General features: G+C 43.3%; 1 protein-coding gene across 1 annotated transcript; it reads left to right on the top strand.

Annotated features, from left to right (window-relative positions):
* Positions 1-31,277: 31,277 nt before the first annotated feature.
* LOC126456551 (myb-like protein X) lies at positions 31,278-42,772 on the top strand. Its single transcript, XM_050092298.1, has 2 exons — positions 31,278-31,413; positions 41,289-42,772. The coding sequence occupies exons 1-2, from the start codon at positions 31,278-31,280 to the stop codon at positions 42,770-42,772; spliced, it is 1,620 nt and encodes a 539-aa protein (XP_049948255.1).
* The last annotated feature ends 29,317 nt before the right edge of the window (positions 42,773-72,089 follow it).

Raw genomic sequence — 72,089 nt, forward strand, 5'->3', positions numbered from 1 at the left:
AGACACTCAGATCTGTACCAGATGATGTGTGTCGATTGAGTATCAACCAAAACATCTATTTACACTCCTGGAAATGGAAAAAAGAACACATTGACACCGGTGTGTCAGACCCACCATACTTGCTCCGGACACTGCGAGAGGGCTGTACAAGCAATGATCACACGCACGGTACACCGGACACACCAGGAACCGCGGTGTTGGCCGTCGAATGGCGCTATCTGCGCAGCATTTGTGCACCGCCGCCGTCAGTGTCAGCCAGTTTGCCGTGGCATACGGAGCTCCATCGCAGTCTTTAACACTGGTAGCATGCCGCGACAGCGTGGACGTGAACCGTATGTGCAGTTGACGGACTTTGAGCGAGGGCGTATAGTGGGCATGCGGGAGGCCGGGTGGACGTACCGCCGAATTGCTCAACACGTGGGGAGTGAGGTCTCCACAGTACATCGATGTTGTCGCCAGTGGTCGGCGGAAGGTGCACGTGCCCGTCGACCTGGGACCGGACCGCAGCGACGCACGGATGCACGCCAAGACCGTAGGATCCTACGCAGTGCCGTAGGGGACCGCACCGCCACTTCCCAGCAAATTAGGGACACTGTTGCTCCTGGGGTATCGGCGAGGACCATTCGCAACCGTCTCCATGAAGCTGGGCTACGGTCCCGCACACCGTTAGGCCGTCTTCCGCTCACGCCCCAACATCGTGCAGCCCGCCTCCAGTGGTGTCGCGACAGGCGTGAATGGAGGGACGAATGGAGACGTGTCGTCTTCAGCGATGAGAGTCGCTTCTGCCTTGGTGCCAATGATGGTCGTATGCGTGTTTGGCGCCGTGCAGGTGAGCGCCACAATCAGGACTGCATACGACCGAGGCACACAGGGCCAACACCCGGCATCATGGTGTGGGGAGCGATCTCCTACACTGGCCGTACACCACTGGTGATCGTCGAGGGGACACTGAATAGTGCACGGTACATCCAAACCGTCATCGAACCCATCGTTCTACCATTCCTAGACCGGCAAGGGAACTTGCTGTTCCAACAGGACAATGCACGTCCGCATGTATCCCGTGCCACCCAACGTGCTCTAGAAGGTGTACGTCAACTACCCTGGCCAGCAAGATCTCCGGATCTGTCCCTCATTGAGCATGTTTGGGACTGGATGAAGCGTCGTCTCACGCGGTCTGCACGTCCAGCACGAACGCTGGTCCAACTGAGGCGCCAGGTGGAAATGGCATGGCAAGCCGTTCCACAAGACTACATCCAGCATCTCTACGATCGTCTCCATGGGAGAATAGCAGCCTGCATTGTTGCGAAAGGTGGATATACACTGTACTAGTGCCGACATTGTGCATGCTCTGTTGCCTGTGTCTATGTGCCTGTGGTTCTGTCAGTGTGATCATGTGATGTATCTGACCCCAGGAATGTGTCAATGAAGTTTCCCCTTCCTGGGACAATGAATTCACGGTGTTCTTATTTCAATTTCCAGGAGTGTAGTTCGTGTCCGGTAGAACACGTGTAAATGGTAATTAAAAGCAACATCATAACTACGGAGTGTAGCAAAAGCGCCTCTGTGAGGTGTGAAGGTCAAGATTTCTGGTGGATGAGTTGGCAGAGGGTCACATCGTCATACTTGAGATTCCCCCCGCAAAAAAACGGTTGAAACCCAGTGACGGTGATTTTTTTTTTTTTTTTTTCACAGTTTACGCTTGGAACATTGGGAAATATTGGGAGAACATTTTTATGACATGTAAAAGGACGTTTGGGAGTTTGTAGCATTTTGGCAGTCTGCTTTCGCTTTGTTAGATTAAATTAGCAAACCCATAGACTACATTTGTATAGATAGGTGTGGTGTGGCCGATACAAATGATGATGAGGTCCCATACTCCGAGGAGCGTAGGGGACGTCGCGGGAGACCCGCACTGCTGTACTAGGTCCTAGTGGTTGGCCGCGGGAAGATTGATGGTGATGAAGACGACACAACACCCAGTCATCTCGAGGCAGGAAAAATCCCTGACCCCGTCAGGAATCGAACCCGGGACCCCGCTCGCGGGAAGCGAGAACGCTACCGCAAGACTACGAGCTGCGGACTGCATGTACAAATATATGTTAAAAGTTTGCTACTTTCAACTAACGGAGTGAAAGCAGACTATCAAAATTATATTGCTACGAACTCCGAAACGTCCTTTTACATGTCAGAAAAATGTTCACCCATATAACGGTTCCACGCGTGGGTTTCGAACTTGGGACCTTTAGTATGACGATCTGACACACTACCAACTCACCTACCTGAGATCTTGACATTCACACCTCACATATATGCTTTTGCTGCACTCCGTAGTTCTGGTGTTACTTTTAATTAACATTTACACATGTTCTTCTGGACGACAGCACACAGCACGAACCAAATCGATGTTTTGGTTCATACTCTATCGACACACAACATTTGGTACCGATCTGAGTGTCTCGCGTCTGGAGGTTTGGGTGTGAGGATAGCGCCGTAGATTTTCCTTAGTTCTTGTATGTCATATCATCCCTCTAGCAACTGTGGTTTCTGACGCTTTCAAGGCTTCTCGTAAAACAACCAAGTTATTGTGCCGTAGTTTTGCAATACCAGGTTGTACTCTTTTATTGTAATAATCCCACGTCAGTTTGTACACCTTTTACATTTTGAATAATCTTACTGTGTTGAAGATCGTCTTCAGTCCTGTGGGTTGGATGGTTTCTCGTAAGTACCTGAAGTGAATAGCTTGTGAGGTTCTTTAGTGGAACTTTTCCAGTTGATACGGTGTCCATATACAGAGTTTCCTTCATGGAAAATTTGGTACCCGGTTTTACAGGAGATTTCATGTAGTTTATCTAGCGCTAGTGAAGCTTCATCTTTGTTCTTTGTTAATATAGCCAGGTCATCAGCAAGTTCAAAAATGTGTGTGAAATCTTATGGGACTTAATTGCTAAGGTCATCAGTCCCTAAGCTTACACACTACTTAACCTATATTATCCTAAGGACAAAAACACACACACACACAGACACACACACACACACACACACACACACACACACACACACACACACACACACACAAACACACACACACAAACACACACACACACATGCCCGAGGGAGGACTCGAACCTCCGCCGGGATCAGCCGCACAGTCCATGACTGCAGCGCCCTAGACCACTCGGCTAATCCCGCGCGGCGGTCATCAGCAAGGGCCAGACATTTCACAGTGACTCTTTTTCCTTTCTCTTTTCCACTTTGGAAACATTTGAGATGCTTTTGCCATTCTATGATTATTTTCTACAATACTCTGTTGAACAAGAATAGCTCTGGTGTTTCCATCGACTCTTAATTCTTCTAGGCTAATTTAAAGCATTTACCTGCTAACAGCATCGTAACCTTTTTTGGAATTCACAATTGTGGCTGTACTGTTCCGACCTCGTCTGACTTGTAGTATGGTTTTGAGGCCCAAGATGTCTTCAATACAGGGTCTCCGTTTCTTGAATCCCGCCTTACACTCGCCAGTCCTTGGGTGCACTTGCAGCTCAAGTCGGTTCAGCAAAGCTTTGGAGACGATCTTATAAGTTACTGGAAAAAGTGCGGGTCCTCTACAATTGTTCGGATTTGTTTTGTCTCCTTTCTTATGGAGTGGGTACATCAAGGTGCTCTTCCATTATTTCGGGATTTTCTTTGTTTTTCAGACTTCTGACAATATGCTCTAAATTTCTGGTGTTATGTTTTTGTGGTCTTCAATTTGCACAATTCTGCAATAAGTTGATCTCCGCCATGTGGTCTACTGTTTTTTAATTATGTGGTTACTTTCACTGTTCCTTCGTGTGAAGGCGGAAACGAATCAGGGTATGGTGCTGCTTATCAGCGCCTTGTATATGTATTTCGCCCAGTTAAGAACGACATGTTGAGGTCCGTCTCTTAGGCAGTTTCTGGCTGTACAGCCATCATATTCAGGTACTAGAAGCCCTTGTTAGAGCGGTTGAGAAGGCAGCAGTGGGAAGATGACGTAATGTGGTGTGAGGTATCGCTGACAGGTGGTTCGTTCGGTACTGGTATCGTGAGAAACACGCCTAAATTGAGGTCCTTCTCCGCGATTGGCTGCTGCATTCAGAAGTTGCGCACCAAAATGATAATTTTCTGTTATTAATATTTGAAAAACTAAACAGCATATTTACTCGCATTTCATGTTAAAGTATCTCTCAGTAGCGCACTGTGATTCCATTATTTCACACGTATTAATAACCACCAGAGTAATACACAACTGCTACACGAAAAGGCAGAAGAAGCACTACGGAGATCTTCGGATCATTCCTAACTTGGATGGCGGGAGAGGTAGTTCGGCTGTAAGATGTAGTTAGTTCGGCAGTATCGGATGACAGACATGCTGTCTGCTGCAGTCGGTGTGAGTTAAGACTTTATGAGTTATTTGGACATGAAGTTGAGAGCAGTGTGATAATATTTACGGAAATAAGCAATTAATTATTTTTCTGAAGAATGGAATGTTCTGCTAATAAAAAGTGAGTGGCATCCCGTAGAAACAAAAATAATTGAAAATTTAATTATTCACATAGCATCAGTTCCTCGCCAAGAGTTTGTTACAGCCGCAAGATAACGGATTCACGACCTACGTGCTGTTCTTTGCGCAGGAGACAACAACCATAAAAGACTGCAGGTTGCTGAACTTTTGTTATTACTTATGCATTCCACTCAGGGCGGTGGAAGCAAATAGGCACATTGCGTGTACTGCAATCTTAGTACAAATGAGATCAGTGATACGTAATCTGTGGTAACACAGAGGAGGTGTGAAGAAGAGAAGTTTTCGATGGAACGGGTTTATCATACGTACATATATATACGTCGCCGTCTGTATCCCTGTCTCTTTCAACTTTGAAATGAGTGTACTGCGGCAGAGTTGTATGTGGCACTGGAATATGATAAGAATATTAATATGAATTAAAATGAAACTAGTATACTATAAACGATGTATGTCTCTGATAGGCTTTACAATGCGGATCGCTGACTGTGCACGACCGCAGAGACAAAGTTACTGCCTCTGGTCTGAGATCGTAGTGCTGGAATAAGAGAGCGCTTGGCGCACAGTCGTAGGTAGCTGTCTGTGAGCGAAAGACGATGGAATAGGCAGGTTCTGTGGTGTGCTGTGTGAAGCCACCAAGTGTTACATTAATGTAAGTATGTCAATATTGTTGAACATGGTAGCAGAAGTCTTCATGCAAGCAAGGTACAGATGTTAAATAATTATGATTTTTATTTTGCCAGCGCGTTAATATAGATGAGGTGGTTGATAATTTGTAATTGTTGAGTAACCACAGAATGTATGTAAAATGACTGGATCAAAAGGTTGGTTAGATATTTATTTCATTTTTGTAATGTTTCTAAGCTGTGTTAACGGAGCTATATGTTATTTGATGATTTGCATTCATACTGGTTTAGTGAGGTTAGATAATACTTGCTGTATGAATCTCATTGTTCGTGAATCAATCAGTACATATGATGTATTTTTCTGACCAAATTCAATTGACAAACGCTTTGAAAGGACGAACTTGCAATATAATTTTGCTAAAATCTCAGTGTTAATTATTTACCACAATCAGTACCACCTCCCTGTCCATGTCATATATTTATCAAAGAAGTTGGATTTTGCATATTTGTTTTCATTTATCAGCCAAAAGAATTTCATGTACATTTCAAAGTAGTGGCGCCAGCATTGCACACTGCTGTGCCTGTAGCTAGCATATGATATTTTTTCCGTGGGAGACCAGAATATATTGCGTTCCGCTGTTGCTGCTTTAGAGATAAGACAATTCAGTTAATTTGTTATGTGCGCAGGGACCAAAGTTATCACTTTTGAACGGGGCCTGATGATTCAGTGCCTAAAAGGCTGAACGTATTTTTCAGTTACTGTGTTTCTTTATTGGTATTGGAAGTTGCATTGCCAAATCAATTCGTTTAAAATTTTTGCTAACTATAACAAAATGCTTCAAATGGATCTGAGCACTATGGGACTTAACATCTGAGGTCATCAGTCCCCTAGAACTTAGAACTACTTAAACCTAACTAACCTAAGGACATCACACACATCCACGCCCGAGGCAGGATTCGAACCCGCGACCGTAGCGGTTGCGCGGTTCCAGACTGTAACTCCTAGAACCGCTCGGCCACCTCGGCCGGCCTAACTATAACACAGAGTAAGCACACCACTTGCAGTTACAACACGCTACACGATAATTCGAGTTTTGTATCCATTACACAGTTTAGACCTACATTCAACGTAATTCAAACATCATCATCAGTTATCTGCTATATTAGCAGGTCCTTTGCCCCTCTGTTTTCTGCGATCCATTGCTTCCTTCTTAAGGCTGCTGTATGTTCTACCGTTCATCATGTCATCCAGTATCTGGAATCTCTTCCTTCCTCGCTTCCTTTTCTCTTCTACATAACCTTCTAAAACTGTTTTTATCAGTCCGTCATTCTTTCTTAAAATATGCTCAATCCAATTTCTTTTTCTTCTCTTTATTACATCTAGTAACTGTTTTCTCTCCCGCTCTTCTCAATACCTCTTCATTTTTTTCTCTGTCCATCCAACTTATTATTTCCATCCTCCGCAATGTCCAGATCTCAAAAGCCACCAGCCTTCCTCTGTCTTTCTTCCTCACAGTCCATGTCTCGGCTCCATATAGGAGAACACTCCATACAAGACATTTTCTGAGTCTCTTCCTGAGTTCTCTGTCCAGACCGCTGCAGAATAATTTTAATAAGTATCCAAAAGATATATTTATTTTTAAAGCACGTTACACTGTACAATGCTTAACCTACACTTGAATCTCATAGCTCGTAGTTAACAATAGGGAAATATTATCCTAAACTAACAGATTGTGGATTACAATTTACAGTAACCGCCGATGAAATTTTTTACGAGAAGTCGTCACGGTAGTTGATTACTGAAATTTTGACACGTGCTGAAACGAAATTTTCGTAGTCTTTCGCCTGAAAATGGCTAAATATTGATGTTAATTTCGCGGATTCCGTAAATAAACAATTTTAAGAATCAAATTTATGTAAAAAGTTTTGTATCCCTGAGAACGCCACCAAAGATAAAGTATGCAATGAAACGATCTGTTCCAGGCAGGGAAGCGCTTCGTCGTGCTTTTTTATAGATCAACGTTTCAGTAACAGTAGCAAACAGCTTTCATCAGGGTTTGTGTAGCCCACGCCGGCATAATTCAGATTAAGCTTTTTGTGTAAAAGAAAACGTCGCCGACATGAAATAGTGCCGCAAAGCTTAAATGTGTTAATTTTTTTTTTTCCTTGGAGGAACAAGTTTCCTTGTGGGACTGGGCTTTGTAGCTCTGGATAGGGTTCTTTTCCTCGCAGCATTCATCATTCACTTTATTGGACTGAATTACCTGACAAGTTCTTTACATTAACAAGCGTGCCCTGCTGTAAGTTTCTCGTTGTGGGACAGAGGAGACGGTGGGCGCCAACTTTTCGGCAGTAGCTGCCAGCAGCCCATAAATCGGGCAGCGCTTACCCTCTTCTTCCCTCCCCCTACGACCTCACCGCCTGGAGAGGTCAGGTCGGGCCTACCTGGGCAACCGCGCATTCCAGCACCGGCCCAGGGCTTTCGTCTCCCCCTCCGTTTCCAAGCTTCCCTCAGCAATAGTCTGCGCAATGCGCTGCCAAGTCATTTCAGTTCTCATGTTGTTGTTGTTGTGGTCTTCAGTCCTGAGACTGGTTTGATGCAGCTCTCCATGTAACTCTATCCTGTGCAAACTTCTTCATCTTCCAGCACCCACTGCAACCTACATCCTTCTGAATCTGCTTAGTGTATTCATCCCCTGGTCTCCCTCTACGATTTTTACCCTCCACGCTGCCCTCCAATACTAAATTGGTGATCCCTTGATGCCTCAAAACATGTCCTACCAACCGGTCCCTTCTTCTGGTCAAGCTGTGCCACAAACTTCTCTTCTCCCCAATCCTATTCAATACTTCCTCATTAGTTATGTGATCTACCCATCTAATCTTCAGCATTCTTCTGTAGCACCACATTTCGAAAGCTTCTATTCTCTTCTTGTCCAAACTATTTATCGTCCATGTTTCACTTCCATACATGGCTACACTCCATACAAATACTTTCAGAAATGACTTCCTGACACTGAAATCTATACTCGATGTTAACAAATTTCTCTTCTTCACAAACGCTTTCCTTGCCATTGCCGGTCCACATTTGATATCCTCTCTACTTCGACCATCATCAGTTATTTTGCTCCCCAAATAGCAAAACTCTATTACTACTTTAAGTGTCTCATTTCCTAATGTAATTCCCTCAGCATCACCCGAGTTAACTCGACTACATTTCATTATCCTCGTTTTGCTTTTGTTGATGTTCATCTTATATCCTTTTTTCAAGACACTGTCCGTTCCGTTCAACTGCTCTTCCAAGTCTTTGCTGTCTCTGATAGAATTACAATGTCATCGGCGAACCTCAAAGTTTTTATTTCTTCTCCATGGATTTTAATACCTACTCCGAATTTTTCTTTTGTTTCCTTTACTGCTTGCTCAATATACAGATTGAATAACATCGGGGAGAGGCTACAACCCTGTCTCACTCCCTTCCCAACCGCTGCTTCCCTTTCATGTCCCTCGACTCTTATAACTGCCATCTGGTTTCTGTACAAATTGTAAATAGCCTTTCGCCCCCTGTATTTTACCCCTGCCACCTTTAGAATTTGAACGAGAGTATTCCAGTCAACATTGTCAAAATCTTTCTCTAAGTCTACAAATGCTAGAAACGTAGGGTTGCCTTTCCTTAATCTTTCTTCTAAATAAATCGTAGGGTCAGTACTGCCTCACGTGTTCCAATATTTCTACGGAATCCAAACTGATCTTCCCCAAGGTCGGCTTCTACTAGTTTTTCCATTCGTCTGTAAAGAATTCGCGTTGGTATTTTGCAGCTGTGGCTTATTAAACTGATAGTTCACATCTGTCAACACCTGCTTTCTTTGGGATTGGAATTATTATATTCTTCCAGAGATACGAAAAGGAGTCGTCCTTCACGTCTCGTGTAGGGTGTTCGAAAATTCCCGTTGCAAACTTATAGGGCTTGCCGGGGGATTCAATACATAATATTTTGAACAGCAACCCGTGTCCGGAAGAACGGTTTCAGTTCAGATGTTAAACTCATGCACTTCTGCTAGAGAAACTGAATTAGGCGTGACGCAGTACAATTAGCAGGCTATCAGTTCGAAATGAATCATAACGAAACAACCATTTATAACTTAAGCAGATTTGTCTGTTATTTATTTATTTCTAATTTCAGCTACCAGTCACTTTTTTATTTTATGTTTAATCTAACATAATAAAACGCGTTTCGAACATGTTCTACTCATCTTCAGGCGTTTATACATACATACATACATATTCTACCGTATCTTCCTTCGTCGTCGGCGCTGTCGTTGTTGCCGTGAGGGACCGTTATACCAAGTCGAAAGGCGCGTCGATATTAGAGCAAGAGATATGGTAACCTTAAGTCACTGACAACACACAACGGTCACGGTAGCAACTGATTCCAGAATAACTGCAGTAGTTCGGATCTACGAACTGCCCTCTCTTGACCAGGTCCCCAAAATTTACCTCGTAACGAGATCCCTTCGAAGAAAATTGTCATAAAGATCATCTATAAAGGCTTCGTACAACGATAAGAAATGTTGCAGTTTATGGAATAATAACAGATACGACCAAACTGTTTTATTGTTTATTTAACGTAACTTTGTTCACAGTTTTATTTCGTATTCACCACTCATTCACACTCTGATGTGGAGTATATCCCAGTGTGTGAACCTTAACTCCCAAGTTCCATCGAAACCCTTTGATGAACAGTTTTGGTTGCTCGACACCAACAGCCAATGATAATGATACAGTATTTTGTAATTGACTCTTCTAGTTTAGCCACCGCCCTCCACGAATGTTTGTTAGGCGTAAGACAATTACACGCTTTTCTCTCCGATTCGTCATTATTAAGAATTCGCCTAAAAGTTAACGTTTTCCTCCTTTTCATAAATTGGAGCCCGCTCTCCGCGACATAATTTTAAAAAAAATGGTCTCAATACCGCGTCCCTCGTGAGATGCGTATAGATTTATCCCGGAATTGACCGCCCTGTAGGTGTATTCAATTTAATGACCACACTTCGCTATGCGCGATTTCGTGTAACTAAATGACCTTTTGTTACTCTGTTCGTATACCATAGTTATTTAAAACTCGTCCCTATATTTTTTCACAACGCACAATTAGCAATTCTTTACTTGTTTATTTCTAAGAGTAAACGAAAAAATGACGCCGTATCATCGGCTTCGTAGATATAAAGCAAAACACCTCAATATGCCCAATTTTACCTCTTCTTATAGGATCGGCTACCTTACGCATTAATTTACTACATATTATCTCCAATAACACTAAACAGGTATCGCCGTTATATTTTAATTGTATTCAAAAGCATGTTAGTATTATTATGACCGACCAAATCGTAACAAATCGCGCGACCTGCGTTTTTAACGATAGCTTTACACTCGTCCAGCCTTTATTCATGCAATATTATACATAAATATACAGACAGGACCGAAAGATCGATCTCTCTACCGTAACCAATAGAGGTAAATACGCTATTCAAGTTCCGTTACATCTATCTTGACTCGTATTGTTACAATATATACAGAGAAATGTTACTTAAAAATAAACCGTCTTAAGCTAGATTAATCTAGAACTCTTTGTCGATTGTTTGTTACTGTAGCAGCTGGTGTGGCTTTGGGGGGGGGGGGGGGGGGCGTGGATGGCTAGAAATTGAATTTTGAATTCATTGATGTTTTCTGCTGGTTTTCTTCTTTGTGGCTGACTGTGTATGATTTCACAGCCTGTATAGGATGCAGACAGATTTGCATCAGTTATGTGTGACTAAAATAGTGTGAAAGGCTTTTATATGGCAGTTGATCACTTACGGTTTCATCATCTTGCTGCTTCACTTGCATCACTGGTGTAACGGCGGAGCTGTTGATTAACATTACAATATTGCGCATTGTATTTTTCCACTGATTGCCAACGTAATTCACTGCACAAATTGCTTCGGCATTCGTGTAAACATTATGCACACAACACAAGATGGCGGACTGTAGCATGTGAGTCTGTATCGATTATCGAGGTTTTGCATCGTTATTCTTGGAACTGACAGATTTGTAGTCAATTATTTACATTGACACATCTTGAATCTATCGAGTTAGAACTGGCTTAAGACTGTTGAAGAATTCTGAGTTTTTGAATTCGGTTATCTCATTAAGAGTGTTATGTACATGCTGTGTATTATGTATGAAAATTTCCATTTCTTCCATGATATTCATTCTTTTACTTTTTCTTATTTTGTGTAAAATTACGAGGGTGTCTTCGATTTTCAAAGGGTGGCCTGTGTCTTTAATGTGAGTTGATACTGCTGATTCGTTACATTTATCAAGCCTGTAGCAGTCTAAATGTTCTTTCAATCGGGTTCTGAAATTTCTGCCTGTTCGGCCGATATAATATTTATTACACTGGCTGCAGGTAATTTTGTAAATGCCAGATGCATCTTGTATCTGGTGGTTTTATATTGTGAATAAGAATTCCTACTTAGGTTCTTGTTGGTGCTGAAGCTGATTTTTACTTCTGTGTTTTTGAATAGTCTTGCTGATTTGTCAGATACTATTCCAAGAAATGGCATATTTACATATTTGACTGCTGGGGCACTGTCAGTTGTGAGTGTGGTTTGATGTATGTATGTATGTATAAACGTCTGAAGATGAATACAACATGTTCGAACCCGTTGTATTATGTTAGGTTAAACATAAAATAAAAATGTGACTGGTAGCAGAAATTAGAAATAAATAATTATCCCACACAGTAACGGTTCACAAACATAGCCATTATGGCCGAGAATAGATTTGTCTGTATTGTATGGTAGTGAAACAAGAACTGTGGGAAAACCGAAGCAGAAGAGAATCGAAGCATTTCAGATGTGGTGCTACAAACGAATGTTGAAAATTAGGTAGACTGATAAGGTAAGGAATGAGGAGGTACTGCGCAGAATCGGAGAGGAAAGGAATATGTGAAAAACCCAACAACACTGGGAAGGAGAAGGGATAGGATTATAGGACACCTGTTATGGCATCAGAGACTGACTTCCGTGGTACTAGAGGGAGTTGTAGAGGGCAAAAACCTTAGAGGAAGACAGAGATTGGAATGCATCCAGCAAATAATTGAGGACATAGGTTACAGGTGCTACTCTTAGATGAAATGGTTGGTACAGGAGAGAAACTCGTGGAGGGCCGGATCAAACTAGTCAGAAGTCTGATGACAAAAAAAACCACTTAATCATAACGTATTTATATTATTCCAAAACATAAAAAAAACCTAGCATATCGAAAGTACAGAATACTGCTGATGCATTACAACAGCAGCTCGATGTCGCGACCACCAACGTTGTTACCGACATTATACCTACGAAGCATGTTCTGGTACACATCCTCTACCCAACCTGGCGTCTCTCTTTAATTTCCAGTGCAGCGGCCACAACTTGTGCCAGCAGATCTTCCTGTATCTCCACAGGACTCTCGTAAATTAAACTTTGCATACGGGCCCACAAGCAGAAGTACGCGTCATCCTGTCTATCCAAATGTTTACCAGGACAAGCGACTGAGACTTTTCTCTTTCCCTCAGCAGACGTGGACACTTTACACATCTGAACTGAAATCGTCGTAGAACGAAAACTGTATGTTTCCGGACATGGGTACCTATTCAAAATATTAGGTACTCGCTCGCTTCTGTAATTCCTAGAAGTCTACAACATTAATTTCCGAACACCCTTTTTAAATTTATTTGCATCACATGTCCTTAGAATTACGAAACGTAGGTAACGATCGAATAAGAAAAGGTTCTCTATTCAGGAACGTGGTAGCACTATTAAAGAATGAAGGACCAAAGGACTGGCCGGCCGTTGTGACCGAGCGGTTCTAGGGGCTTCAGTCTGGAACCGCGCTGCTGCTACGGTCGCAGGTTCGAATCCTGCCTCGGGCATGGATGTGTGTGATGTCCTTTGGTTAGTTGGGTTTAAGTATTTCTAACCCAAAGGGGACTTATGACCTCAGAAGTTAAGTCCCATAGTGCTTAGGGCCATTTGAACCAAAGGATAGGGATAGGCGTAGGAAAAAAATTGTTCAAATGGCTCTGAGCACTATGGGACTTCTGAGGTCATCAGTCCCCTAGAACTTAGAACAACTTAAACCTAACTAACCTAGTAAGACAGAACGGAACAGACTGTAGTCCCCTCATTACTGTAGCGCCTAGAACCACTCGGCCACCAAGGCCGGCTAGGCGTAGGAATATTCGTACGTCAATCGATGAAATGATGTGAAAGGAATTACTGGGGATGTAATCAATGATTTCTTTTCCGAAAAACAAAGTAGCTGACGCTGGCAGACGGAGGATGAGAATAGAACCAGCAACCCCGATTCTTTAACGAATCTACCTTACATGAATAAATCAGCTGTCACTACCATACACTGGACAAGTATAGACTGTTTAATTTGCGATCCGTTTTAAGGAAAGCTAGTTTTTCATGTATCTCAATATTTATGACGTCATGTCACCTTAACTGTGTGTCGTACAATGAAATAATTTTGCAAGTACATTCGATGAGATATATGAATACTGTCTGAAAAATATGTTGCGAATAGATTTGTAGAACAGAAGTTAGGAATTAAAACGTCACGCCAGATGCCAAAGTTTTACACCATGAGCAACGAAAATCTAGTAAACGATAAATTTTTTTCCTCTCACTATTTTGTAGCAGATTGAAAGGGGCTACTTAGTTTTACTGTTTTGTAATGTATAGTTATACTTATGGGTATTTTGTCTGTGTGGTAATGTGCAGTTGAACTCGTGATTTGGAGATACAGATAAGCTCGTATTTAGGTTCGTAAGAAATCTCGTAATCCTTGAAATGTGATTAGCAACGCTACAGTTAATCAGAAATAAAACATTAACCTGTGTACTGAAACACTAATGGCGGGACTACATGTTCCGTTGTGTCGTATTAGCAATAAATAATACAAGGACTCTGAATGCGAGAAAAATATTAAATATTAACAACTACAAGAAATGTCCCGTTTGAAAAGTATGCCATTGTTGAAATGTTAATTGAGTCACACGTAAATTATAAATGGCCTACCTGTTTTCGCAATGAATAAATGCTGTACTGCTCTTATCTCCGAACTACTGCGGCTGCTGCTGCTATGCCAGTTAGAAACTGAAATTTTCAACTACTAGCAACGCAATGTGCAATGCGTGCTTTAAACTACAGACACATCCACAAAACTTCTGCGCTAATAAATCTCATTACTGAAATGATCATTGCCAATTGAAATTCTGTTGCTGAGAAACTCGGGAAATCAAAATTATACATGTGAAACTTGAAATAAAGAGACGGATGCTGACTGATATGAAAACAATAAAGTAATTCTATTAACAAAACTTTACATCGAAAAGACAAAATATTTTAACATTAGGAATATTAAAAATTCACTTTAAAGTGGGAAAATCTGAACAAATTCTCTTTGCTTTCTTACGAACACATACGCTATCCATCTTTGTAGAAAAATATCAATAAATCACACATTGTTACGTTATCATAAAAATCTTTCACTCTACATCCCTGACCAAACTAATTACTACGCTTGGATTCTCGGCAAATGGGCTATTACAGTAACTTTTGAAGCCTTACGATTGATTTTGCAAAATATCTCTTCATAAATGAAAAATAATATAAAAAATTATTGCTGGCACAGAGTACGACCTAAACACGTCTTACTGCATCACAAGATACCCCCGACTTCCTCTCCCTCTCCAAGACTGCACTCCACTCACAAGTAAAGCTTCTACTAACAGTCTTGCAGCGCAACCTCTTCGGCAGAGATGTTTCCCGCTGTTACTCAGATGCTATTGAAGCTTTATATTTCCGCGTGAGATCCAAAATATTACCAAAAATCACAAATTTCTGTTTAAAACAAAAGCATTACAAGTGTCGAAAATATTTGAAATTATGTTTAAAGGACGTTGGAAATCTTTAAGTGATCTCATTCTCAAATGCTGGACGAATATACACCCACGTGACAAAAATCATGGGATACCTGTTAATATCGTGTAAGATCTCTTTTTGCCTGTTGTATAGTAGCAACTCGACGTGGCATGGACTAAAGTGCGGAGATGTGTGGCACTGTCGGTGGTACGCATGCGCCATGCGGTTCACCACTGTTCATGGATTGGTGAGGATCGCATCTTGGAGGGTGTCTCCGTCGATTGTCTATTTACCCAACAACATAAAATGTCGAATCTTTTCATTATAAGCATATGTTTGTCTATACCCCTAGCCAGAGCACCCTGATTAATTGATCGATTGACGTGGGGCGGGGGGCTATGGAACTAAACGGCGAAGTCATCAGTGCCACAGCTCAAACGTTACTTGCTTGAGATGGAGGGTCCGTTAGAAGTGGGCGGATCCAGTCAGAGGGGGTCAAACCATAAAGCGAGGATGTTAAGGCATACAGTAGAAGGCGTAAAAGGATAGGCCAAATCTAAATACTGGAAAAACAAGGGGATAGAAGAGTGGTCTTTGCATGGCGGAGTGCCCATGAGTTCCAGACCTAGAAAACACGAAGAGAGGCCCCAACTACAATCATCCTGCCCCTCCTCCAGGACCAAAGCAAAACCTGATGACTGAGAAATAAAAATCACTTTCACGTAGGAAACTGAGGACCAGTTCAACCACCCGTAAATCGTCTGCTAATATTTAAGACAAAGACTCTGAAAGGCTGTACTTAGTACGAAGGAGCAAAAGAATGCCACATTCCACTAATATATGGGATACCGTCAGACTGGCTCCACAGCCACATCGTGATGGTGACTCGATATACAAGAAGAAACAATGGGTGGCCTAGTAAGACCGTTGCGTAGACGGCAGAAGCCAGTGGATCCTTCCGAGAGGAGCTGAAAGAAGACAGCCTAACTGCAGTAGTCGTTGAGTGTGTTGAGCTTTTTAATGAGAGTAGCAGCGCACCAGATGTCATTCCACTTTTGGGCGAAGAGAGATTTAAAGCGTACCAGCACCAGGGATCATGAAAGGGGATGGGCGATAAGCATCTGCTTCTCTAGCCAAACGGTCAGCCAATTCATTCCCTTGAATGCCAACATGACTTGGGAAACAGAGGAAAAGACAACGGAGCAAGCGGCACGGCCAAGGGTAGAGAGATGGGCATGGATAGCGGAGACCAAAGGGTGACGAGAGTAGCTTCAAATGGCTGGCTCTGAGCACTATGGGACTTAACATCTGAGGTCATCAGTCCCCTAGAACTTAGAACTACTTAAACCTAACTAACCTAATGACATCACACACATCCATGCCCGAGGCAGGATTCGAACCTGCGACCGTAGCAGTCGCGCGGTTCCGGACTGCGCGCCTAGAACCGCTAGACCACCGCGGCCAGAGTAGCTTCGGTGTATAGCCTGCAAGCTACTCATTGAGGCGGTAAATATTAAAACGCTGTGAAGGGAGGCCTGAGTAGCAAAATGGAGGGCCCTGATAATGGCTAGCACCTCTGCTGTGAACTCACTACTTGATACCTGCAGTTAATGGTGCTCCATCCCAGTAGGAGACGCAAAAGCGTGTCCCACCTTATCTATTGTTTTAAAATGGCTCTAAGCAATATGGGACTTATCTGAGGTCATCAGTCCCCTAGACTTAGAACTTCTTAAAGCTAACGACATCACACAGAACCATGCCCGAGGCAGGATTCGAACCTGCGACCGTAGCAGCAACGCGGTTCCGGACTGAAACGCCTAGAACAGCTCGGCCTTAACGACCGGCTTCTATTGTTTTAGAACCATCAGTGTAGAAGATCATAGCAGCCTGGACCTCTTCAAGGATGGAACGTGCAAGACGCCCAGTATCACAGGGGAGACAGAGACCTTAAAACTCTGGAACAGGTCGGTCCTAAGCCGTGGTCGAGGCACCACGCAAGGGTGGGGAGTGGGGAGGGGAATGGGGGAGGGGGGGGGTAATACACGCCGGGCACTCTGTATAAGAGAGTGCTCTCGGCGAGAATGGGTTGACTTCCGGTGTTAGTAGATGACGCCACAGTCCACCGTTTCTGAGCATGCACAATCTACACTGTACTTAAGATTTTACAACTCCACATTCGGCACAGTCAATTGACTGTCGACGTCACGGGGCCACTCACGATGTGGTTGGAAGACAATTCACATGCAAGCACTTGCAAGTAGTCGTGTAGAATGGGCTTAATGGATCATTCATTGCGCCACGAGGACACGAAGGCATACAATTCTTTATTTCTTTCATACCGGACTTGTCGATGTACTCTAGCACAGATGTTGTAAACAGGGGCGCCAGCGGCCGTCGGCATTCACACGGCCTGGTTAGCAATCCGCCGGCGTCCCGGCGCTGCGGCTGCGTGGCGGGCCGCGATGGCGCGCCCAGGCAACACCCTTTGTCCCGCAGGGGGCTGAAGTGACCGCCGCCGCCGCCGGTACATTGTTCCGACACGGCGCCTGTCGCCCCCGCACTCAGCCCTCATTAGGTTGTTTGTCCGTGACGTCGGCCACTGTTATCAGGCCTCTCCGCTTTATAGCACGCCCACTGCTGAATATTCAACGCGTCGGCGGGATGATGCATGCAGGAATTTTACTTCAGTTCCCCCGTCGTTGTTTGTGTAACGTGACAGTTATTAATCGGCTTTCACGGTCCGAGAAAGCGCGTCTCCTGCACCAACGGGGAGGCAGCGGCGAGGATAATGTCTACAAACCGTTCGGTCCGTGAGAACGGCGGACCACGCTGTTCAGGCGACGCGTGACGGGGGAGGAGAAAGTTCTGACACTGCTCACTGCAGTGCTCGGTAGCAGCACTTGGAAGACAAAAGGCGTCCAGGCTCTCTTACCGACACGACTAGCGTGTAACACCGAAAACGCAGATAAAATACCTTCTGCACCATCCAAAATTTTTCGCCGTTTAATATGACTCGTATTGTGCTTCTAATTCTGAATCTGTAACCTTCATTACAGAAACTGTAGTTCAAATGTAATTGATGCAGTAGCGTATTTACTTCTGACTATATACAGGGTGGTCCATTGATCGTGACCGGGCCAAATATCTCACCAAATAACAGCCAAACGAAAAAACTCCAAATTACAAAACTTGTCTACCTTGAAGGGGGACACCAGATGGCGCTATGGTTGGCCCGCTAGATGGCGCTGCCATAGGTCAAACGGATATCAACTGCGTTTTTTTTTTAAATAGGAATCCCCATTTTTATTACATATTCGTGTAGTATGTAAAGAAATATGAATGTTTTAGTTGGACCACTTTTTTCGCTCTGTGATAGATGGCGCTGTAATAGTCACAAACATATGGCTCACAATTTTAGACGAACAGTTGCTAACAGGTAGGTTTTTAAAATTAAAATACAGAACGTAGGTACGTTTGAACATTTTATGTCGGTTGTTCCAATGTGATACATGTACCTTTGTGAACTTATCATTTCTAAGAACGCATGCTGTTACAGCGTGATTACCTGTAAATACCACGTTAATGCAGTAAATGCTCAAAATGATGTCCGTCAACCTCAATGCATTTGGCAAAACGTGTAACGACATTCCTCTCAACAGCGAGTACTTCGCTTTCCGTAATGTTCGCACATGCATTGACAGTGCGCTGACGCATGTTGTCAGGCATTGTCGGTGCATCACGATAACAAATATCCTTCAACTTTCCCCACAGAAAGAAATCCGGGGACGTCAGATCCGGTGAACGTGCGGGCCTTGGTATGGTGCTTCGACGACCGATCCACCTGTCATGAAATATGCTATTCAATACCGCTTCAACCGCACGCGAGCTATGTGCCGGACTCCATCATGTTGGAAGTACATCGCCATTCTGTCATGCAGTGAAACATCTTGTAGTAACATTGGTAGAACATTACGTAGGAAATCATCATACATTGCATCATTTAGATTGCCATCGATAAAATGGGGGCCAATTCTCCTTCCTCCCATTATGCCGCACCATACATTAACCCACCAAGGTCGCTGATGTTACACTTGTCGCAGCCATCGTGGATTTTCCGTTGCCCAATAGTGTACATTATGCCGGTTTACGTTACCGCTGTTGGTGAATGACGCTTCGTCGCTAAATAGCACGCATGCAAAAAATCTGTCATCTTCCCGTAATTTCTCTTGTGCCCAGTGGTAGAACTGTACACGACGTTCAAAGTCGTCGCCATGCAATTCCTGGTGCATAGAAATATAGTACGGGTGCAATCGATGTTGATGTAGCATTCTCAACACCGACGTTTTTGAGATTCCCGATTTTCGCAAAATTTGTCTGCTACTGATGTGCGGATCAGCCACGACAGCAGCTAAAACACATACTTGGGCATCATCATTTGTTGCAGGTCGTGTTTGACGTTTCACATGTGGCTGAACGCTTCCTGTTTCCTTAAATAACGTAACTATCCGGCGAACGGTCCGGACACGTGGATGATGTCGTCCAGGATACCGAGCAGCATACATAGCACACGCCCGTTGGGTATTTTGATCACGATAGCCATACATAAACACGATATCGACCTTTTCCGCAATCGGTAAACGGCCAATTTTAACACGGGTAATGTATCACGAAGCAAATACTGTCCGCACTGGCGGAATGTTACGTGATACCACGTACTTATACGTTTGTGACTATTACAGCGCCATCTATCACAAAGCGAAAAAAGGGTCCAACTAAAACATTCATATTTCTTTACATACTACACGAACATGTAATAAAAAATGGGGGTTCCTATTTTAAAAAATGCAGTTGATATCCTTTGAACCATGGCAGCGCCATCTAGCGGGCCAACCATAGCGCCTTCTGGTTTCCCTCTTCAAGGTAGACGAGTTTCGTTATTTGTAGTTTTTTCGTTTGATGCTTATTTCGTGAGATATTTGGCCCTGTCGCTATCAATGGACCACTCTGTATAACTGATCGTAACTGTAATGTAAATAATGTGAATTGCTGGGTAATAGCCAAGGGAACTTTATTTTAATGAACCGATAGCAATGACGAAATGGCAGTAGCTGTACCGTTGTTTATCTTCGCGTATGGAGAGTCCCTGTCGCGCTGCCAGCTGAGAGGACGCAAAACAGCTTGAGTCATGAAAGAGTGAGGATGTGTTTGTTAGGCTCTGCCGCAGACGCGGTGTGCAGCTATGATCGCGCCAGTGTAGGCGCGCCTAATTCGTTAGGCCGCTCGTATTGATAGCACGGTAGGACCGAACAGGTGGAGGAAGCTGCAATTCTCCCTACTGCCTATCCCATAATTATTCGTGGCTCTGGAAACGACTCGTTGTTCTCAACCAGCACCAGCTCAGCATTGTCGTCGCCACATTCTTCGTCGTCCGCACACCTACAACATGGTGACTCTGTTAACTGACAGAGTATGGCTAACATTGTACAGGCACTATGCATCGGCATTTCCTTCACAAAGTTTGTCTAACTTCCTTGAATAATAACGTGCAATAATTAAAACTTGTACGCTACCTATATTGACAAAGCAGGGTCCCTTTCAGAACAAAATTCTCACTCTGCAGCGGAGTGTACGCTGATATGAAACTTCCTGGCAGATTAAGACTGTGTGCCGGACCGAGACTCGAACTTGGGACCTTTGCCTTTCGCGGGCACGTGCTCTACCGACTGAGCTACCCAAGCAAGACTCACGACCCTTCCTCATAGCTTTACTTCAGCCAGTACCTCGTCTCCTACCTTCCAAACTTTACAGAAGCTCCCAGTCTGTGGCTAAACCATGTCTCTGCAATATATTTTCTTCCAGGGGTGCTAATTCTGCAAGATTCGCAGGAGAGCTTCTGTGAAATTTTCAAGGTAGGAGATGAGGTACTGAAGCTATGAGGACGACTCATGAGTCGTAGTTAGGTAGCTCAGTAGAGCACTTGCCCGCGAAAGGCAAAGGTCGCGAGTTCGAGTCTCGATCCGGCACACAGTTTTAATCTGCCAGGAAGTTTCATATCAGCGCACACTCTGCTGCAGAGTGAAAATTCATTCTGGATACGCGAAATGTGTCAGGAATTTGATTCGTTTGTTTGTTTCTTTTCCTGAATCGCTACTGAGGAAATTTAGAGAACCAGCATTTGAGGCTGACTGCAGTACAATTTTACTGCCGCCGACTTATATTTCGCGGAAAGACCACAAAGATAAGATAAGAGAGATTAGGGCTCGTATAGAGGCATATAGGCAGTCATTTTTCCCTCGTTCTGTTTGGGAGTGGAACAGGGAGAGATGATGCTAGTTGTGGTACGAGGTACCCTCCGCCAAGCACCGTATGATAGATTGCGGAGTATGTATGTAGATGTAGAAAACTAGCAATTGTACGAAGATCAAAAGTAGCCGAACTTAATTGTTTGAGGAACTCTGTAATGTGTTTCTCCAGTATGTTAGATCTAAAAATTTGAAAACCCTACCTTTTTTTACTGACTGCTGCTAATTTGTTAAATCAATTAATGGTATGGCTGTGTACTGTGTATAACTGAATTTACTGCTTTCTCTCAAAATTTAGGGTGAGTCCATTTTCAGCGTTGCACTTAATTATTTGAAAAAAAAATCAATAACAATTTCATCCATTGCTTTTTCTGACGGGATTCATTGAAACACTAATGCTCCAGTAAGTACCAATTCCTCGATGATTAGCAAACTATTAGCAATGGTAAAATTTTATAGCAACAGATTGTGGCAGAGCACGATTTTCGAAAAATTTTTGCAAGATAGTGGGGCAAAAACAGTTGAAAATATTTCGTTGTATCGAAATGTCTACCATTCCCGCGAAGTTCTGTCACGAAGGCCGCACGTGTCTATGCACTTAACCGATAACCCACAGTCGGAACACGTTGCGGCGACACAGCCTCTAGCATAATCGCCGAACTGACGCTTGAAGGCAATAGAATCAGCGAACATGTTGGCAAAGGCGGGAATTTTATAGTCCGATATCTGCCATTGTAACAAGTTGTGACGTTCATAGTTTAACTGCCCGCGCCGCTATGTAACGGTATGTGAATAACGTTTATTACGCTTCGCAGAAAATGCGAAGTGCGTGAAATGGAACGCAAAAGCGGCCTTCAGCCGTACAAAAGCGCAGTCAGACGTTGTTCCGGCCGGGCGGACGCTAGCTGTGTGCGGTGACTAGGCGAAGAGCGAAGAATAGCTGATCACAATTCCGCCCGTTTCCGCGGACAATACGAGGTTCGCGCTGAAGGGGGTCCGTGTCGTGACCGGCTGCTGCTGCAAGAACCGACAACTGTCCACTGACACAGTTCCCCGCTCTCGCCGGCCGCATAGACACGCCGGACGTCGTCACAGGATATTCGCTCCGGGCTCCAATCGCCAAAGTGGGTCACTAGAGTCCGGAAGGTTCTGTCTCGGGTCATTAGCCACCACGGCGCCCCGATACGAGACCAGAAATCCGCGAAATATGCACTGCGGCTCCGAGATACATTCCCCGCGATTCTGTCGAGTTATGAGTGACGCCCGGGAAACGCCAGGGGCCGCCGCAATCGATTTCTGCCAGCGAAATCGGAATCGGACACGGCGATTGGTCACATCTCGGCTGGCGAACGTGATCCGCCGGGATGTGGGGCACTGGAACCACGTCGGAGCGGGGGAGCGACTCGTAGTAAAGGCTGAGCGCCGATCTCTTCCCCCCCCTGACCTCCGACCCCAGCCGCCTCTTAATGTCATTACCCGCGAAAGCGTGGCCCGGCCGCCGCTTTACGTCGCACACGGCCTGGCCTCCGTAAACGTTCCGTTCTGAGCGGCTGAGTCACGGCTCGAAAGAATCCAGAACTCTCCGCTTCCCTCTCTGAACTTAACGGGCGTCTCGCTCCCCGGTTTTTATGGCTCGTGTTCTGCGCCAGAAATACGGCGATACGGTTCGCTAACAATAGTCTTGCGCCGATAGCGTCGCGTTCCTGGGGAAACAAATCGGAATGTCCGGTGGCCCACATTTCGAAGCATGAAAAATTTTCGCGCTCGCCGCTGTTCCGTTTAGCGGAGTTGTAAAGTGAGATAATAACCATTACAAAAAAAAAAAAAAAAAAAAAAAAAAAAAACTGGCGTACTCGAGAGTCCCGTACAAGCCTGATTATTTATACAGACAGTTCATCCATTCCGGTAATCTAGAATATCGACCATTTTTGCCTGTTACCGATATTAATACTGCAAGATATCGAATAAATTTCCTTTACTTCACGTCTATGGTCACAATTTTTCTTTTGTCATCACACCAGTGGTTTAGGTATATAATGGCGTACTCGACGGTTCCGTACAAGCCTGGTTATTTATACAGACAGTTCATCCATTCCGGTAATCTAGAATATCGACCATTTTAGCCTGTTATCGATATTAATACTGCAAGATATCGAATAAATTTCCTTTACTTTACGTCTATGGTCACAATTTTTTTTTTTTTTTTTGTTATCACACCAGTGGTTTAGGTATATAATGACCACCTTCGCGCGGCTGCTACTGTCGCAGGTTCGAATACCGCCTCGGGCATGGATGTGTGTGATGTCCTCAGGTTAGTTAGGTTTAAGTAGTTTCTAAGTCTAGGGGACTGATGACCTCAGATGTTGAGTCCCATAGTGCTTAGAGCCATTTGAACCATTTTTTTTTTGACCACCTTCAGAACAGTTTAATAAAACATGTCCTAATATACTGGAGCCATAGTGGCATCGTCAAATGCTAAACAGTATGGCTTCTGTATATTACGACATGTTCTTATAAAATACATCTGTAGATGGTCATTATGGACCGAAACCGGTAGTTTGATGACAAAAAATTTGTAATCACAATCGTGAAGTAAAGGAAATTTATTCTATATTCGTGTCACTGTTCAGTCCGCTACCATGTCGCAACTTGTGGAAGATATCGGACGCAGGGACTCGAGGATTTCCGATAATGTTTTGAACTCGATAATATAAATGAGTCAAAGTTACGCGGGAGGCAGGCGACCATTATTATAAAAATCAGCACTTCTCCATTCGGGCTGACTGGGTCGCAGTATCAAAAGTCAAACATCAGGCATGGAATAGTTTTATTGATCTCATGACACGTTTCGGAATTTATCCGTCATGAGATATCCAGGAGCGATTATTGCACGTAGATATGGCGTCTCAAGTTGTATATGAAACAATATTGCCAGACTAGTCGGTGAATTTCAAATTGATTTCTCTACCCGTTCTTGTGAAAAAGGTGTTAACAGACGGACGAACAGACATAGATAAGAAATGACAAACTATTTTTTTCATGTGATAAATTACAGATTTACAGTTTTTGTATTTTCCTTCGGGTGTACTGTGAAACCTTCCTTTTTGCGAAATTTCTTTATTCTAAGCCAACGGGAAGTATTCTATAGGGATTATTGAGTGAGTACCCTATATGGTTTGATGAGTGAGTTTGTATTAAAACATGTGACACAAATTGCCGTATCTTTTGACTCATTGACGATGATGATGATGATGATTATTATTATTATTGGTTTGTGCGCTGTCATCGGCGCCCCTACAAAGTTCCAATTTTTTAACACTCCAATTTTTTTACACATTCCAGTGTAGCCCCTATCCCGAATGATGATGATGATGAAATAATGAGGACAACACAAACACCCAGTCTCCGGGCAGAGAAAATCCTCAACCCGGCCGAGAATGGAAACCGGGACCCCGTGATCCAGGGGGCAGCAACGCTAGCTACTAGACCACGAGCTGCGGACTTGATTCATTGATTCAGAAGCTTCAAATTTTTACATCGCCAAAGGACCACAGACCTCCGTATGTGACATATGTTTCAACTTGATACGTCTAACCATTCCTAAGAAAATGGTTTTTAACAGTTGGTCGGGCAGACAGACAGACAACAAAGTGGTCCTAGAAAGGGTTCCGGTTTTACTGACAGACACGGAACCCTAGAAAACAGTATTAAAACCGCCTTTCTCGTTATTTGTCCAATATCATGAAACTCAGCGCTCTCTCTCTCTCTCTCTCTCTCTCTCTCTCTCTCTCTCTCTCTCTCTCTCTCTCCCTCCCTCCCCAAACACACTGAAGAATCGAACTCTCATATACAAAACGCTAAAATACACTTGGGCTGAATTATTCACCAGTACTAACAATTATGTTACAAACTATTTAAATTCGTGGTGAATCATATTTCTGTACGAAGTATTATGTCAACTATAACAGTCATTTTTACTTTTTAATTCGGTAATCGTAGACCATATGTGGCACAGTCATGAGAACTACCTTCCAACAAAGATTTTTTTAAATTCTATTTATTTCTTCCAAACTGTGTGTCGCAAAATGGTGTAGTTTTCGAGGTATCCTCAGTAGTATATGCGGATATTGTCTGCAAAATGTGCACTCAATAGTGTTAGCACTGAAGAAGTGATAAACGAGATGGTTGATGCTTAAAGTTTACTGCGTGAGGAACGAAAATTCAGTAAGCATGTAACTGTTATCCTTTCATTAACATGTGGGGCTACAAACGAGAAACAGTTAAGAAAAGTTTGAAAATATGTATAAGGTTTGCTGGATGTCGCTAAGTGTTCTCATTCTCGAATATTGGATGAATGAAGTCTGGATATTTTGCGCGCCGTAAGTTACACTGGCTGAAGACACTGTTACACCTCTTAATGGGTAGATTATGACAACATTTTGAACTTTTGAATTCGGTCAGTACTCATATGAAATACTGCAAAATTTTTGTTGTCCCTGGAAGCCGTTCGGTACGTATCCTGCAAATCGGATGGTGAGACCTTCTTAGGTGCTTAGTAATACAGATAAGCAGATGCTGTTAATATCATCATCATCATCATCATCATCATCATCATCATCATCATCATCATCTACTAGTGTGGTTCCATATGTAAGGTAACAAGTTCTCTGTGAGTTATATGTAATAAATCGTTCAAATTCGATGCCTTCTCATGATTTCATAGACTTTAAGACTACACACTGATACTCGGTGACAGATATGAGCGGACTGCTTTTGTCTAAGTCTCTTATGCTCTCATAATATTTTCTGTTCAATAAAACGTGGCTCTAGTTGTGTAACGTGTACACCGTGTAGTCTGGTCTCTTGGTAGTGCACACTAGTAAAGAGTGTGTCTATCGTTCCCTGTATGATGGCTTGAACCCTACTGTGGACACTTTCAATGAGATGTCTCAGTGAAACTTACTCGCGGGTCAAAACTGTGTGCCGGACCGAGACTCAGACTCGGGACCATTGCCTGTTTCGCAGGGGAGCTTCTGTGAAGTTCGGAAGGAAGGCATGCTTGGGTAGCTCAGTCGGTTCGCCGGCACGGTAGCTCAACGTGCTCGGTCAGAGGCTTCGCTGCCCTCTGTAACAAAGAAACGAGTGGGCTAATCAAAGATGAACTTTAGCAGGTGTCATAGGTCATCCGCCCCTAACATATGAAGCGAACAATTACGAACAAAATAAGATTAGCAAAGTCGGTAGAGCATTTGCCTGGAAAGACAAAGGTCCCGTGTTCGAGTCTCGGTCCAGCACACAGTTTTGATCTGCCAGGGAGTTTCAGATTATCGTACACTCCGCTGCAAATTGAAAGTTTCATTCTGGAGATACGTCAGTGTCGGTGGAGAAATGGCACCCCATTATTCCTCACGAGGCGAAAGCAGAGAAGGCAGTGATAGTGGACGATGGGGTCTGGAGATAAGTCAACGTTCTAACTGATCTCAAAAGTGTTCCACTTGGTTCAGGTGGATTCTGTGCGCAGGCGAGTCCATTTCAGACACCTTACAGTCCACAGATCATAGTCTCACAGATGATACTTTCCGACAGCGTGCATTCTCATGCTGACGCAATCCTAGTGATCCTCTACTGAATGAGGTACATAATGCAGCAAAATTTGAATCTTCCCCATGTAGCATTTCCTTAAGCACAATAAGGGAACCAAATCCTAACTATAAAGAAATACCACAGTACCGTAACGCCACTTCCTCCGTACTTTACTATTGGCACTGAACACAAGGGCAGGTAACGATCTCTAGAATCCTTCCTTCGGATCGCCATAGGCTATAACACGATCCATCACTCGAAATCGCTGGCTTCCAGTCACCCACAGTCCACTGGCGTCGCTTTCTACACCACCTCAAGTGTCGTTCAGCACTGACTACAGGAACTTGTGGCGTATGAGGAGTTGCTCAACTTGTGTACGGTATTCTTTTTAACTCATATGCACATTGTGGAAGCTGGACCATTGGTATCACTTTGGGACATGAATGATTGTTTCCGCTGTTTTACGCAATTTTTACAACCGCAGTTAGTATTTCTCGACTCTCTCTGTCCGGCAGTACCTGAAGTCTCTGCGTGATCTTGGTTTAACTATGGTTGTTCTTCTCGTTTCCACTCGACAATCGCATCACAATCAGTCCACCTGGACGGTTTTATGCAGGAGAAGTGTCACTGATGGATTTGTTAGTCATGTGACTTCGAGTGACTAGTCCACGACCGAAGTCTCACAGCTCTCCTCAGTGACCCATTCTGCTGTCACTCTCTAGTGTCAAAAAATTTTTCTTCGCGTCTTTTTATATTGGTAGGACGGCCTCTTGCGACATATACACTCCTGGAAATGGAAAAAAGAACACATTGACACCGGTGTGTCAGACCCACCATACTTGCTCCGGACACTGCGAGAGGGCTGTACAAGCAATGATCACACGCACGGCACAGCGGACACACCAGGAACCGCGGTGTTGGCCGTCGAATGGCGCTAGCTGCGCAGCATTTGTGCACCGCCGCCGTCAGTGTCAGCCAGTTTGCCGTGGCATACGGAGCTCCATCGCAGTCTTTAACACTGGTAGCATGCCGCGACAGCGTGGACGTGAACCGTATGTGCAGTTGACGGACTTTGAGCGAGGGCGTATAGTGGGCATGCGGGAGGCCGGGTGGACGTAACGCCGAATTGCTCAACACGTGGGGCGTGAGGTCTCCACAGTACATCGATGTTGTCGCCAGTGGTCGGCGGAAGGTGCACGTGCCCGTCGACCTGGGACCGGACCGCAGCGACGCACGGATGCACGCCAAGACCGTAGGATCCTACGCAGTGCTGTAGGGGACCGCACCGCCACTTCCCAGCAAATTAGGGACACTGTTGCTCCTGGGGTATCGGCGAGGACCATTCGCAACCGTCTCCATGAAGCTGGGCTACGGTCCCGCACACCGTTAGGCCGTCTTCCGCTCACGCCCCAACATCGTGCAGCCCGCCTCCAGTGGTGTCGCGACAGGCGTGAATGGAGGGACGAATGGAGACGTGTCGTCTTCAGCCATGAGAGTCGCTTCTGCCTTGGTGCCAATGATGGTCGTATGCGTGTTTGGCGCCGTGCATGTGAGCGCCACAATCAGGACTGCATACGACCGAGGCACACAGGGCCAACACCCGGCATCATGGTGTGGGGAGCGATCTCCTACACTGGCCGTACACCACTGGTGATCGTCGAGGGGACACTGAATAGTGCACGGTACATCCAAACCGTCATCGAACCCATCGTTCTACCATTCCTAGACCGGCAAGGGAACTTGCTGTTCCAACAGGACAATGCACGTCCGCATGTATCCCGTGCCACCCAACGTGCTCTAGAAGTGTAAGTCAACTACCCTGGCCAGCAAGATCTCCGGATCTGTCCCCCATTGAGCATGTTTGGGACTGGATGAAGCGTCGTCTCAAGCGGTCTGCACGTCCAGCATGAACGCTGGTCCAACTGAGGCGCCAGGTGGAAATGGCATGGCAAGCCGTTCCACAGGACTACATCCAGCATCTCTACGATCGTCTCCATGGGAGAATAGCAGCCTGCATTGCTGCGAAAGGTGGATATACACTGTACTAGTGCCGGCATTGTGCATGCTCTTTTGCCTGTGTCTATGTGCCTGTGGTTCTGTCAGTGTGATCATGTGATGTATCTGAACCCAGGAATGTGTCAATAAAGTTTCCCCTTCCTGGGATAATGAATTCACGGTGTTCTTATTTCAATTTCCATGAGTGTAGTAATCAATTTCGCTTTACTTAGGGGTGTCCGGATACTTTTGGGCCGGCCGAAGTGGCCGTGCGGTTAAAGGCGCTGCAGTCTGGAACCGCAAGACCGCTACGGTCGCAGGTTCGAATCCTGCCTCGGGCATGGATGTTTGTGATGTCCTTAGGTTAGTTAGGTTTAACTAGTTCTAAGTTCTAGGGGACTAATGACCTCAGCAGTTGAGTCCCATAGTGCTCAGAGCCATTTGACCCATTTTTCTGATACTTTTGGCTAGAAAGTGTAAGCAGACGTATAAAGTAACTGTTGAAGATTGGAGAATGATACGATCCAACTTCAATCACGAACTTCGCTTCTAGGCTCGTTTTGCTCATTGAGTACTGCTACACAATCCTGAAGACTGCAAGGGCCGATAAGTGCGAAAATTGTCGCACAATAAGCTGAACAGCTCATGTATCCAAGTTGGTGAAAAAATAATATACAAAGGAATGGAAAAGAAATCTGAGGATGTGTTAGCTCACGATCAGTTTGGTTTCAGGAAAGGTAAAGGCACCAAAGACACAGTTATGGTGTTGCAGTTGATAATGGAAGCAAGACTAAAGGAAAATCAGTAGACGTTCATAGGATTTGTTGACCTGGAAAAAGCATTCGACAATCTAAAATGGTGTAAGATGTTCGAAATTCTGAGAAAAATTTGGGTAAGATATAGGGAAAGACAAGTAATAAACAACGTGTACAAGAACCAAGAGGGAATAATAAGAGTGGAAGGTCAAGGACAAAGTGCACGGATTAAAAAGGGTATAAGACAAGGATTTAGTTTTTTGCCCCTTCTGTTAAGTCTATACATCGAAGACGCAAAGACGGAAATAAAAGAATGGTTCAAGAGTGGAGTTAAAATTCAAGGTGAAAGGATATCAATGATACGATTCGCTGACGATATTCCAATCCTCAGTGAAAGCGAAGAAGAATTACATGACTTTCTGAATGAAATGAACAGTCTTGTGAGTAGAGAATACGGATTGAGAGTAAATCGAAGAAAGACGAAAGAAATGAGAAGTATCAGAAATGAGAACAGCGAGAATCTGAACATAAGGTCTAGTGATCACTAAGCAGACGAAGCTACGGAATTCCACCATCTAAGCAGCAAAATAACCCATGACGTTCGGAGCAAGGAGGACTTCAAAGCAGATAACCCTGGAGAAAGGCCATTCCTGGCCAAGCGAAGTCTACTAGTACCAAACATAGGCCTTAATTTGAGGGCCGGCCGAAGTGGCGGAGCGGTTAAAGGCGCTACAGTCTGGAACCGCACGACCGCTACGGTCGCAGGTTCGAATCCTGCCTCGGGCATGGATGTGTGTGATGTCCTTAGGTTAGTTAGGTTTAAGTAGTTCTAAGTTCTAGGGGACTTATGACCACAGCAGTTGAGTCCCACAGTGCTCAGAGCCATTTGAACCATTCTGAACCTTAATTTGAGGAAGAAATCCTGAGAATGTACGTTTGGAGCACAACATTGTGTAGTAGTGATACATGGACTGTGGCAAAAGAGTAACAGAAGGGAATCAAAGCATTTGAGATGTGATGCTACAGACGAATGTTAACAAATAGGTGGACTGAGGAGGTAAGGAATGAGGAGGTTCTGAGAATCGCCGAGGAAAGAAATATATGGAAATCACTGACTAGAAGAAGCGACAAGATGATAGGTCATCTGTTAAGACATTACGGGATAACTTCCATAATAGTAGAGGGGGTTGTAGAGGGTAAAAACTGTAGAGGAAGACAGAGATTGGAATAAATCCAGCAAATAAATGAGGACATAGCTTGCAAGTGCTACTCTGAGATGAAGTGGTTGGCACGAGAGACGGACTCGAGGCGGGGCGAACAAACCAGTCAGAAGACTGATGAAAAAAAAAACAACGTAGTAAAATTAAGATTTTTGTAAATAAAAGAGGTAATTGAAGCCTGAAAACAGTGGCTACAATATCAGGTTGTCTTGCTTAGACCTATCTTTTCGCTCTTCCACGAGGACGATGATCCTGCACTAGACTTGGACAGTGAATAAGAACAGCACCGTCAGTAACTCGCGCGTAATGGCAGTCGCCGCGTCATCTCTCAGGCCTTTCCGCAGCAGCACACCACCACGCACCATACAGATGACAAACATCCGGCTACGGTGTCCTCGTGGCCCGCACACATTAATGCAGTGCTCCGGAAATTCGTCACCAAGTGGGCTGCAAGAACAATGACAACACTGCATAATTTAGCACGTAAGGCGTACGAAGAATGAAGCCACACAACCTTGAAGTCTTGTCTACCAATGAAGATCACATACGGGAAGTAACACAACCGGAGTTAGTTATCAGCAGCGTGTTTTAATTCCGAACAACTGCAGAACTTTCATCATCCGGGATCTAATACTAGTAGTACTCCATGGGAAGTGAAATATTACTGCACATCTTAAACTGTAATATGTGTTTCTATACTTTTAGGAAGTTATTGGCCTTTACAACTTTAAACTGATAGATCAAACTGCCAGGATTCAAGATCAGGATCAGATCAATCGTAGCCAGGCGGAAACGGCTCAGAATGTTTGAATACAGTGTCTATGGGGAAGCTCAAGATGATGATGGTACCTACGGTCGCAGGTTCGAATCCTGCCTCGGGCATGGATGTGTGTGATGTCCTTAGGTTAGTTAGGTTTAAGTAGTTCTAAGGCCTAGGGGACTGATGACCTCAGAGGTTGTGTCCCATGGTGCTCAGGGCCATTTGAACCATTTCAGATGTAGAACAAAATGCTGATTTGAACACCTTAAAGATATGATATTGTAAGATTAATAAAAAATGGAATAAAGCCTCTCTGTGACATGTTCTTAGTAGGGCTGCTGAACAATGACAAAGAATGTACAGAGGATAAATGGTAGGAAAGAGAGAGGCAGACCAAGAAATTGGTGGATAAACAATGTGGAAGAAGACAGAAAAGCTCTTAGATGGTGGAGAACCACAGTGAACGGGATAGACTAGTCGAAGATTGCTGAAGAAAGAGAGAGACTATGCTATGGGGAGAAGAAGAAGAAGAATAAGAAGAAGGAAAGGCATTAAGAAATTTAAATATAAGATGACCTCAATAGTGCAACGTATTCTAGCATAGCACGTGAGGAATAAACTTTGAGCTCACAGAACCAGATTCGCTTCGTGTGGTGAATGGATATATTTTTGCCCGAAATATTTGTACCGAGGGACGCAACGGAACAAACCGCGTGATCTATCAAGACAGGGGAGAATACTCCGGCAAGCTATCTGCGTGGCCCGTAAATGGTAACTGGCCCTAAATATTAAAAAGAGGGAAGTCCTCCAAATGAGCTGTATACTAAAATTTTCCTTTAACTTTTGTTACACGACAAACCATACGAATTTAAAGGTGTTGTATCACCAAAACCCCAGGGATTACGATTATGGATGGAAAATTTGAGGAAGGCGAACCGAAGACTGTTTTTTATTTGCAAAACGCTTAGGAGATGCAACAAATTACTGAAGAGACTGCCTACATTGCGCTTGTCCATCCTCTTCTGGAGTTCTGCTGAGCGGTATGGAATCGTTACCTGATAACATTGAAGGAAGAGCATCTTTTTTTTTTACCTGAATTATTGCAAAATAATGAAACGAGTGTGATGCATTTGATAAACGAGTTGGCATGGCAATCAATAAACCAAAGGCCTTTTTCGTTGGTGCAAAATTTCAGTCACAAACGTTCTCCTCTTAATGTGAAAATATTTTGACGACTCCCATCTAGCTATATAGGGAGAAATCACCATCGTCACAATGTGGCACAACCCAGAGTAAAAGACTGGTATACACTTGGAGTGACACACCCTCAAATGATGATATTAGTTTAGAATTAATTAGACTAAAGAAAATGAAGCACTTTACGGTAAAAATTACTTGAGAAACTGCAGTAACTGAAGAGTCGGGAGACTAGCATATCAGTTTAATTTGTGATCTGAGATGGTTCAAATGGCTCTGAGCACTATGGGACTTAACAGCTGAGATCATCAGTCCCCTAGGCCTTAGAACTACTTAAACCTAACTCACCTAAGGACATCACACACATCCATGCCCGAGGCAGGGTTCGAACCTGCGACCGTAGCAGCAGCGCGGTTCCGGACTGTAGCGCCTAGAACCGCTCGGCCACAGCGGCCGGCATTGATTGCATGTAGATGTAGATACAGATGCTAATAGAATGCTGTTAAGGAAAATAAATCCCACCACATGTAAACAGTGGACGGTTCAAATGTTCAAATTATATGGGACTTAACTGCTAAGGTCATCAGTACCTAAGCTTACACACTACTTAACCTAAATTATCCTAAGGACAAACACACACACCCATGCCCGAGGGAGGACTCGAACCTCCGCCGGGACCAGCCGCACAGTCCACAGTGGACGGTACTTTAAAGTGAAAGTTGTCATCTCTATTACGATTACTTCTGTATCACTACTACATAAATCCAATTTAACTGATTTCGAAAGCAGTTAAATAAAAAATTATCAGCAAGAAATATTGACAATCTTTCTTTGAAAACTTTAATGGACTGTACAAAGCTGTATGAAAGTCGTGGCCGCAAATAATTGGGCGAAACCGAGCACACACGTTAAAAATATAAAAAGCGGCATTGGCGTAGTGATGTTTCGACGTATCGGGGATTGACAATATTGCCACAGAGTTTGGACACGCTTGCATTGATGGAGAGAGTGATCAGCTGCTACCTGGATTGTCAGAAACACTGTATGGGAATTGCACTAGTCGGCGGGGGAGCAGACAGCACATTTTCTCGCGATGAAAAGATGGAACATCGTTAACGTGGGCCGTTGCGGTGTAAGGAAAGTAGTGTTGCTGGCGGCGCAACATGACTTTCTCTTGCCGTGATGGTCCAGGAAGTAAAGGAAGGGTAGGGATACCGTAGCGTAGACAACTTCATTATGCTCTGTGTAATATTTAAGACAAGCCGGAAAACAACACGGGGTTGCAAAATGAATCTTTCATATCTTAGTGAAATGGTCGCTCCTACAATTTCCTTCCATAAATGTAAATGGTATGCCGAATCGGAAATCGAAAACTGAATCTTGTCTTTCCGGGTCAGTTACACCTAGTGAGCTATTATCTCATTAACGGAAGTATCGTCGATGCGAATGAGGGATATTGTCTTTTTGGGTGGCACTTCCAATTTCTGCTTATCATCATGACGATGTGATAAGTGGAGTGGAAACTTCAAAGTTTTGAACTCCTACATGAAGTTCAGCCACATTTGCTCTTCCAATCATTGCAAATCCTAGGGAGAGACAGATCTGTAATTTAACAGTTTTTGATTTTTTTTATTCAATAATGTAGTCAGGAATACTTTTGTGACTAATCTTTAAGAAAGGAAGTTCTCATCAAAAAATTAAATCTGCGGTATTCATTTTCCTTAATAATATTTTATAGTTCCTTATGAAATGGCTTTCGGCTTCCTCGGACATTATCAGTCAACTTAATATTAACCGCGTAGTCCAAACAATGTTAGCGAGAGTGTATAGACCGAGCGAGGAGGCGCCACTGGACTCGCATTCGGGAGGACGACGGTTCAACCCCGTCTCCGGCCACCCTGATTTAGGTTTTCCGTGATTTCCCTAAATCGCTTCAGGCAAATGCCGGGATGGTTCCTTTGAAAGGGCACGGCCGATTTCCTTTCCCATCTTTCCCTCACCCGAGCTTGCGCTCCGTCTCTAATGACCTCGTTGTCGACGGGACGTTAAACACTAATCTCCTCCTCCTCCTCCTCCGAGAGTGTATAGCTATACAGAGATTGTTTTTCCGTGGATATGAGACCTTTTACAGCTGTTCAGAAAGACAACCAAAAGGACATAGCTACGTTTTGTAAAAACAACCTTTTTGCAGCTATAGACTCTCTCTGCTGATGTAAGGGCTATTTGTTTATTCCTAAATTGTATGAGGACGGCCTTGGAAGCAGAAAGCCATTTCATAACGAACTATAAATTAAACAGTATTATGGGAACTAAATGTGTCACTGGCCACCGACAGTTTCTTAGTAGTTCTATGGAGCTATGTGACACAACTCACGCAATTCACGTAAATAACGGGCCGCTAATTTGCGTGCGCGGTGATGGCGCCGACAGCGATCCAGACAGGATTTACATCTGGCGAAATTGGTCGCCGAGACATAAACGCGAGTTCACTATATTGCGTCTGCAGCACAGTTCTGCCTCTGAGACACGGACAACTATACTGCCGCAAGATGACATCGTCGTCGGTGAAGATATCAAGCCTGAAGCGATGCAAGTGGCTCGCAGCTTGTTAGCGAGTCTTGAATTACTGCAATAGGTCCCATGTGAGTGTAGGAGAATGTCTCCCACCAGCCTGCGTCCGTGACGAACTGCACGTTTCGAGAAGTCGTTCATGTAAATGTCGGGGTTTGTGGAGACAAGCATCGATCTACTGTAGCAAAAGTGTGATTCACCAGAAGAGCCGACAAGTTTCCATTGATCGACGGTCTAATCCCGATGGCGTCGTGCCCACTGCAGTCGGTAGTGACGATGTCGTTGGGTCAACATGTGATCACGTAGGGGTGGTCTGCTGCGGAGTTCCATTGTCAACAATGTACGGAAAGGTGTGCACCCAAACACTTGTGCATGCGCCAGCATTGTGCTCTTCCGGCAGAGACGCCACGGACCACCACCATCTATTCTTCACAAAGCAGACAAGGCTCCGAACCCCACGTTCTGTAAAGAATCTTTGACGTCCAACCATTTAGCGCCTAGTGATAGTTTCACTATCCTTCTACCTCTGCCCGTAGACGCTCACGACAGTAGCACGTGAACATTCAACCAGCTTCGCCTTTTCGAGATATTCGTTCACAGGTTCTGCGTAATAATAATCTGTCCTTTGCCGAAGTCACTTATCTCAATGGATTTCCCAATTTGCAACTCATATTTTCGCTAGAATGTTGCCCCCTCCACGCCTGCTCCGCTTACATACTTTTCTTACTGCTTAACGTGCCCGGAACGCCACCAGGCAGCATCCAATGTCACGGTGGGCAGTGGTCAGAATGTTTTGGCTTATCGTTGTATGTGACGATGTCTCATGCGGGCAAAGCTGCCGGGAAAAGGCTAGCATTCCGTAAAAGTTTTCAACAGTGCTCAAAAACGTGCTGGAAAAATAGTCTTTAGTGCTCACGCGTCATCGTCTTTCTGATACCTATTCAAGGAAATAGGCATTTTGACCACTGCTTCACTGTATATTTATTTTCTCATGCATTTTATAAGAGGCAGATAACGGATCGTACAGTCAGTTCCAAAGCTACAGTAAAGTATGCCAATTTAGTAGGCGGCTAATCTTACTGTCTGCCACTGCAGGACAGAACACGTATAATCTCTGATTCCCATTTACTAATATTTTTCAAAAAATAGCTCCGATTTAATTGTTTATCATGCTAATTACCCTCTCACTACTATATTGTTATTCACTTATTTCATCATCATTTTTATAACAACTTTCAGTAACAATAGACTACTGTTATTCAGCCGAATCACTTCGTTGTGTCATCGGCTCCCGCCAAAAATGCGAAACGAGTGAAGTGTTCCGTGCGGATTACTTGTGTTCGGTATGAGTACTGACACAGTACAGTGTGGATGGGCCGTCCGATTAAAGTACGTGCTGCATGCCGTATAGAATGATCTTAATTTATTTGCATTTCTGCGTGCAATGCAGAGAAGATCAGAGTAGACAACGAGTAATTTCTAGAATGTATTCAATGTGCCAGAATTGTAAGTGTTCTATACAGGAATTGGGATAGCTGGACTCTGTAGGTGTATGTTTGTGAAGTCTTTTGTTTTCAATTTGTGGCTTTGGCTTTGACAGTTACGCGATTCGTGTGGTAGTTAAAGCAGGACTTCTGACATCCCTAATCGAAATTTGATTATTTCGCTGCGTTGAAAGCCAAAGTCATCTGATGGTAAATTCTGCAGCCTCACTCCCGGAACACCATGGTCGTGATCTGAGTGCTGCTCCTGTACAGGGATATCTTTAGGAGACATCGGGAGTAGGGGGACAAGGCCGTTTGTGGTGCAATTTGTTGGTGAGGGTTGCCTACATCAGGGGCAGGTATGCACTCAGAGGCAATAATATTGTTCTCTTTTGACAGGTACTGAATGTATTGACCTGTTAAGTGGCTTTCGAAGTCACTGCACTTAAGCTATTGTTCCCCCCCCCCCCCACCTCCTCTCCCCCCCCTCACTGCTACAGGTACACTTTCAGGTCTGAGTTATTGGAATAGCCCCTGTCACTCTTATCTATTTGACTGACTACTTCATTAAGTAGCAAGTTAGGAGGGTGTGGGGGACAATAGGTTAAGTGCAGTGACATGGAAAATCACTTAACAGAACAATAGGTTAAGTACCTGTCAATCAAAGGAGAACAATGGGTTGACATGGAAAAGCACTTAACAGAACAATAGGTCTTCCCCTGAGTGCATACCTACCCCTGATGTAGGCAACACACACTGACAAAATGCACCATAAACGGTCTTGTCCCCCTACTATCGAGTGGGTGGGCACTTGCAGTGTATCAGTGTTCTGCCTTGATGTGGAGGAGAACAAGTAGGACCCTCGATTGTCCTGCATTTCGTGTGCAAATGGGAACAGTTAAAGTTGTATGTTTTAACACAGATGACAGACAGAACGATCGAGTGTTCGGAGCACAGTTGCACTGGACAGTGACTGCATTTGTTGCGTTCGGCTGCGACATGTATTTGGTTCTTTCTGTGATCGCCTTCATTTTCTCTGTATCGCCATAGTAATTACAATATCGTAGTAAAATGTGACGATCATTACTCCACATTAAAGCTCTCTTTAGCAAAAAAAGAAGTACACACAACGCTGCCAACAAAGTTTTTGATTATCTATCCAGTCAAACAAAATGTCTGACAGACAGCAAAGTTGAACTTGAAAATAAGCTGAAGGAGTTCCTCCTTGATAGTTCCTTCTATTTCGTGGAATAATTTCTGTTTATGTCATACATATTCTATACAAAAGGCCCGCTCCACGTTATTACTATTAATCGTATACATGATCCATGAAATATTGAAGGTGTCTCAGGGGGAATGGTTTATATTCAGGGACATGACAGAAATGATCATTTGAAGCGAAAGTGCTGAAAACGTGGGCTCTAAAATGCATACCTTAAGAGTTACGAGAACGTGTTCATCTCTGCTAATGTGAAACGTATCTCTTCTGTTGGAGAAGTGGTCATGGCTCTTAAGATATACATTTTAGAGCCAATGTTTACCAGACAATTTTTTGTGGTTTTGGTCCGTATTACCCGCTCCCAAAATACAGAAAGAAAAGAGCTTGCATCAGAAAAGATTTGTTTCATGCTATCGAAGATGAAAACGCTCACAGCTGCTAACGTATCCAATTTAGAGCTCAGGTCTACTTGACTTTTTTGCTTCAATAATCGTCTGTGTCATATTCCTGAATATTGACAAATCGTCCTCGAACACCCTGTAAAAGTAACTAATAGGCGAACACACCATTTCGTGGTGGAGTAGTTGCTCCAATTAAGATCATCATAAACGAGCACTAAATGGGCACTGGGGATTCATAGTAACGAAGTCAATAGCGCTCGTTATGAAGAAGCTATCACAGCACACATTTGAAGTAATTCATGGAAGGCGCGAACAGTGTAGATCAGGATACGAAACGCGCTTCTGCCGGACATTAGTCGACTGTCCCCTTGTACACTAGGTTGTACACATTAATCAGGGGAATCTGCGCGATTAAGGCGCCTGTCCGGGACAACGCGTAACGGCGAGGAAAGGCTATATGTCTGCGAAATGGCTTCTCAGTCAGAGTGCGAGGCAGCTAACTGTGTGGAAATTCCAGACTGGCTGCAGTAATGGCCGTGAACCCTGAGTTGGAATGACCCTGCGGTGGACAGCAGTTATAGAATCGGCTGCAGCCATCAGCTTTGCTTTGCTCAATACAACTACTCACTTCCAGTACATTCTACGCATATCTCCTGCTATGCCACAAGGCATTCACTAAAAATAGCGAGCATTAAGTAAAGCAAATTAACTATGCAAATACTGGCGCAATAAGCAGTGGAACTATCTGCAGAACCGACTATGCGTCACATCCAGTCAGTGGTATTGAACGAAGGGTTCACTACAAAGTAACAACGAGAAATGAAATCTCGACGATAACAGTGGAAATTTATTGAAATACTGATGAAGCTCCCGGCCTGGAGCAGCTACAATCAGTAATTACTTAAACTACAACTCAAGGTTTCGTATGCATCTTTTTATTTACTAATTCAAGTCTACTCTAGGTACTACGCAGAAACGGCGTCTTTCATAAAGAGGAGAGGTTGGCAGCAGAATAACACAAATAAATAAGAAAATATATATCCACAGTTAAATAAATAGATGAGTCCGCTATCCTATGGGCGAATGGCACTGCAAGAGGAAAGTGGACTGTATCGTGCGCAATACGAGTAGCAAACCATGCGGCTAAACATCAGCAGTCTCATAGTTAGTGAGGTAGGAGGCCAATGTCGGTAGTTCAGGCTGTAGCGTCAGCGCCAGAGGAAAGTTCCTGCCAGATTAACGCTACGTGCCCGTCTCACAGTAAAGCCATACATGGGCTGTCTTTTAAATTCTTCGTCTACGTAAAATATAATTTAAGAAATGGTTCAAATGGCTCTGAGCACTATAGGACCTAACATCTGAGGTCATCATTCCCCTAGAACTTAGAATTACTTAAACAACCTAAGGACATCACACACATCCATGCCCGAGGCAGGATTCGAACCTGCGACCGTAGCGGTCGCGCTTTTACAGACTGAAGCGCCGCTCGGCACACCGGCCGTCATCTAATTTAAAGTAGTAAAGAAATGTCACTACTGTTCAATGCCGAATCATTCCAATTTTCTGTTGTGCGCCTTGGTAGCTGCGCGGTCAGTGCGGCGGATTGGTAAGCGAAGGGGCCCAGGTTCGATTGCCGACGCCGGATCGGAGATTTTCTCCGCTCAGGGACTACATGTTGTGTTGTCCTTACTTTTGTGGCGGTGTTCGTAGCGACAAGCAATTCGCTGTAGAAACGGCTTACAAAGTCACCGCCACACTTTTAATAGCGGGCCGACCGGTCCGCTGGAGCAGTGAACAGAAAGATGAAAACCCAAACACTCTGATTAAATAAAAGTCGGTACTTATCTTTATTAACGAAGATACAGACACACAGTAGTGAACTCCGGGTCTACAGAGATCTGTCTAGTTCGAGTCGGAGCGGCTAGGTCAGCGTCGGCTGACGACAAACAACAACTCTGCTGCGATGAACACACAACTGACTAGCAAGTACACAATTCGGTGGCGAGTATACAACTGAGCGGTGAATACAGAACTGTCCTAGCGCTCGCGACTCCAGCGCTTAAGAACCCAGAAGCCAGCGGTGGCGCGCGCAGACTTGCGGCGATTTCCTGTCTCGCTGGCGCTGCTTATGAGGACGGCGCCCGGACTTTGATGCTGCCAACCTTTTGGCAGCGGGCTCGGGTGGCATTACTGGCTAGGATATAACACTTACTTTAGTGTCGTAACTGACGTTACTATAGATATGGCTGAAGAGGCAGGGACTGAAAGCCAATAAACTGAAAAAATTGGTTCAATTACTATATTGTGTGTTGTACAAGAACGATAAAAATTAGGTGGAAAAGTAAGGTAAGGAATGAGGGGGTTCTGCGCAGAATCGGCCAGGGAATGAATATATGGAAAACACTGACAAGAAGAAGGGACAGGACATCTGTTAAGACGTCAAGGAATGACTGCCACTATATCGTACTAGAGGGAGCTGTAGAGGGTAAGACAGAGATTGTAATACATCCAGCAAATAACGGAGGATGTAGGTTTTTAACTGCTACTCTGAGATGAAAAGGTTGGCACAGGAGAGGAATTAATAGTGGGCTGCATCCCAGCAGAAGGCTGATGACGCAAAAAAGTGTGGTCGAATCAAAGTCAACAAGAACTGCACCGACAAACTTTCGGCAGTGGACTAAAAAGAAACTAAAAAGGAAAAAAAGACTGAAAAGGAAAAAAAGACTGAAAAGGAAAAAAAGACTGAAAAGGAAAAAAAGACTGAAAAGGAAAAAAAGACTGAAAAGGAAAAAAAGACTGAAAAGGAAAAAAAGACTGAAAAGGAAAAAAAGACTGAAAAGGAAAAAGAGACTGAAAAGGAAAAAGAGACTGAAAAGGAAAAAGAGACTGAAAAGGAAAAAGAGACTGAAAAGGAAAAAGAGACTGAAAAGGAAAAAGAGACTGAAAAGGAAAAAGAGACTGAAAAGGAAAAAGAGACTGAAAAGGAAAGAGAGACTGAAAAGGAAAAAGAGACTGAAAAGGAAAAAGAGACTGAAAAGGAAAAAGAGACTGAAAAGGAAAAAGAGACTGAAAAGGAAAAAGAGACTGAAAAGGAAAAAGAGACTGAAAAGGAAAAAGAGACTGAAAAGGAAAAAGAGACTGAAAAGGAAAAAGAGACTGAAAAGGAAAAAGAGACTGAAAAGGAAAAAGAGACTGAAAAGGAAAAAGAGACTGAAAAGGAAAAAGAGACTGAAAAGGAAAAAGAGACTGAAAAGGAAAAAGAGACTGAAAAGGAAAAAGAGACTGAAAAGGAAAAAGAGACTGAAAAGGAAAAAGAGACTGAAAAGGAAAAAGAGACTGAAAAGGAAAAAGAGACTGAAAAGGAAAAAGAGACTGAAAAGGAAAAAGAGACTGAAAAGGAAAAAGAGACTGAAAAGGAAAAAGAGACTGAAAAGGAAAAAGAGACTGAAAAGGAAAAAGAGACTGAAAAGGAAAAAGAGACTGAAAAGGAAAAAGAGACTGAAAAGGAAAAAGAGACTGAAAAGGAAAAAGAGACTGAAAAGGAAAAAGAGACTGAAAAGGAAAAAGAGACTGAAAAGGAAAAAGAGACTGAAAAGGAAAAAGAGACTGAAAAGGAAAAAGAGACTGAAAAGGAAAAAGAGACTGAAAAGGAAAAAGAGACTGAAAAGGAAAAAGAGACTGAAAAGGAAAAAGAGACTGAAAAGGAAAAAGAGACGGAAAAGGAAAAAGAGACTGAAAAGGAAAAAGAGACGGAAAAGGAAAAAGAGACGGAAAAGGAAAAAGAGACGGAAAAGGAAAAAGAGACGGAAAAGGAAAGAAAGACGGAAAAGGAAAGAAAGACGGAAAAGGAAAGAAAGACGGAAAAGGAAAGAAAGACGGAAAAGGAAAGAAAGACGGAAAAGGAAAAAAAGACGGAAAAGGAAAAAAAGACGGAAAAGGAAAAAAAGACGGAAAAGGAAAAAAAGGACCGAAAAGGAAAAAAGGACCGAAAAGGAAAAAAGGACCGAAAAGGAAAAAAGGACCGAAAAGGAAAAAAGGACCGAAAAGGAAAAAAGGACCGAAAAGGAAAAAAGGACCGAAAAGGAAAAAAGGACCGAAAAGGAAAAAAGGACCGAAAAGGAAAAAAAGACCGAAAAGGGAAAAAAGACCGAAAAGGGAAAAAAGACTGAAAAGGGAAAAAAGACTGAAAAGGGAAAAAAGACGGAAATGGGGAAAAAAGACGGAAATGGGGAAAAAAGACGGAAATGGGGAAAAAAGACGGAAATGGGGAAAAAAGACGGAAATGGGGAAAAAAGACGGAAATGGGGAAAAAAGACGGAAATGGGGAAAAAAGACGGAAATGGGAAAAAAGACTAAAAAGAAAAAAAGACTAAAAAAACACAGAAAAGAAAAGGGTCCGGTAAACATGGTCTCGGAAATACATACCTTAACAGCTATAAGCATCTGTTCTGTTGAAGAGATGTGTTTCAAAGTAGCTTAGATGCATACGTGACGTATGCATTTCAGAGTCCACATTTACTAGACTCGTTTCCTTGCTTTGGTCCATACTAGTACCTCTAAAAGTTTGTCTATGGAGTTCTAGTTCACACTGTACATGTAGAAACTTTGTCAAATGAACTGGCTTAAATACAGTTGTAAGGTAGGCATTATCATTGCAAAAGTGCGTCACTGATTCGTCAAAGCGAGTTGTATGCGGCATGGTGCTTAGCACGGTCCTCACACATCTCTGCAACTGAAAAGACGTGCTACAACGTGCCGGAAGCTATGTCATGTTGAACGGCGCGAAGAGGCCTCGACCAGAAAGACTTGCACCAGGCGACGCAACAACCCCATACACGGTCTGCCGGCCAGTAATGTCGTATTAACATTTAATTTCATTTCCAAAAACAAAAAAACTTTTTCATTAAGGAGATGACGAGCACGAACGGAAATGGTGCAAATAACGTAAATGAGCGTTTGTTCGCGAAAGAGGAAAGATGACCACTGCAACTCATTCATCACGTATGGTAAACACGTCTATTTTACTGCTAGTATCTCTAGGGCACCGTCCCCAACTGCATAATAGAGGAAACTGACGTAAATTATATCTTGAAAGGGCGTTGTAAGTAAGGTTCCAGCATCACTGCTTAAAACATTTATTGATTATTACGACAGTTGTTTCGGAAGATTTCCATTTTATTTCGAATTTAGAAATAATATATTTATAATGACTGCCCGGCACAAATTGTGTTTACTATTTTCATATTAAGTCCCGATTCACAATCCCTGTTGCTCTGCACTAATGTGTAATTTCAGTTATAAAGTTTACGACATATTAATTTTGAGCCCTGAAAAATTATTTTAGTATGTTTCAGAAATAAACCGCTTTCAGTTGTGTGTGAACTTTCCTTTTTATTTACAGGAGCACGACCGGTTTCGTGATATCTAATCACATCTTCAGGTATACGTAGTCCCCTTCCTTCCCTTGGATGTACATGCGTACACCTGAAGTTCTGATTTGGTATCACGAAACCGGTAGCGTTCCTGAAAATAAAAAGAAAAGTTGAGAGCGGTTTATTTCTGAAACATGGATTAGTTCAGCTGCGGTTGCCGTCAACAATGAATTTTAAAACACCAATTTAAAATCAATAAACTGTTGAGCACTAAACTGGGCGGAGCATTTTTGGGTGTTCGTGTGAAAACGACATTGCACTATTACAGGCAGTGATTCATTTCTCCGTGCACAGCGACAGGGCTGCGTGAGTGAGTGTGCTGAATTTGACATTACTGGCTCCAGCTGTACTACATATAAGGTGTGAAGGAAAGACAGCATTGTGACTTTTGAACAATTCTTACTTCCTGTGGGTGCGTTTTACAAAAGTTACGTAAATTAGTACCTGTCCTGAAGCGAAAATTCAACTGTATCACGATTGCATTATGAACATTATGACGCCCAGTTGTTCAAATGCGTGATTTATTTAATTTAAAAGATTTAGAGTCGACCTCTGCATCGTTGATTGGCGCTGAGGTACACATCTTCATGACAGTCTTTAGATTTGTGCGATTTATCGTGTAACCAAAATTTGAGGGATTTCTTTTAGTGCTCACTAGGCTGACCTCATACATTTATTTATTCAGAGTCAACTGGCACTTTTCGTACCGTACAGATAGTGTGTATAAGTCATTTTTCAATCGCTTTTGATCTTCTGATGACTTTGCTAGATGGTAAATGACAGCATCGTCTGCGAACAATCTAAGGGGGATGCTCAGTTTGTCTCCTAAATCAGTTATTTTGATTAGGAACAGCAGAGGGCTTGTGAACCTTCCCTGGGGAACACCAGGTAGCACTTTTGTTTTACTCTGTGACTAAGAACTGTGACCTTTCTGATAGGAAATCACGAGCTCAGTCGTACAATTGCAACGATATTCCGTAGACATATAATTATGTTATAAGTAACTTGTGGGGAACGGCGACAAAAGCCTTCTGGAAATTAAAAACATGAAATCAATTCGAGATGTCCTGACGATAGAATTAATCACTTCGTGAAAATAAAGAACTAGTTGTGTTTCACAAGAACGATACTTTTTGAATCCGTGACGACTGTGTGTCAATAGACCGTTACCCTCGAGGTAATACACGATGTTCGAACGCGCGAATGTGTCCCAAATTTCTACTGCAGATGGACCTTAGTGAGATGAGTCTGTAATTCAGCGAATTACTCCTTTCAAGGGGATTGGTGTAACTTGTGCAAGTTTCCGATCTTTTGGTACGAACCTTTCATGTAGTGAGGTGTGGTATATGATCGCTAAGTACGGGACTACTTTGTCAGCATACTCTGAAGGAAACTAAATGGTATACGATCTCGAGCGGAAGACATGTTTTAATGTTTTTAGCTGCTTCTCTACACACTACTTAATTAGTTGCTTATGTTTATAGCTGTTCTTGATTCGAATTCTGGAATATTTACTTGTGCAACATATCACAATCTTCCGCAGGCGAAAAGAAGGTAGCTATTGTTAGTGAACTGAATGTGTCACGTACCAACAATAATTACAACCTCTTCAAAGTACTGGGGATTTTAAGTACACCAATCAGTTTCAGTAACATTTATAATTACTGCACAAGCAGTCCCGTACATTGCCGTGGAACAAGATCTAAAATGAACATATATTTGACACGAAAGAATAAACATCTAGCTCGAAACAGAGTTTTCTATCAAGGTATAAAACTTCAAAATAAGTATCCATGGTGATTAGAGAGGGCACTAAAACTAATTTACTTAAAAAGGCGCTTCAGAAGTACCTGTCAAACAACATTCTGTACAGTGGATTATTACTTCCATAACACAGAGTAAGGGTTTAGTACAACTTGAATACAAACAACAAAAACAATTATAAAACATCTGTTGTTGTTGTTGTGGTCTTCAGTCCTGAGACTGGTTTGATGCAGCTCTCCATGCTACTCTATCCTGTGCAAGCTTTTTCATCTCCCAGTACCTACTGCAACCTACATCCTTCTGAATCTGCTTAGTGTATTCATCTCTTGGTCTCCCTCTACGATTTTTACCCTCCACACTGCCCTCCAATACTAAATTGGTGATCCCTTGATGCCTCAGAACATGTCCTACCAACCGATCCCTTCTTCTGGTCAAGTTGTGCCACAAACTTCTCTTCTCCCCAATCCTATTCAATACTTCCTCATTAGTTATGTGATCTACCCATCTAATCTTCAGCAGTCTTCTGTAGCACCACATTTCGAAAGCTTCTATTCTCTTCTTGTCCAAACTATTTATCGTCCATGTTTCACTTCCATACATGGCTACACTCCATACGAATACTTTCAGAAATGACTTCCTGACACTTAAATCTATACTCGATGTTAACAAATTTCTCTTCTTCAGAAACGCTTTCCTTGCCATTGCCAGCCTACATTTTATATCCTCTCTACTTCGACCATCATCAGTTATTTTGCTCCCCAAATAGCAAAACTCCTTTACTACTTTAAGTGCCTCATTTCCTAATCTAATTCCCTCAGCATCACCCGACTTGATTAGACTACATTCCATTATCCTTGTTTTGCTTTTGTTGATGTTCATCTTATATCCTCCTTTGAAGACACTGTCCATTCCATTCAACTGCTCTTCCAAGTCCTTTGCTGTCTCTGACAGAATTACAATGTCATCGGCGAACCTCAAAGTTTTTATTTCTTCTCCATGAATTTTAATACCTACTCCGAATTTTTCTTTTGTTTCCTTTACTGCTTGCTCAATATACAGATTGAACAACATCGGGGAGAGGCTACAACCCTGTCTTACTCCCTTCCCAACCACTGCTTCCCTTTCATGTCCCTCGACTCTTATAACTGCCATCTGGTTTCTGTACAAATTGTAAATAGCCTTTCGCTCCCTGTATTTTACCCCTGCCACCTTTAGAATTTGAAAGAGAGTATTCCAGTCAACATTGTCAAAAGCTTTCTCTAAGTCTACAAATGCTAGAAACGTAGGTTTGCCTTTCCTTAATCTTTCTTCTAAGATAAGTCGTAAGGTCAGTATTGCCTCACGTGTTCCAGTGTTTCTACGGAATCCAAACTGATCTTCCCCGAGGTTGGCTTCTACTAGTTTTTCCATTCGTCTGTAAAGAATTCGTGTTAGTATTTTGCAGCTGTGACTTATTAAGCTGATAGTTCGGTAATTTTCACATCTGTCAACACCTGCTTTCTTTGGGATTGGAATTATTATATTCTTCTTGAAGTCTGAGGGTATTTCGCCTGTTTCATACATCTTGCTCACCAGATGGTAGAGTTTTGTCAGGACTGGCTCTCCCACGGCCGTCAGTAGTTCCAATGGAATATTGTCTACTCCGGGGGCCTTGTTTCGACTCAGGTCTTTCAGTGCTCCGTCAAACTCTTCACGCAGTATCATATCTCCCATTTCATCTTCATCTACATCCTCTTCCATTTCCATAATATTGTCCTCAAGTACATCGCCCTTGTATAGACCCTCTATATACTCCTTCCACCTTTCTGCTTTCCCTTCTTTGCTTAGAACTGGGTTTCCATCTGAGCTCTTGATATTCATACAAGTCGTTCTCTTATCTCCAAAGGTCTCTTTAATTTTCCTGTAGGCGGTATCTATCTTACCCCTAGTGAGATAGGCCTCTACATCCTTACATTTGTCCTCTAGCCATCCCTGCTTAGCCATTTTGCACTTCCTGTCGATCTCATTTTTGAGACGTTTGTATTCCTTTTTGCCTGTTTCATTTACTGCATTTTTATATTTTCTCCTTTCATCAATTAAATTCAATATTTCTTCTGTTACCCAAGGATTTCTACTAGCCCTAGTCTTTTTACCTACTTGATCCTCTGCTGCCTTCACTACTTCATCCCTCAAAGCTACCCATTCTTCTTCTACTGTATTTATTTCCCCCATTCCTGTCAATTGCTCTCTTATGCTCTCCCTGAATCTCTGTACAACCTCTGGTTCTTTTAGTTTATCCAGGTCCCATCTCCTTAAATTCCCACCTTTTTGCAGTTTCTTCAGTTTTAATCTACAGGTCATAACCAATAGATTGTGGTCAGAGTCCACATCTGCCCCTGGAAATGTCTTACAATTTAAAACCTGGTTCCTAAATCTCTGTCTTACCATTATATAATCTATCTGATACCTTTTAGTATCTCCAGGGTTCTTCCATGTATACAACCTTCTTTCATGATTCTTAAACCAAGTGTTAGTTATGATTATGTTGTGCTCTGTGCAAAATTCGACCAGGCGGCTTCCTCTTTCATTTCTGTCCCCCAATCCATATTCACCTACTACGTTTCCTTCTCTCCCTTTTCCTACACTCGAATTCCAGTCACCCATGACTATTAAATTTTCGTCTCCCTTCACTATCTGAATAATTTCTTTTATTTCATCATACATTTCTTCAATTTCTTCGTCATCTGCAGAGCTAGTTGGCATATAAACTTGTACTACTGTAGTAGGCGTGGGCTTCGTATCTATCTTGGCCACAATAATGCGTTCACTATGCTGTTTGTAGTAGCTTACCCGCATTCCTATTTTCCTATTCATTATTAAACCTACTCCTGCATTACCCCTATCTGATTTTGTGTTTATAACCCTGTAGTCACCTGACCAGAAGTCTTGTTCCTCCTGCCACCGAACTTCACTAATTCCCACTATATCTAACTTCAACCTATCCATTTCCCTTTTTAAATTTTCTAACCTACCTGCCCGATTAAGGGATCTGACATTCCACGCTCCGATCCGTAGAACGCCAGTTTTCTTTCTCCTGATAACGACATCCTCTTGAGTAGTCCCCGCCCGGAGATCCGAATGGGGGACTATTTTACCTCCGGAATATTTTACCCAAGAGGACGCCATCATCATGTAATCATACAGTAAAGCTGCATGCCCTCGGGAAAAATTACGGCTGTAGTTTCCCCTTGCTTTCAGCCGTTCGCAGTACCAGCACAGCAAGGCCGTTTTGGTTATTGTTACAAGGCCAGATCAGTCAATCATCCAGACTGTTGCCCTTGCAGCTACTGAAAAGGCTGCTGCCCCTCTTCAGGAACCACACGTTTGTCTGGCCTCTCAACAGATACCCCTCCGTTGTGGTTGCACCTACGGTACGGCTATCTGTATCGCTGAGGCACGCAAGCCTCCCCACCAACGGCAAGGTCCATGGTTCATGGGGGGGATAAAACATCTATCATTTCACAAAACACTTCTACATTATGTTTTTCTTCTTTTTTTCTTTTCTAGAAAAAACTTACGCAGTGCATGATACATCTTATCTTTCTATGCTAAGTGTATCGCGTGTGTTTAGTGTTACATTGCGAAATTGTGTGTATGTAGTGTGTGCAGTGACTGGGAGTAAGAAATTAATAAACAGCGTAGCACTGGCCCTCTAAATTTTTACACTAGAGATATACCGAATGAGGTAGCACCGTTTTAAGCAGAGTGGCCTCGTATTTGGCAGGATGGAGGTTCCAATGTTCATCCGGCAATCCTGATTTAGGTTTTCTGCGATTTTCCTGAATTGCATAAGGTAAATACCAGGATGGTTCCTGGCCTTATAGGCCACCGCCGACTACCTGTCTTATTCTTTTCAAACTAGACCACTAAGTATGTAAATGCATGCATGTAGGGACTTACCATACATGTCCAGTATCAATGTAAAAGTGATCCAATGGTGAACAGAATTACATGGCAAACGGAGAGTGTTATGTATTTGACGATGCATTTTTGCAGCTTGCACAATTTTAACGACACCTAATGGTATAATATTTTTAAGATACATAATATTACATGGACAACCATCCATTACATGTAAGTTACACTGAAGCATCAAAGAAACTGGTATATGCATGCCTAATCAAACGGAGAGATATTTAAACAGGTAATACGATGCTGCGGCCCCCAAAGCCTATGTAAGACGACAATCTTCTGGCGCAGTTGTTAGATGTTGTGTCCCATCGCTCGTGCGCCGACTATAGCACCTCGTTCAAACTCACTTAAGTCGTGATCACCTGAATGAAATTTTCACTCTGCAGCGGAGTGTGCGCTGATATGAAACTTCCTGGCAGATTAAAACTGTGTGCCGGACCGAGACTCGAACTCGGGACCTTTGCCTTTCGCGGACAAGTGCTCTACCATCTGAGCTACCCAAGCACGACTCACGACCCGTCCTCACAGTTTTACTTCTGGCAGTATCTCGTCTCCTACATTCCAAACTTCACAGAAGTTCTCCTGCGAACCTTGAGAACTAGCACTCCTGGAAGAAAGGATAATGCGGAGACATGGCTTAACCGCAGCCTGGGGGGGTGTTTCCAGAATGAAATTTCCACTCTGCAGTGAAGTGTGCGCTGATATGAAACTTTCCTTTCAGATTAAAACAGCGTGCCGGACCGAGACTCGAACTCGGGACGTCTGCCTTTGGTAGAGCACTTACCCACGAAAGGCAAAGTTCCCGAGTTAGAGTCTCGGTCCGGCACGCAGTTTTAATCTGCCAGGAAGTTTCATATCAGCGCACACTCCGCTGCAGAGTGAAAATTTCATTCAGGTGATCACGACTTAAGTGAGTTTGAACGAGGTGCTATAGTCGACGCACCTGCGATGGGACACAACATCACCGAGGCAACGATGAAGTGGGGATATTGCCGCACGACCATTTCACGAGCGTACCGTGAATGTCAGGAATCCAGTAAAACATCAAAGATCCTGGAAGAACGGGACTAACGACAACTGACGAGAATCGTTCAACGTGAAAGAAGCCCAACCCTTCCTCAAATTGCTGCAGCTTTCAATGCCGGGCCATCAACAAGTGTCATCATCGATATGGGCTCTCAGAGACGAATGCCCACACGTGTACCCTTTATGACTGCACGAAACAAAGCTTTTATGCTCCGCCTGGGTCCGTCAACACCGACATTGGACTGTTGATGACTGGAAACATGTCGCCTGTTCGGACGAATCTCAGTTCAAATTGTATCGAGTGGACGGACGTGTACGGGTTTGGTGACAACCTCACGAATCCATGGACCCTGCATGTCAGCATGGGACTGTTCAGGCTGGTGGAAGCTCGGTAATGGTGTGGGGCGTGTGCAGTTTAAGTGATATGGGACCCCTGATTGTCTAGATATGACTCTGACAGGTGACACGTACGTAAGCATCCTGTCGGATCACCTGCATCCATTAATGTCCATTGTGTTTTCCGACGGACTTGGGCAGTTTCAGCAGGACAATGTGACTCCCCACACGTCCACAATTGCTACAGAGTGGCTCCGGGAACACTCTTCTGTGTTTAAACACTTCCACCAAATTCACCAGACGTGAACATTATTGAGCATATCAGGGATGCCTTGCAACGTGCTGTTCAGAAGAGATCTCCGGCCCCTCGTACTCTTACGGATTTATGGACAGCCCGTAGGATTCATGCTGTCAGTTCCCTCCAGCACTACTTCAGACATTAGTCGGTGTGTAGCGGCACTTCTGCGTGCTCGCGGGGCCCCCACAGAGTATTAGGCAGGCGTACCAGTTTGTTTGGCTCTTCAGTGTAGATGTGAAATAAATTTACAGAACTTGATAATGGCTTAGTTTCTTCTTGAAACATTGTGATTTTAAATTAAATAAATCATATGTTTGGATAGCTGGTGTGTCATTATCTCTATACAGGTAGAGAGATGAGTATTATTTAGATACGGTAGGAAAGGTTCGTAAATAACGTAGATACTGTAGTTGTGTAGCATACTTTATCGCTGGTGTGTGACTGATTTAAGAGCTTGTTAAGTCAAGTCATAATCGTGAGAAAAAAACTTCCTAGACAACTGCAGTGCCCACATTTAAGTCGCCACATTTCTATGCTGCGAGTGCGAATGAATTGCATTAGCAGTGTCCCGAGCGCGCCAGAAGTAGCCAAGGTCGGCGAGGTTTCGGGTTCCGCACAAATCTCTGTCCCGGCGGCAGATCCGGCGCATGAATTAAGCGGCCCGCTCCGCTGCCACGCGCCGGTGGTTCTGCTCACCGCGCTCGACTGACTGCGACCGACCTCTGCGGTCAGCAGTCAGCGGCGGCAGCAGCAGACGGCTTTACGGGACAGCCGGAGGACGCAGCACACCTCTCGCAACCGCCGCGTCTCCCGAGAACCGTGGCTACACCCCACACCACCTGCGCAACTGGCGCAGGCTGAGCAGGTAACGTGCGTGGTAGAAGTGCTGGTACTAATTTCTGTAGCAGCAGATCAAGGAGGGTGCGACAGATTACATGTAGTATTTAACTACTCATGTTCTTGAGAAAGAAGTGTCTTAGAATGTACTTGTGCAGTAAAGCAGTGTGTGGAGGTGAAACATGAACTGCGAGAAAAACGGAAAACGTCCGCTAACATTTTGAAATTCAATACTCTGCTGGCGTAAGCTGTCGCCAGCACATCGGTCGGCAAAGAGAATGCAAGAAGATCGATAATAGGCGCTGAATCAAGCGCGCCTATCAGGAGAGAGGCCAAAGACAGACTCGCAAGCAACGAGCCGCCAACGCCCTGTCGACAGCCATTATTTAGAACGCCGCCGCGGACCAGAGGCCCAGTCAGTCACAGACAGTCAGCCCAGTCGCAGATAGAGTCAGTTGCAATCGCAGTCAGCTTAGATGCTATTCTAATTGGCGTCTGTCCGTTCACGTCACCGGCTATGGGAGTGTGGTGTTTATAGCGGGACTTTTACTTCACCTGCAGTGAGGCTAATATGGACTAGTAAAGAAGAGCTTGTACCACAATAACTTGCTTACAGGTAAGTAGCTTCTTGTTCATATGAATACAGAACCCTGTTAATACATGTTTACAGCTTTGTTGTGGAAAGAGGATAACAATTGTTCTGAGCACTATGGGACTTAACTTCAAAGATCATCAGTCCCCTAGAACTTAGAACTACTTAAATCTAACTAACCTAAGGACATCACACATATCTATGCCCCTGGCAGGATTCGAACCTGCGACTGTAGCGGTCGCGCGGTTCCAGACTGAAGCTCCTAGAACCGCTCGGCCACACGGGCAGGCGGAAAGAGGATAAATGGCTCTGAGCACTATGCGACTTAACTTCTGAGGTCATCAGTCGCCTAGAAGTTACAACTAATTAAACCTAACTAATCTAAGGACATCACACACATCCATGCCCGAGGCAGGATTCGAACCTGCGACCGTAGTGGTCGCTCGGTTCCAGACTGTAGCGCCCAGAACCGCACGGCCACTCCGGCCGGCGGAAAGAGGATACTAGCCACCAAACGACATCCTCTCTTTGCTTCCCATGGTGCAAGATTCTACAGTGTCAACGACGACACAAAAAATACTTCACGGAATAACGTGGTTATATAGGTAAAAATTGACACACGCAAGCTGGAAGTGACATGAGGTTTTACTGGAAAAAAGTAATACATAAAAAACTGAAACAAAGGTGTACGAAATGACCAACAAATTGCGCTTCATTTGATACAAAAGCAATATCAGTAACAAGCATAACAATAGAATTGTATCAAACATGATGATATTCATAAAACTGCTCAACATGTCGTCTAAACAATCAATTGTTTGAACTAAGTGATCATTTTAGTGACATCGGCTATACCCATAGGACCTTTCATCATTCAGATATGCTTCTTATACCACATGACCGTAAAAGGCATAGCGAATCCTCCATTCTGACAGCAAAGTTTCACTAACAGTGCCTTTCCAGGTTAAGTCGACATGTCACGACAGTTGGCGAATCTGACTCGCTCTCTCACTGCAGCTCATTTTATACACGATTCTCATCTGGCATTACTGACATGTTGCTGTCCAGACCCAATTGCCAGTTCTTGCACTCGTATTTGGTTCCAATGAAACCTCACCTCATTTCAGGCATGTGTGTCAAGGTTTACCTATCTATATACATTATTTAGCGAATTAGTGTATTTTGAAATGTTAACGGATTTATGGGTCACCCTGAACATCTACATCTTCACCCATACTGTACGAACCACTGTGAAGTGCATTGACAGAGTGTACTTCCCATTGTAACAGCTATTAGGACTTCTTCCCATTCCATTCGCGTATGGAGCGCGGAAAATGTGTTTAAATGGTTCTGTGGACGATGTAATTTATCTAAGCCAGTCCTCACGATCCTTACAGGAACGATACCTTGGGGTTTGTGATATATTCCTAACCGTGTGGACCCTGTTCTTGACCAACCGAGGCGTTACAGAGGTTAGCACACTGGATTCGCATTCGGGAGGACGACGGTTCAAACCCGCATCCGGCCATCCTGATTTAGATTTTTCGCGATTTTTCTAAATCGCATCAGGCAAATGGAGGTATGATTCCTTTGAAAGGGCATGGCCGACTTCCTTCCCTATTCTTCCCTCATCTGATGGGACCAATGCCTTTGCTGTTTGGTCCCCTCCCCCAAACCAACCAATCAAGCTTGTTTCTCAAAACTTTCTCCGGATCGTTTCCTAGTTCAGTTTTCCCAATATCTCCGTGACGCGTTCCTATGAGTCAGATAACTGTAACCATTCGTGGTGTCCTTTGTGCATGTTCAGTATCTCCCGTTAGTCCCACACATTTGAGCAATATTCGAGGATTGGTCATCGGTGGGTTCAGCAAGCAATCTTCTCTGACTGCATTACTTTATACTGTACCAATGAAGAGAAGTCTGCGTTATCTACGACAGAGTATGGGTAATCGTTCCATTTCATACCCCTAGAAACTGTTACAGCCGGGTATTTGTATGAGTCAGTTCGGCCAGATACCCGCGCAGGTGTACTGGCCAGCCTGGATGTGCTTTTTACTCGTTTTACCGCGTCCTACTAAGTGAATACTTACTTGGCTCGTACCCACGTCCCGCCTCAGTAACACGACTCGCAAACAATTGGAAAATGTACTCAGATTCGCACAACGGATAAAACTAGACGCATCAGACGGTGTTCACAAATTCCAAAAGAGGTGATGGGATGGGGAGGGGTGCTAGGGGGAGGTTATGGTGGTTGGAACAGGGGAGGTAGGGGAGGGGAGGAGTGGTGAAAGGAAGGACATCAGGCCAACCTCTTCCACTGCCACTGTCAAATCCAGATTAACATGGCGAGTCCGTTGAGATACTTGATAAGGACAGAAAAATAAAGAAAGAGGTACTTGTTCGAGTCGACTGAATCCAGTTGTGACATGTTCATACTACAGTCATAGGATACTCCGTCTAACTACAATATAAACGAGTCACAACCGAGTCGATTCGAAGAAGGTAGATGAGCGCAATATTATGGAAATGGAAAAGGACATCGATTAAGATGAGATGGGAGATAGGATATTGTGTGAAGAATCTCACACAGCACTGAAAGATCTACGTCGAAACAAGGCCCCGGGAGTAGACATATTCCGTTAGAATTACTGATATCCTTGGGAAAGAAACTCTTCCATCTGGTGAGCAAGATGTATGAGGTAGGCGATATACCCTCAGACCTCGAGAAGGACATGATAATTCCAGTTCCAAAGAAAGCAGGCGCTGACAGGCCTGAAAATTACCGAACTGTCAGTTCAATAAGTGACGGTTGCAAAATACTAACAGTAATTTGTTGGAAAATGTTACGCAGCACTGCTCCTACGACTTTTCATAGAAGATAGGTTAAAGAAAGGCAAACCTACATTCATAACATTTGTAGACTAAGAGAAAGCTTTTGACAATGTTAAATGAAATACTCGAGTTCAAGTTTTGAACGTCGCGGGGGTGAAAAACAGGGAGAGAAACGCTATTTGTAACTTGAAACCAGACGGCAGTTACAAAAATGATTCAAATGGCTCTGAGTACTATGGGACTTAACTTCTGACGTCATCGGTCCCCTAGAACTTAGAACCACTTAAACCTAACTAACCTAAGGACATCACACACATCCATGCCCGAGGCAGGATTCGAACCTGCGACCGTAGCAGTCGCGCGGTTCCAGACTGTAGCGCCTAGAACCGCTCGGTCACACCGCCCGTCAGACGGCAGTTAGAAGAGAGAGAGGCATGAAAGGGAAGCAGTGGTTGAGAAGGGGGTGAGACAGAGTTGTAATCTGTCCCCGATGTTATTCAATCTGCATATTGAGCAAGCAGTAAAGGGAACAAAAGAAAACTTTGGAGTGGAATTTAAAGTCCAGGAAGAAGAAATAAAAACTTTTAGATTTGCCGATGATATTGTGATTCTGTCAGAGAGCAAAGGACTTGGAAGAGCAGTTGAACGGAATGGACAGTGTCTTAAAAGGATATAAGATAAACATCAACAAAAGCAAAACGAGGATAATGGAATGTAGTCGAATTAAATCAGATGATGCTGATGAAATTAGATTAGGAAACGAGACACTTAAAGCAGTAGATGAGTTTTGCTATTTGGGGAGCAGAAATAACTGATGATGGCGCCAGTAGAGAAGATATAAAATGTAGACTGGCAATGGCAAGGGAAGCGTTTCTGAAGAAGAGGAATTTCTTATTATCGAGTATAGATTTAAATGTCAGAAAATCTTTCCTGTAAGTATTTGTAAGGATATGTAGCCATGTATGGAAGTGAAACAGACGATTAACAGGTTAGATAGTAAGGAAATAGAAGCTTTCGAAATGCGCCACAGAATAAGGCTAAAGATTAGGTGGATGGATCATATAACTAAAGACGAGGTACTGAATAGAACTGGTGAAAAAAGTAATTTGTGGCACAACCTGACAAGAAGAAAGCTTCAGTTGGTAGGACACATTCTGAGACACGTGGGATCACCAGTTTAGTGCTGGAGGGAAGCGGGGGAAGGCAGAAATAGTAGAGGGAGCCCAAGAGATGTATAAAGTAAGCAGACTCAGAAGGATGTAGGTTGCAGTAGTTATCCGAAGATGATGAGGCTTGCACAGGATAGAGTAGCATGGAGAGCTGCATCAAACCAGTCTTCGGACTGAACACCAGAACAATAATAATAATAATAATAATAAAGAATACTGCGTATTTTCGTTTTTTGAAGTGGCCAATTCCTGAAAATTTAAAGTCCGTTTCCAGTCTCTTCAGTCCGTTTCCAGTCTCTTCACCACTTTGAAATTTTATCAAGATTCTAGTGAGTATTTGTGTAGCTCTATTTGAGTCAATATTTCGTAACACTAACTATATCATCGCGAAAATTTAGAGGGAACTTTATACTGCGTGGGAGGTCATAAATATACAACATAAACCCCAAGGGTCCTCACATTTCGTTCTGACACAGATGATGTCACTTCTACATTTGCTGATGACTCTTTCTGTCTAAGACGTGTTACAAAAAGATACTGAAAACTTAGTGGACCGAAATCATGAAGTCCTCTGCATTGGCAAGTAAAAAGATGTAAGTAAAAGAGTAATAGAAGAAGGGATATGATGGTATTGATACGTGTGAAGACATCGGGAAATAACTTCCTCGGTGCCAGAGAGTGCTGGAGAAGGCAAAAAAATGTTGGGGAAGACAAAGACTACAACAGTTACATAAATGATTGAGGACGTATGGCATAGACAGTAGATGCTACTATGAGGTGGGAGATTAGCCCAGGAAAGGTAGTTTCTTCGTGTTACATTACACCAGATGTCTGATTATAAAAGAAACAAAAAGTCAAGGTTCTACACTATGTGGGAATAGAAGGTTCCAGAGATTCTTCAGTGAGCAACTGTCATTACGGTTTCTTAACGAGCTAGTACCTCATTACGAACCACAAACACGTATGAACGAGCTGCAATCTCCACGAACAGGTTAGAATGTTTCCCCCGGCGCTGCTACACCTGTTCACCTAAAACACACTTAAAGGTCACACAGCAACTGATACAGAGGACTTCGATGAATGTAAGTGACTTTTATTTGAAGGGCTTATTTCAATAGTGGTAAAAGTCCATTTTTGTTTCTTTTTGAGATACAGCGCCCTGAAGTTAAATGAGCGCTGAAAAATCTGCAGTTGAGATACCTGAAATATTCAAGCATATGGCTTCTTGCTACAGATGAACCTTTCTTTCTGTTTGTTTGAATCATTAATTTCAGAAGCATTATAGGCAGGAAAGTGGAGGTAATGGACTTGTACCACTATTGAAATGAGCCCTTCATTTTGCTGTAACATCAACTGTTAACAGGAGTTCCAGTTTTATGAGGCATGAATGAGCAAATACCAACGTCATTACTTTTTCATTCTTTTGTTTTATCACACTGTTAATAGTGACGACGTAAGTGACGCGTCATAGCTTAAGCTGACGGTGGAACACTTCAGAATGGAACAAATGACAGTATGTGCTTTTGAGCATTTTCCGTAAACAACGTATCTCCTGAAGCCAGATAAAGAAAAGGACTTCAAATGTGCGTTGGAAGGAACTGACAGCATATTAAGCAGAGAATGTGGCTTAAGGATAAACAAAGACGAGCGTGAGAGATTGTAAACCTCATCGTTATTGACAGTTACACAATATCCATACTTATATACTGATTAGCCCTGTTATGTAATTAGATAATAGTAGTGATGTTAAAGGGAAACTTCCTTAGCCATGTTCTGAGAAACCACTATTTCACTGATGATGGGCATGTGTGCCTGATATTAGGCTGGCAATAAGTAAACAAACGAGTTCTTTGGTGGGTAGCTTACGGTATTTGTATATGAGTCTTTCCAACTAGGAATGACACAGCACTGAAAACAAGGGTTCTTCTGTCTGGGTAGCAAGATTACACAGGAGGGTCGAAGCAAAGAAGATATCAGGAGCAAATTGGCAGTGGCAAAGATAGCTTTCTTCAACAAAGGAGCTTTACTGGTATCATATACTGTTATGACATTGAGGAAGAAGTTCCCGACGGCGCACGGCTGGAGCATCTCGTTGAAACGACGACCTCCGGAAACCCGGAAAAGAAATAATTGGAACTATCGAAGAGAGTGAAGTATTTCAGTCAACTTAAAGTACGACAGGAAGTAGTAATGAAAAGAGGTGAAGAGGACAGAAGTCTATGAAAGGCTTACCACAAGGAACAGATTGCTGGGCCATCTGCTAAAGAAAGTAGGAACAGTTGATCTGACACGGAAAGCAGTAGTCGTGTTGCGTGTTTGACTGCGAGACCCGAAGAGCAGGTTCAGCCGCCTGAACTGAAATGGCATTTTCTATCCCTCGCACCCGCAGGCACCTCTCCTTCGCAAGGTTTGTTACAATGTAACTGTTACGTGTAGGTCACTGTAATTTTTTGTGTGTTTGTGTGTGTGTGTGTGTTTGTGTGTCGGGCGGCCGGAGTGGCCGTGCGGTTCTAGGCGCTACTGTCTGGAACCGTGTGGCCGCTACGGTCGCAGGTTCGAATCCTGCCTCGGGCATGGATGTGTGTGATGTCCTTAGGTTAGTTAGGTTTAAGTAGTTCTAAGTTCTAGGGGACTGATGACCACAGCAGTTAAGTCCCATAGTGCTCATAGCCATTTGAACCATTTTTGTTTGTGTGTCATGTAGGTGTTAGATGATGTGATGGTGATGATGATGATGATGATGATGAAAGAAGGGAGAGGATGAAACGCAGTCCCAGCAAATAGCCTACTAGCCTAAGAGCACCAAAGGGACTGCCGAGCTTTATGTCCCCATCTGGCAGACCCAAGTGCATCAACAGTGTATGCCGAGCCACTGGCATGAGACTTGGAATTAAATCCAGGACTTTGGAGCTAAGGCAATTGATCAGGGACTTTATGCCACCACCCTCCTGTCCCTTGTGCAGTGAAGGTAAAAGTAGAACTGTCAACAGCGCATGGCGTACCCGAACGATCATCCAGGCAAGTACCGCCCACGCACGACGGTGGTTAACTCCGGTGATCTGGCGGGAACCGGCGTATCCATCGCAGCACAGCCGTTGACAGTAGAATTGAGTGACAGAAGGGACAGGCAAGAGAATAGAACATGCATAACAGGGAAGTTGGGTGTAGTAGTTAAGTACAGATTGAAAGATTAGAACAAGATAGGGAAAAATGGAGGCCGGGGGGAAGTGGAGGATCAAATCTGTAGCAAGAAAGTTCATTCAAGAAAAACTACAGGTTGCGTGGATCAGTAAGTCGATTGCCGCTTCAGATGACTCACTGCAAGCTTCGAAGTTCGATTGTTTCTCTCTTGCGCTGTGGCGGTATGTTCCGCACATAAGATTTGCTGAACAGTATCATCTTTGGTTACCATCTTTAAAATTCAGAACCTGTGCAACTAAACTAATGTATAGCAGTACTGCAAGAAACGGAAAGAACCGGCGGAACACAATAGTGTACAAGTAATACAACAGCGAACTATCAACAAATATAAGACTCAATTTGCAGGGATATGGCGCATATATCTGAAAAGATGTAGGGGTAACGATATCCTTAAAGGCAAGTACCGTGCACGACATTTGCAACTGAAGGCAGATTAACAAAAGTATGTGTCATACACTGTGATGTGTTCGTAAGATTTTGTGAGGCGTAATATAAAAGTAACTCCCTTTTTGTATCCATAACTAAACATAAAACATGAAAAATACCACTATTTTACGGACATAACGGGTGAAGTAGTAGCCGTCGAAATCGTAATCATCTGACTTCCTCAAATAGTTCATCTACGAAGTAAGATATTTCTAAAGAAACTGTCTTACCTCACTGTGAGTAAAAGGTACTCCTGATTGTTAAAAACTGTTTGTAATGCTAGGCAAATTTTATGGAAAAGGAAAAACAAAAGCGAATCGACCTGAGGTGGTAGAGTAAATACAAATAAAAGGCTGGTATTAAGAGAAACAGGAAATTTCAAGCAACCTTATGTTTTAGCTGAAGGTTTATATTACGTGTCGTCAAAACAATCGTTCAGTGTGTCACAATTTAAGTAAGACAACCGAAGAACTTTCAGTCAGAAGCGACTGTGTTTCGGTCGAACGGTCTCTGCAGATTTTTTACGTGTGAAGAGAGATGATTTCACGAGGATTACATCACACACTCTTTTGATTATCAACCTTAAAGCATTCTGCTGTGGTAAGGCTTCTCACTTCATAATGGTTTCAGACAGACCATCGTGTGACGGCGATACCCTTTTGTTAAACGAATCTGCATATTTTCCTCCAGCTCTTCCCCTATTCCACAAAGATTCCACTGTCATGATATCACACTTTGAGGCATGTCACCGGCATCGAAGTCTTCTGCGATGATTCATCCGCTTTTGTCCTTCCAACGCTTCGCCACGCACTAGATTCCAAGAAACGATTCTCCGCCGTATCACCAAGTGCACGCTTTTAACATGAATGACTTGTTGACGCACAATACTCTCAGTACTGTCCCCCTCCGAAGTGACTGCAAGTATGACGACTTCGTGAAACAATAAAATAAGCGTGTCGCCCCCGACTCTCCCAGCAGTAATACTATTCTGTGCATTGGCTGATTATTCCTAAGTAATTTGCAATCTCTCCTCCTACACTCCATTCTGCATCTCCAACTTTTCTTCGCCCGCCCCATACGCAACACAGTCTCTCCAAACAAATGCACGACAAAAATTCACAGAAAACATTCAGAATTAGCGCCACACTGGCCAAACAGTGTATGTAATAGAACCAACAAGGAATGACACCCAAGATATACAATACGACGGGAAACTCATGCACTGGACAAGACAACTACTACCCCCGGTTGGTTGATTTGGGGGAGGAGACCATACGGCGAGGTCATCGGATCCAGGGAAGGATGGGGGAAGGAAGTCGGCCGCGCTCTTTCAAAAGAACCACCCCGCCATTTGCCTGAAGCGATTTAGGGAAATCACGGTGAACCTAAATCAGGATGGCCGGACCCAAATTTGAACAGTCATCCTTCCGAATGCGAGTCCAGTGTGCTAATAACTGCGCTACCTCGCTCGGTACAACCCTCGGAAGAAGTGTTCTTTAAGAAAATTCTTCCGACTATTTTGCAGACGACATGACGTCTAGCGACAAAAGAGGGATTAAAGCAATTCAGCCTGTGTGAATCCATCTTCACACTGAATGTAGTTTCAGGTGGGGAATCAGAACCTAATAAAAATGCACATGTTATAGTTGAGCTCTGCATAATAGTTTTACAGAACTAAACTGAGACCCACTGAAGATGACACAAAGGTGTTGAAACATGTTCGGGTTCAAAAATGGTTCAAAGGGCTCTGAGCACTATAGGACAACATCTGAGGTCATCAGTCCCCTAGAACTTAGAACTACTTAAACCTAACTAACCTAAGGACATCACACACATCTATGCCCGAGGCAGGATTCGAACCTGCCACCGTAGCGGTCGCGTGGTTCCAGACTGAAGCGCCTAGAACCGCTCGGCCACACCAGCCGGCCATGTTTGGGTAAATACAAAAAAGAAACACATTGTGTTTTACAGAAGACGGATTTGTAAAACCCAAATGTAGTCCGCAAACAGGGATAGGAAAACGTAAACAGGTGGTTCAAATCACAGCAAGAAGTAGTTCATACCCCATTCCCTTAAAAAAAAAGTTAAAAATCACATTACTTTAATACTCGAGTAGAAAATATATCTCGCCTCCTTGTATGCTTCATTGTGAAGCGTGAGGTATGACCTTTTCAACCAGTCTCCAAGCAAGCTAAATGACGACAGCGAGCTGGCCAAGTAAGACATGTAAAACGGTACTTCCTGTTTCTGAATTAGTTTAATGCCCAATGAATTATCTCAAAGAATAGTGAATATAATTCCGGGGTTTGAACCTGTATATGTGTTGTGGAACGTTGCAGTGAATTCAGTTTCCAATAGCATTCAGTAAGATGAGACCTTTTTGAACCATACGGGAAGACTTAGAAAATATGGATAATCTTTCGACAGTCTTTGTCAGGTACGTCCTGAGTGAACACCCACAGTTTTAGTTGCCACTCTGAAGACGACAATAAATTGGCCTCAACCCAAAGATCGTTTTGGATCCCTTACTACTTTACATCTACTAGTGATGTTATGTTATTGTCCTCTTTCTGCACAAGCAAACCACGGTTACGACTAGAAACATCAGTTCCGAAAATGATGTGGTGGATAGGAAAAACCGATCGTTCGGCGAGGAGAAGATAAAATTCGTATCCTATATAAATATCAACGGCAATCAGTTCATTCATTACGGTATTCGTGGACTTAAATTGCGAATTGCTGTCTTTCCTGAGGACTATTTTCAGAGATGGAGAAATTGACAAAGCTATATATAATCCTCTAAAACACAAAGAGTTATTGAATGATTGAGACTATTCTGTATTGTAGCTGATGAATGAGCGTAATAATATGAGTGAAATCTACAACAAAATAATTTACGGTCTACTGCAAGATGTAGTTTGACGTCAACTAGCTTGTCTATGATGCTTCTTTTGAAGATTTTAGTCATTGCCGTTCCAATTCTTTTCCTATGCTAACGTTCTTGTTTTCGTCACGAATTTAATAGTGTTGATTTGTATAGAATTTTATGCAGTGTTTGATGCGAAATTTTTTTCTTTTATTTTATGGGCGGTTATAATCTACACGAAAATAATAAGATATGTCTTTCGCAGGCCTTATCATGGGCCTATCATGTTGCTGATTTTCATGTAGATCGAACTGGTAATAAATTAAAAGAAAAAAATTGCAATCTGAGACTTAAAATTCTTCAAATTTTTTACATTGGCTAGCTGTGTCCTCCCCTATGTTTATGTCACATTACCATTTTTTTCTGCTCCCATTTCAAATCCTGAACCTTCGGATTTGTAATTTGACGATCAGCGAGCTACCACGCCAGAATAAAACACTTGCCGTTATCCTGCACTGCAAGTTCCGAATCTGCTAAGTCTTGTTCTTGCATTCGGAAGCCCTTCCCGGAGCGACGTCACCATCTAAAGTCTGGCATGCGATGCAAGAAACCTGCCTACAAATATCATGGAGGACCGTTTCTGCACTTGCCTAAAAACCATCACGCGGCTACTCGATATTGCAATTTGCAAACCAAAGGGTGAGTAGTGAACGGTGACGCTGTATCTACGGTTTCCCGCTCATTTTTCTGTCCCTGTAGTCGGCATTCTATGCGCTCCACTGTCTGAGCACGTAACGTTTCCCGGCTGTGTGTAAATACAGCACTCTTTGTCTGTGACTATGAGGTGTTCCTTGTCATGCGTGACCTTGAAATTCTGTTCGCTTCTCGCGCCAGGTTTCTGGGAGAGGCAGAATGTGTCGGCCGAGATTGGCGAAGGCAAATGGAAGGAGTTTCAAAACTGAATAACTTAAATTATTGTAAAAAGAAATCAATCCTCCGATTAGATTGTGTAAGTAATATTTAAAACCGCCAGTGTCGAATGCAATTCCATTTCTGTACGTTTCAAGAATGGATACAGAAGGGAGTAGTTAATACAGTTAAATCTAAATATCGCAGCAGGAAGAGAGGTTAGCGTACTCTTCAGTTCAGCACACCATACCAATAAAACTGTGGTCCTGCCGGAAGTAACTTACTTGGAGAAAAGTTACATGACTTACCCGATTAAGGCGTATACATGTTTTTATGATCTATAGGACTCTTCCACATGCTGTGAATACTACGGGACAAAGATCAGAAACACTTCTTTATTACAATGGACACTCTAAGATGAAAAGAATGACACACTACGAAGGAATTATCCGAAGGGGAAATCGGTAGGTGTGATGTACGTATACACACAAACACTTCATTATAATTTCAGAAAAACTGGATGATTTATCGAACAGAAAGAGCTTCACAAATTGACCCTTATGCAAGCAGTTACTCAGCTTGGCACTGATTGATACAGTTGTTGGACGTCCTCCTAAGGTATATCGTCCCAAATTCTGTCTAACTCGCGTGTTAGATCGTCAAAATCCCGAGCTGGCCAGGTTAGGGTTTTTCAAACACGAAGACAACAGCAGGAATTCTCGCCATTTGCGGGCCGACATTATCTTGCTGAAACTAAAGTCCAGGATGCCTTGCCATGAAAAGCAAGGAAACGGCACGTAGAATATCGCCCACGTAACACTGTGCATAAGGGTGGCGCGGATGCTAAGCAAAGGGGTCCTGCTGAGAAAACAAGTGACACCGCGGACCATGGCTCCTGGTTGTCGGCCTGTATGGCGGGCGATCGTCAGGTTGGCAACCCACCGCTGTCTGGGCCTTTCGCCTGGAATCTCATTGAATTGTCTTCAGTGGTGAGTACCGTTTCTAACCGAGCTCCGATGACGAGCGAGGATATCCCTGAGGAGGACGTTCAACAACTACGTCAGTCAATCCCAAGCCGAATAACTGCTTGCGTAAAGGCCAGAGGTGGACCAATGCGTTATTGATTTGCCCAATTTGTAAAGCTCTTTCTCTTTAATACTCTTTAATAAATCATCCAATTTTTCTGAAATTCTGATCATTTGTTTGTCTGTACATGTGAAGCACATCTACTGATTTCTGTCCCATTCGGATAATTACTTCGTGGTGCATGTTTTTTTTTGTCTTAGATTGTATTAAAATATACTCCACACTGATAAGATATCGAAAAAGGGATGTTCTACTGGCGACAAACACTGGAACACTAATGAGTCAGAAAAGTTGAAATTATCAATACAGTAGCATGTTACAGACCAGAAGCAGTCATCAAACATTAATTTTTGTAAATTCATATACGTAAAAGTTAGTGTGTTCTTTAGATTTAACTGTATTAACTAACTTTATGAAGCAGTTGTCAATGGCAATATTATTTTCAGCGAAACATGAACAAACATAAGACAATGTTTGCTATGTGATAGCTACATTTCATTTATGGACAAAACCATTATTTAACCTCTGTTGCTTGAATAATCTGCATGGATTTAATTAGAACGTGAACAGTTCGCATTACCATTTATGACATTAACTATTATTTTGTTTCAGTTTAGGGGTAATGACATGTGTTGTTGTTGTCGTCTTCAGTCCAGAGACTAGTTTGATGTAGCTCTCCATGCAACTCTATCCTGTACAAGCTTCTTCATCTCACAATACCTACTGCAACCTACATCCTTCTGAATCTGCTTAGTGTATTCATCTTTTGGTCTCCCTCTACGATTTTTACCCTCCACGCTGTCCTCCAATACTAAATTGACGATCCCTTGATGCCTCAGAACATTTCCTACCAACCGATCCCTTCTTCCAGTCAAGTTGTGCCACAAACCCCTCTTCTCCCCAATTCTATTCAATACCCCCTCATTAGTTATGTGAGCTACCCATCTAATCTTCAGCATTCTTCTGTAGCACCACATTTTGAAAGCATCTATTCTCTTCTTGTCCAAACTATTTATCGTCCATGTTTCACTTCCATACATGGAATGTAGTACAGTTAAATTATGCTGAGGAAATGAGATTAGTAAGTGAGACACTAAAACTAGTTGGTATGTTCTTGGGCAACAAAAAACTGATGCTAGCCGAAGTAGAGAGGATATAAAATGAAGACTGACAACAGCAAGAAAAGTGGATATAAAAAAAGAGAAATTGTTAGAATGTAAATTTCAGTGTTAGAAAGACTCTGATAGTATCTGTGTTGAGTGAGTTCTTGTACGGAAGTGAATCATGGGTCATAAGCAGTTCAGACACTGAAGCTTTAGAAATGCTGTGCTACAGAAAAATGCTGAAGATTAAATGGATAGATCAAGTATCTAATTAAGAGATGCTGAATAGAATCGGATAAAAAAGAGATGTATGGCGTGACTACAGCTGCGTCAACCTGCTGAACAGCACAACTGTGATTGCTTCAAATGTTATTTATGACTGCAACTAAATTTGCGAGGATAATAATTACATTTCCACTGACGAAAGATGCTGCAGTCTGTGTAAGTCGAGAATCATTTCTGGATGTCGGTAATTCTATCGTATTTCATTGTGTACTGTAACTGCGAATTCCTGTTCGAATTATTTAGTTTCTGGCGATACTCAAAGTGAAGCAATGTGTAGTGTTTACGATAAATAGGTAACGATGAGTGACGCCAGGCAAGTATAAATAGTTGTTATAATGTTGTGTTATAGATTTTGTATGAGTTGATGCAGTAAAAAATTTTTGTTTGTTATTTCTTTCACGACCTATAGTCGAGTCCAGAAAAGATGTTCCAGTGCTGTTCTGACAACGCGGAAGCGGGCATACCGAACGCTGAGTCCATCCATCGGTTAGCGGGCGGGCGACGACCTGGAAGATATTGTAGAGACTAAATTTTAATTATTAAAACTGTATTTCTAAAATATGAAATGTACTCACTGCTGTATCTGATGTCCGACTGTAAACATCAAAAGTTGTGGTCTACCAGACGTGTGTCTGTTGGTGATTCATTGTACGTAAAAAGTACGCAGAAGATATACTAAGAAATCACAGCTAGAAGAAATGCTTAAATATTTAATTTTGAGGGTTTAGAGTTGCAGGAAGATGTGCTAAGCAACTTTAACGGGAATTTTCGTAGCTCAGAGTAAGATAAGGAAAGTTTCAACTGAAGTTTAAAGAGCAGTAAATGTTCTTACGATAGTCTATTACCGGAAGTATAACAGCATCTCTGACGGTTAATAATGAGAAGAATTTAATTATTTTTCACTTCATTATTCAGGCACATACTGAATTCTGATGGAGCCTTAAGAACTGTTAGTGATCGTTTAACCAGCATAAATATTGATTTAATAGTCAAATGGGAATCAACAAGCTATACCACGAGAGTTGCGAATTCAGTGCAAGTGGGCTAGGCAAAAAGAGTTAATTAGATCTGTTAACATCATTTACGCATTGTTTAAGAACTTACACGATCGCTGTGTTATATATTTACTGATATTTTACAAACCAACTATAAGGAATATCAGTGTGATATTTTGGCCACGCCTTATTCCGATTCTTGGGGAGAGTGATATCTCTGACTGTTGATTAATAGCGGACTTGAACATTGACATTTACGCTACATTAACGAAGTGCAGCTAGTGATATCAATTAAGGCAGCTATTCAAAAGCTTAAGAACTCGACAATGACATATCGTAAGATACTTTTACCACAAAGGCATATGAAAGAAGACACAGACACCAGACATTGTCGAACTGTTTTAACATCGATTGATTCGTACTTCAGTTGTTTCGCTAGATAGCAACTTTTTCCCATGAACGGAATTCAACATTCTACACCCAAATTATCTCTGGGTCTCTTTCCTGATAGCGAGAAGGATCTGCTACTGAAGGATAGTATTTAACAGAAGATTATAATCGGATGAAGATTGATATATGTTTCTCTCCTTCCGATTTGCACCTGCGGCGTGGCACCACACGGTCGCAACAGCAACCATACGAGAAATGTAAAGACCTTTTCCATTAATTGATTCGCCACAGGCAGTCTACAGCTGACATCATGAGAGGCGGTCCAGCATAAATTCTACATTACAGATGCTGTGAACTTCATACAGACAAAATTGCTGAAATTGTGTCTTCGGTGTAATAAAACATAAACAGCTCCTGACCTCAGCAGTGAGCATTCATCGGAATCAAAGTAGTAATTTCCACTCTGATAGAAATTTATTTCAACACTGAAGAAATACGTACCGTCTGGAGTCCAAAAGTGAACGAAACCCACGAACACCATTTTTAACACTGTTAATTAATTATCACAGAAAGCAGAGCGGCCTGTTCGGAGTTCTCACCCACTGCAGAGACGGGATCACGCCAGCCAATTACCAGGCTAACTGGGAATGGGGCAGACAGAGTCCTAATTGAGTACGCATGGGTGCAAGAGGGGGAGGGGGGAAGATTTGTAGTCCCAGCGCTTGCCTTTAAACCAAGTAAAAGTTCCCGATAACCATAGTTAGAAATTACAGTGTCTCCCACGTAGAACATGAAATGTACGAAGATGGTATCTGTTCCCGAAAGAACAGATACCTTTGATGACCGTGCAGCATCTCTAGAATTAAATGATAATTAAATCGAAACCCTTAGCTGCCGACAGGTGTTGTTGATATGCATCAGTGGGGACAGCTGAAAATGTGTGCCCCGACCGGGACTCGAACTCGGGATCTCCTGCTTACATGGCAGACGCTCTATCCATCTGAGCCACCGAGGACACAGAGGATAGTGCGACACTTATCCCTTGCACGCTTACCGTGAGATCCACATTCCCAACTGACCACAACCTACATTCGTAGTCTTCGTAATAGATATTTGCCCATTCATTCGTTACTCGCGCCAGACTAAGCTGACGAGTCCCGTAAGAGTTCGGGCAAAGTGTGCGCATTCGCACAGAATAAGGTCAATGGCCGGGAAGCCTTTCACTATATGAAGCGTGCAAGGGGTAAGTCCATGTAGTCGCACTATCCTCTGTGCCCTCGGTGGCTCGGATGAATAGAGCGTCTGCCATGTAAAAAGGAAATCCTGAGTTCGAGTCCCGGTCGGGGCACACATCTTCAGCTGTCCCCATTGATATATATCAACAACACCTGTTGGCAGCTAAGGGTTTCGATTTAATTATTATTATGACAATATGAAAGCCTGGGGTATGAGTAAGGGTACATGGTTGTCCAGTTGTGAGTGCATTTTGTCGGAGCTAAGTTAATTCGAACGTGGGCAAATTGCTGATGCTCGCATAGTGCGTGACTCCATAACCAAGGCAGCAGAAATGTTTGGTGCTTTAAGAGACACCATATCGAACATTTATACCGCATAGAGGGAAAGCGGAAAAACATCATTCGCTACGTCACAATGCGGACGAAAGCGTGTGCTGAGTGATCGTGACAGACGGCCATTCAAGAGGATTGTGACGAAACATTAGAGGGCGACAGCTGCAAAAGTCACTGCAGAACTGAATGCCACATTGGCGAAGCGTGTCGGCACCACGACAACGCGAAGGGAGCTCCACAAACAGGGAATTACAGGGCCAGCTGGAATTCGAAAACCTCTCATCAATGATGCAAATGCCCGTAAGATGAAAACGTGATGCCGAAGCCACAAGACCTGGACTATTGAGCAATGGAAGAAAGTACTGTAGTTGGGTGAGTCTTGTTTCATACTGTTTCCGACGTCTGGCCGAATTTACGTCACATGAGTGAAACACGCCAGGGTTCAGTGGTGATTTGTGCACCAACATCGGGGTATTACATCAGCCCCATGGGCACTATGCAAGGTTCCAATATTGCCAGAGATTATGTAACGACTTTTGCTGATCAGGTCCCTCCAGTCATGCAGTATTTGTTCCCAAACGTTGAAGCTATCTAGCTATGTCCAAGACGACTGAGCCCCTGTTCCCATACGTCCAGGGCTGGTTTTACGAGCAAGAGGATGAACTGTCTCATCTCTACTGATCGCCACAGTCTCCAGATCTCTGTATTATTGAGCCTTTGTGACCTGCTTTTGAGAGAAGGGTACCTGATCGCTATCCACCTCCATCGTCGTTATCTAAACTTGCCATTATTTTGCAGGAAGAATGGTATAAGATTACCTTAAAAACCATACAGAACCTGTGCATTTATCCAAGACGACTGGAAGCTGTTTTGAGTCCCGACTGTTCTACATCAAGTTAGGCGCGGTACTGGGTTTGTGGTGTTTTATTATTTCGTCCACCATCTGTCTATGATATTCGAAATTCTCAAAAACAATGTCCCCATCAGCAATGTTTTGGCTGATCCCAATGCAGCAGCAAATGATGGAATGATGTTATTCGCTATGGAAAATATCTTTCACCACGAGAATAGTTCACGGATATGAGGAGCCATGTACAACATCCGTGTACAACTACTTTCACTTCTACACTCATAAGGAAAAATACTGCAACTTTGGTACCTCTGCCGAAATTATATCCCTCTGTACAGGCGCGTACGAAGTTAGGAGTGCAATAATTAGCATAACAGCTTCTAGCGGCTTGTACACACATTTAGGGGAGTAAAACGTGTTGGGGCGCATCCAGCTAAAACAGATGTCATATGATTGGAGCGCGCACCAGTTTACGTTGTGCGTGGGTTGCAGACTAATGCTGTAACGCGAGGTGCCTAACATGAGACGGCTCGGGTAGATGTATATAATCACAGACCTGGAGACGACTCTACATGGAACGGACGGGAAAACTGGCAACTGCAGACGCCGCAGATGTACGGTACGACCTGCAGTTGCAGTGCTAGATTGTGCGTACGTCGGCAAGACGATGTCTTTGCGCGGATTATGGGGTGCTGGAGCTGGAGAACAAGGCTACCTGCAGATGTAATAATTATCGAAACCGGTTGTACTAGTTGGCTAGGTGGTCTAAAAATTATGTCAGTCGTCACTTGTGCCCCTAACTTACGGTGTGTAGCTGTGGAAATAAAGTTTTGCAGCTAGGTCGTTCTTTTGTAGCCGACACTTTCACGTTCAGCGATGAGGGGTAACTGTCTTCGTGAAGACAGTTCGGGCACACAGTTTTAATCTGCCAGGAAGTTTCATATCAGCGCACACTCCGCTGCAGAGTGAAAATCTCATTCTGGAAACATCCCCCAGGCTGTGGCTAAGCCATGTCTCCGCTATATCCTTTCTTTCAGGAGTGCTAGTTCTCCAAGGTTCGCAGGAGAGCTTCTGTAAAGTTTGGAAGGTAGGAGACGAGATACTGGCAGAAGTAAAGCTGTGAGTACCGGGCGTGAGTCGTGCTTCGGTAGCTCAGATGGTAGAGCACTTGCCCGCGAAAGGCAAAGGTCCCGAGTTCGAGTCTCGGTCGGGCACACAGTTTTGATCTGCCAGGAAGTTTCAACTGTCTTCGTGTTTGTCTCAATTCTGGACTCTCCAGTGAGGCATAGCCTGCAGACGTATCAGGGTTACTGCCTTGGCTATGCGTTTCTGTATCTACGTAAATAAACCGCAGATACTATGCAGTACATGGCTGAGGGTACATCTTACCACTTTTTTTTATTACTTTCGCATATTGATCCTGTGGAAAATGACTGTCTTATACGTCTCTATATGGGCCCTAACCTCTCCTCTCCTTATCTGATGCTGAAGATGACGGCATAGCGGTCTTACAGTAGCATTCGAATACTGGTTCTCTATATTTACCCCACAAGGTATCATGAGAACAAAG

Source organism: Schistocerca serialis, chromosome 2 (assembly GCF_023864345.2).
Source record: "Schistocerca serialis cubense isolate TAMUIC-IGC-003099 chromosome 2, iqSchSeri2.2, whole genome shotgun sequence".
NCBI lineage: Eukaryota > Metazoa > Arthropoda > Insecta > Orthoptera > Acrididae > Schistocerca > Schistocerca serialis.

Coding starts and splice junctions, on each gene's coding strand:
- LOC126456551 (XM_050092298.1), top strand. CDS start 31,278: ATGGCAGTCGCCGCGTCATCTCTCAGGCCTTTCCGCAGCAGCACACCA. Junction 31,414..41,288: donor CTCCGGAAATTCGTCACCAA/GTGGGCTGCAAG, acceptor TGGACTAAAAAG/AAACTAAAAAGGAAAAAAAG.